This window comes from Vanellus vanellus (genome assembly GCF_965231255.1).
Source record: "Vanellus vanellus genome assembly, chromosome: 4".
NCBI classification, from domain to species: domain Eukaryota; kingdom Metazoa; phylum Chordata; class Aves; order Charadriiformes; family Charadriidae; genus Vanellus; species Vanellus vanellus.
This window is the reverse complement of record NC_138909.1, coordinates 69,343,640-69,415,728: the sequence shown is the minus strand read 5'-3', so window position 1 is coordinate 69,415,728 and position 72,089 is coordinate 69,343,640. Positions and strand designations below refer to the sequence as shown.

At 40.9% G+C, this 72,089-nt stretch overlaps 2 protein-coding genes across 2 annotated transcripts; both read right to left on the bottom strand.

The window, feature by feature from the left end:
• Positions 1–15,062: 15,062 nt before the first annotated feature.
• On the bottom strand, positions 15,063–15,638 carry RHOH (ras homolog family member H; the record flags this gene model as incomplete). The annotated part of the gene is made up of 1 exon (XM_082482622.1): positions 15,063–15,638. One exon carries the CDS (start codon positions 15,636–15,638, stop codon positions 15,063–15,065), a length of 576 nt encoding a protein of 191 aa, XP_082338748.1.
• Positions 15,639–44,092: 28,454 nt separating this feature from the next.
• On the bottom strand, positions 44,093–70,504 carry N4BP2 (NEDD4 binding protein 2). The gene is made up of 16 exons (XM_082482020.1): positions 70,172–70,504; positions 67,089–68,319; positions 66,159–66,283; positions 64,909–64,997; positions 63,054–63,130; positions 61,151–61,306; positions 57,664–59,987; positions 56,168–56,253; positions 55,412–55,454; positions 54,131–54,375; positions 52,592–52,710; positions 51,094–51,232; positions 50,808–50,993; positions 48,376–48,544; positions 46,433–46,556; positions 44,093–45,559 (listed from the first exon to the last, which is right to left on the bottom strand). The coding sequence occupies exons 1-16, from the start codon at positions 70,386–70,388 to the stop codon at positions 45,514–45,516; spliced, it is 5,376 nt and encodes a 1,791-aa protein (XP_082338146.1). The 5' UTR covers positions 70,389–70,504; the 3' UTR covers positions 44,093–45,513.
• Between the last annotated feature and the right edge of the window lie 1,585 nt (positions 70,505–72,089).

Genomic DNA, 72,089 nt, shown 5'->3' with positions numbered 1-72,089 from the left:
AACATTTTATATAGCAACCGTTGTCTGGCATGCAGACAGCAGAGGCCTCCTTATTTCACTGCCATCTCCTTGAACAGTTTCTCATGTGTGTGGACCTCAAAGGACAACACTTAGTCCTTTCTGCATGCACCTCCCTTTTCTCCTCCATAAAGGGGATAAAGAGAGTGGGTGGGAGAGCTCAGCTCCTGCCTGAAGGCACTAAGGGCTGAATTATTGCTTCAACTGTGGGTATGACGCCCACTGAAGCAACTTCAGCTCTCCTCCCCCAGAACCTCAAGCATTATCAAGTGCTTAGCCAGGTGGAAGGAATAGTATTTCATCGTGATAATTCAGCTGGCATACACTTCTGTAATGAGACCACATCAAAAAGTGAAACTGCAGTCTCATGCGGTTGTTTGCAGGGGAGATGAGTCAGAGCCTCTCTCTTTCCATGCTGCAGCTCACTAAACCTGCACCAAGTTTAATAATTTCCATTCCCTTCAGGAGAGAGGGCCACATTCATGCTGGGTGATCACCCAAACATTCTCCACCATGTAGGGAAAGATTTTAAGGTCTTAACCTTAATGTGTGATTGATGAAAAATACTTCATTTAAATTGTTAGATTTAACACACATCTGCTTTGGCAGAAAACCTCATGGCTAAAAATCCAAGAACAGACAAGCTTCACCATTAATCCAGTGTCAAAATGAATTCTGGATTCCCTTCTGGATTTAATTCCAGCTGCAAAGTTGACAGGGACCATTTTATGACTGAGGATGGCTAAAGAGGGGGGGCTCTACCCATTGCATAAGCATCAGATCCTGTATTCATGCTGCACATCCCTCACACCCCATCGGTGTCCATCCCTGTCTCAATAAATCCTACGTCTGACATGAACTTGTCACAGCTGACTTTATACCCTGTCCAATGGGAAGCCTCTGAAGCGGCTGTCACCAGATTAAATGCCTCAAATCTACAGCATAGAATAAGCCTGTCTTGATCTTGATGAAGAAGTTGAACTTCAAACATTCAGGCCTGCAAACTTACCTTTGTCTCTAATTCCTCTGAGTTTTATTTGATTCTACATCAAATATAGATGATCATAATTTTATGCCGCAATTTTATGCTGCTTTGTTGCACAAAGTCATTCCTGGCAGTTTCTAGTTCTGCCTCTGGTGTGACAGGTGGGGAAAAAAAAAAACCTTTAAAATGCAGTTAACTTCAGAAAGACAAACAATAGCTGTGACAAGTGCCACCATCCCTCTCATTGGTGTTGTAATATAAAATAAAGGTTTACATGTAAGTAGAAATCTGTTTTGTTTTATCTCTGCCCACAGTTTCAACAGCAGCATCTCGATCATGTGCATTATGTAGCTGAATATGCTGTTTGTTTGGAAACTTTTTTCCCTAGAGATCAGACTAGCCACAGAAATAAGGTCATCACTCTAGTTGCCTGAATTCCTAAGAAAACAAGGATTATGTGTTTACTGTCAGTTTGTCTCTCTCCTCTCCAACAACTTGTTAATACATTGGTAAATTTCAATGAAATACAATGGAGGAGCAAAAACCTGAGATACTTAGTTCTTAAAAGTGTCATGGAAATATGCAAACAACTTCAGTGAAAATGCTGTGATCTGAGCTCAACTCATCCACCTTTGAGAGACCCATCTCTGGGAAAGACAGATTTACTCGTTCTGCTGCGACGTACAGGCACTGCGGTGGTGATAGCTGTGGCAGGACTCACCAGACCAGTATCAGACAGGGTACAGAAAGGTCCCAGAAGCTGTGCAAACTGTGGTCTGTGCACAGTGTGTATAGACAAGGGTGGAATGAATTTCCACATCTTCAGATGCCATAGGATAGACACCTATGGCAGAGTGAGTTGCCTAGACTCCTTTTACAACAAAGAAACATGCTTTTCCGCGGCATGGTTCACCTTACCAATGTATGTATGAATTGTATGAATGAATTGTATGTCAGAAGTACCTATTTATCTCTGCTACACTTCTGGGCTTGTTTTTTGGGAAAGTGGGCGGGAGTCAGAAGCAGATCCCTGCCCACACCGTTGCACATCTGCAAATGGCCGCCACCGATAGAACCTGTGAGTGAGCTCTTGCAAGGCAATGAGAGAAGAATACAGCCCATGACCGCATTACCTACAGCTGCTGATTAGCAATCTTTCGTCTCTGTTCAATTCTGTGAATGCTTCTTTCCTGACAATTCTTCTGAAGTGCCGTGCAGATGGGCACGTGGATCTGAAACACTTTGATATACCAGCTGTTGGGCCAGCAGCTCTGCTCTAAGATACGCTCAGAGTAGTTTCGTTGTTCCAAAAGCAAACCCTGCCAAAACCCGCTGGTATGTAGAGCTCATATCCCAAGAGGACTATGCATCATCACAAGCCACCTGGTCTCTCAAGCATCTGCAGGACTTTGCAGCAGAGTGCCAGTCCCCCAGCACGTGCTCTGAAGGCTTTCTGTGTCGATTCATCTTAGGCACAAGGTGATTTTTTTACCCTGATCACTCAACTGACAAATGAGACTTGCTTGTGCAAACTGCTGGGTGCTTGGCAGGCTGCTCCTCGATGGTCTGCAGCAAACCTGGGCAGGATCGGTGCCACAGCTTGAGTCCCAGCAGAGTGAAAAGCATTGAAGTCAGATGCAAAACTTGTTTAAGGTAAGGCCATATCTTGGAAACCTTTCCTTTAGCAACCCAAGGTCACCAAGCCTTGGGTTTCCCTATCCAGTTTCATGACGTTTGTAGTAAGTATGCAGGCACTGAGGAAAATATCAGCCCTGGGTTTCATTGCCACAAACACTACTGCACCCTGGCTGCTACCACTTGGTGTCACTGGGTATCACAGACCCAGTGCCTCCCCTCACCCTGGGGCATTCACAGGTGCTCTGTTCTCTCTCCACAGCCCCCCTGGCCCCAGCATCCCTGAAATAGCCACCTTACTTGATTCTATTCTCAGACCAAGCTCCTGGTCCTGGGCAGGGCTATGCTGACCAAGGGGCAGCCTCCCCATCCCCTGTGCTGCAGCACCCTGAGCCGGGGATACGCACCCTTAGACCTGGGCAAGGTTTGGGAGAGGAGCAGGCAACCAGGGAGGCACGTGTAGGACCACACGCAGGTTTCACAGCCTGCTGCAGTGCAGGCACAAAGCGAATTTGCTTTTTATAAGGGAATGTATTAGGCTTTGCCTCTAACTCTGCCTGAGAGTGCTGGGTTTGGGGTGGTCTTAGCCCCCCCTTCCACGCTTTCCTGCAAGGCAGAGTCTGATCTCACAGGAGAGCCCTTCAATTTGACCAGCAAATGCAGATTGTTCCTCATGTTGCCTGTTGGTCAATAAATTCCTAGTTTGGGATGTCACCTTTGTTGCTCTTCTGTCAGCAGAAGAATCAGAGAAAATTGTCCAAATAATCCCTTGTGCTTCAAACCACCCCGAGTGAACAGCTTCTGAAAACAAGAGTGGGGAGCTGAGGAAAAGCTCCCTTCAGCCACATTGTCTCTTCTCTGATTTCTTCAGTTCTCAGTAACCTTTTTCACTTTTTACAGCCTCAGCTATTTCCTTTCACTACGTTCTAGCTCCTACCGTTCTGCTTACAGCAGCCCACCTCTCTATCCTCCTTCCCCCTCCTACCTTCTTTCAAGACCTTCTTGAGAGCAAACCACATCCTTATGTTCCTCTCATTGTTAGAGCCTCCACCACTGCTGCTTACAGCTCTACTTTTTGATCAAGTGGTCTGAAGCTCTGAATCTAAACTGCTTTTCAGATGTTCCCATCTGCAGGTGTGCAGACCATCCCAGTGAGCTATATTTTACACGTTTCAACTAAGTTCCCCTTAACTACACTGTATACATCTCAAAACTGTAAATTATTCCCTGCAATAAGTGCAAGCTTTCCGTGAATTTGAAAGTCAGGGCAGGTTTGTGGTCCTGTAAAAATAGTTTATTAAACAAACTGTTGGACATTGCAGAGAAAGAAAGAAAAAACATTATTCCTGTTTGTGCCATTTACCGTGGGCTTAATTTTGCAGCTGTTAACGCCAAAGTTGTGCATTGTTGGATCATTCAGTGATTGACTCAGACTTGAGCTAACTGAAGCACAGGTATGTGGCTGAATTCTCATTGCACTGCTGGCAGTGTTCGCACTTACCTGCAAAGGGCTTGGAGCAGTGATCACAAAATCAGGCTGGTGTCAGCTCTTGCAGACCGCATCATCTCCATCCCTCGGCTTGCCAGTATTTTTCATTCTGTGACCCCAACCCTCTTTGCAAATGTTTGGATTTATATTTGTCTTAGAGGAGTTACCTTGCCATGTCCAAGCAGTACCTCTGTTACATTCAAGTAGTTTTGCAGCTTGATGAACACTTGCTACATTGAGAGGGAGCTTTCTCATTTACCTAGGACCATGCTGGAGGAAGGCACAAGATGCCGACCTGCTTCTTAACGATCTGTTCCATGTATGTACTCAGTCTGTGAAAGGAAAATGACTTTACAAGGGTTATACTGCACATATGGGAGGAACAACAGTGGAGGCCTCTGGACTGAAAAAGATGGGAATCTGCTGTGCTAAACTGGCCAGATGGGGAGCAACATGAGAGACACATTGGTCTTTTGACAGCTGGCAGCTGGCAGCCCCTAATTCACTGTTTTGCCAATGGATTCAAACCTGAGAATGTGATCACCACATCAGGAGGTGACATTTCCATTCCTGCAGGTCTTGTCCCAAACAACCTTCATAAGATGGATGCAGAGGAATTCACAGGGGAGTTTTGCTTCCCAAGCATTTGGCATGGTCAACAGTAAGCATGGTCCTGCAGGCTGGTTCCCTTGGCCAAGCCCAGTTCCTCAAGGGGAAGCAGAAATATGACTGCACTGTCAAATATCATGGATGCTTTACACCTCCAGCTGGTCTGATGAGGCACATGACAACTGTACTTTCCACATCTCCTGCCTCTTTGTTGAGTTCAAATAGGTCTGGCCCCAGCCCTGACCCCTGATTCTCAGTCGACCGAGAAAAATGGAGTTCCTGCACCACCGTCTGTAAGTGGCAGTCCTACCTACCTAGCTGATGTTTTGATACCATTACCAAATCCCTTCAATTACTTCTATGTGACCAGTGAATGTCCATAAGAAGTACCAACAGAAAACCTATTTTCGCAGACTTGAGTCTGATCCTACTCGACTCTGATTCTGTCTCCTGTTTGCCCTCTGTGTCCTGCGCAATATTTGTGAGATCAAGGATGAGCAGACCTCAGTCCGTCACAGTCACTGCCTGATCCAGCTGTGGCTCCTTCACTCACATCCCACTGGGAGCTCCAAATCATGAGATGCTCGCAAGGATATGAAGTCCCTCACAGCCGCTTGCTGTCATGTAAAGCTGTGTACGTGCTGGAGGCACACAATGAACTTGTCATTTTTTTACTTTGATTTTTTTTGCACCTCTTGCTATGATTGCTGTATTATCCTGGCAAGCTGCTTTTGCAAATTCTAGTTCTCTAACCACTCTCAGTAGCTTGCAGCCCACCCAGTCCTGAAGCCCATTGCACCCTGTTAAACCCAGGTCAAAGTGGGACGTGATGTTACTGTGAAGCCGTCTCTCAGTGCCATATCAACACAGGCAGGCGCTTCCCACTTCAGGGACTAGTGGCTTAAGCTCAGGCACCTCTGCACGCTGCTACCCACGTGGGCTACAGATGTCCCTCAGAGGCCCATCTCCTATGTCTCTCATCCCTAGCCAAGCCAGAATATGGTAAGAGTTAGACCCAGCCTTGTCATCAGACATGGTCCTCTACAGCCCCCAGGATGTCCGTGTGGCCTTGTGGACCCATCGCTGCCACCCCAGATATCAACATGGCTCCTCTCTTTTGTTTCGGTTGTGGCTCAGCTTTCTCAGGCTGCCGCCTCTCACAGACCTTCTCAGCAAAATGACTGATTCATCTCCTCCTTCCCTCTGGGCTTCAGAGAAAGCGTGGCTCATTTCTCTGTAATATGTGCCTACCAGGGCAAAACCAGCATGGGGCCGTGCTTCAGAGTCCCCATTGTCCACGTTTCCCACCAGAAAAGCACAGCATCACCTTCACAAAGCAATAGCAGCTTTGGGAGCCCCAGGTCCAATCAAAGGCTTTTATGTCCCTATCTTTGCGTACACCTGCAAGTCCTCAGAGGCCCTGGCACAGCTTTTTTTTCCACAGCCCAGGGATTTTCTTGAGTGTTACATAATTATCTTTAGCACCGCAGTTGCTTATGTACCTCTGCCCTGTACAGAAATGAATGTAATTTCCATTCACGTTCGTGCTGACTCTGCCCATCTCTTGTTGCTACAGCTTCATCCACTTCTCTTGCGAAGAGCACCTCTGAGCTCCCAGGCTTTTGTCTTCTCACCCTGCCCCAGGTGCCTTCTCCCGGTGCTTGCAGGCTGCTGTGACATGATGCGATCTGCTGTTGCTTCTGCATCTCACACTCCTCATGCCTGGCACACTTGTAGCTTCTCTTGTTCGTCACAGCACGCGCAGCTTGGCAGACTGATTTTGTGGAGTTAAAGGGAGAGGTTTTTTCATGCCACCATGCCTCAGGTTTCAGTTTTCCCACTGCTTTGGTTCTTCTGTTGTATGCACAACATCAGAGCACTACCCTGCAGACATCTAAGCTCCTCTGCTCGACGAATGCCCTGTTAATTCTGGATATTTCAATAGCATCACTGAGCGATTTGTCCCAAATCCCAATTAGAACCTAGTCTTTTTTCAGGACCTCAGTTAACCCACCCCTTCTGCCTTATATCTTTCCAGAACCCATCTCTGTTTTCATATGTTATTTGTAGTCCCTGCTTAAAGCCATATCACTTATTTATTTAATACACAATGAAGTCAAATCCCTCCAGTCTCTGCTGTGCAGTTTCACAGAGAGTTAACTCCACCAGCGTTGGCTGACACCTATTGCAAAGATCGAGTCCATCAGAACCAGCTGTTCTCAGGGGGAAAAAAGCAACTTCCCAACTAATCTTCTTTCTGCTAGGCAAGGTTCATAGGATTTCTTTCATCTGTAAATTAAAAGTTAAATTGTGACATCTTTGTAGTGAGAGTCAAAAGTATGTGTCATCTATGAAAGCAGGAAGGGAATTTCTTGGGTAAAGGTGCCTCATTTTCTTTAAATTTTCTTTAAATGACACTCTGGAGAGTCAGGGAAAAATAGCAAAGCTATGGCCCTTGCACATTACAGAGCCAAAAACTCGAGGATGGTCCAGAGCAAGGGCACTGCATCTGTTTTCTTGGCAGCCAGGTGGAAAATTGTGGAAGACGTGGAGCAGAGTCAGAAGCTCGTCTCCTTGGGCAAATCTCCTTCAGTTATGCCTTGTACTGCATCAGGAGCCTGAGACTCCATATGGGCATGCCTGACTCCTGCAGGGGAAAAAAACTTTCCCATCACAAAGGAATTATTTGGGGAACGTTGGTAATTTTCCCCAGTATTTTATCATGGAAGCGTGAAATTCTAAGGGTACAAAGATCTTATTTGCTCACTTCGCAGCAAGAATTCTTGCTCGGGTTGTGTTCAGTCTTTTCTATTCACCCATAAGGGAAACGGGAATGTTTTCAAGGTAATGACATTTCAATGAGACCTGTTGATTGGGCACTAAATCCTTACCATAAGAATGTCCCTATTGCACACATCGAGATCAGTAGTGCCCCAGAGCCCAGTCACTACAGGGAATGCAAGAGCGTGCTCCAGAAAGAGCAGGGAGGGGTAAGGATGGAGGGACCTTCCCTCTGCTTTACCCTCTTGGCATTCAGCATAACTCCCTCAGGGAGAATTTGAATTCTAAATATGTCACTGATGAATCAGGTGTTAGCTCAGCACATACCCATGTTTTGTACAGTTAAAAAGGTTAATAGTCGTGATTACAACCTGCTAAAATAGTAATTAATGCATTGTTTTATATTGTCCCTTCTCTTTCTGTCCCTTTTTCTTAACTACTCCCTATCCCATCAGTGAATTGAAATGCTGGAAAGCCCTAATCCCATCAAGTTGTGTTACAAATCCCTTCAGAGCAAATTCTGCAGGTCAAACCTGTCAGCAGAAACATTTCTCAGAAGGGGAGGTAGGACCCAGCAAAGTCAGAAGTACCCACCAGCACCAGGATCTTTCATGACAGATCTGAAAGTACTTTAAAAAAAGGTCACTGCCATCTCCTCATTTCACATGTGGGGCAGGCGGAGCCATGGCTCGTCCGGTATCACCCAGCTGCAACAGCGGAGCCAGAGACAGCCGAGGTGTCTGTGCGGCAGCGTTTCACGTCTGGAGTTCATCCTCCTGCATTCACCAGCCAGCCACAGAGAGCCAGCTCTGGCCAGGTGAATCTGTTTGGATCAAGCTTATCCTGAACAGGTCGGTTGCACCAGCAGTCAGTTTGGAGTTGTGTATCCAAAAGTTACTTGTGCAGGCTTACACAGGCCTGGTCTGGAGCCTGGAGGTATTAAAAAGACGTGTAGATGTGGTGCTTATGGACATGGTTTAGTGGTGGTGTTGGCAGTGTTAGGTTAATGGTTGGACTCGATGATCTTAAAGGTCTCTTCAAACCAAAATGATTCTATGATTCTAAATTTGAAAGCTCCCCATTGACCTGACCTGGCTTTGGCCAAGCTCTGCATGATGGGAGAGGGATTAAACACCAATGTTCTTTGTCTAAGCCGATGCCCTAATGATGAGCCATGGCTGCAGCTCTGGTTTAGTTGGTCAATAATTCTATCACAGACCAGATACCAGCCCAAATTCCATGTCCTACATAATAATTTAAAAGATATGTATATATAATAATGCCCAAGATCCATGAGAAGTCCTAAAACAGTTTCTTATGAAATCCTGTGACCTTTAACCATTACTTGGGTGCATGCTGTGTTGAACGCTGCGTTGTGCACAGCAGGATGGCTGACACTGGCTTTTAAGCAGCAGATCTGGTGTCACAGTGGCAGATAAATGCAAGCGTTTAGTCAAGGTAATAGCCAGAAATCACTTAGAATTTTATGTATTAAAAAACCAAGAGTTTTCTGAGAAAGAGGAAATTCAGTGGTTGCTTATGTGTTACCAGAGATTTGGTACATAAGACACACAAGTCTCCCCCCAGTTGATTCTACATAATTAATTCATCTACCAAGTTGAGGAGCATCAGTCTTGGGTCTCTCCCCTTGTGCCCTGGGACTGGCTGTGCGCCTTTGGCCACCGTGGCCCTGCCTGTGGCTAGTGAACACACTCAACCACCTCTGTGGCAGTTGGCATTTGCAAGGTATCTTGATTTTCAAAGCAAATCCTGCTCTTTTGAAAATCTCACCTTTTTTGTGGTACCTGAACAGCGATGGAGCCTTTAGGGAAGGCAGCCCGAGGGGTGGGACACACACCTGGGTCTTGGCACAAGACAGCTTGGTCCTCCGAGGCATGGCCGGGAGCTGCTGGGGCGCCTGCGGGAGCCAGTGCTCACCGGAGGCTTCTTGGAAACGCTGCCGACGCGGGCGGGTGAGCACCTCACGCCGTGTGGAGGCATCGGTCGTCGTTTCCTTCCTCTTTTCCAGCGAGAGAAACAACCACCCGCCATAAGCAGGGCCTGTGCCCTTCTACTCCGCCCCTGCATGAATCATACCCGCAGCTGCCCAAGGTGAGAGGAGTCATGACAGAAATCCCCCCCGGCCAGCCCTGCGCAGGGTGGTTGTGAAAGACCTGAGACGGGCACGTCACTCCTTCATGTCTTCTTCATAACCAGAAGGGCAGCCATAGCTATTATTTTAGTTGCTAATGACTAATTTATGGCTGGTGCAAGGCCGGAGGCCGGCTCCCTGAGGGTCAGGAAGGGATGTGCCATGGGGTTTTGGCATGGTGTTTTGAGAGGAAAAGCTTCCCTCCCCCCCCAAATGCCAGCGCCCAGCAAAGCTCAGTTATGCCCTCCGGCCCATGCTGCCAGCACGGCAGCGCCTGCAGAAACCAGGCCTGGGTAATGACTGAGAGATGCTGATTTTAAAATAAATCAGTTACTGCAAGGGCACCGGCTAGTGACAGAAGTCTGACGGAGGCAGGGCCAGCCCTCTGTGCAGAGTAGGGCAGTTGGCTGTGATGTCTGGTGGGGGGAAGCCCTGAGGAGCATCTCTTCTCTCCTGCTAAAAACCCCTCTCCCCCAGGGCTTGAACGAGCCAGGCTGCCCGGTGGCCACGCTCTCCTCCTCCCTCCCCAGCAACACGGGCCATGCTGGCACACACAGCGGCTGCGTGGTCCCATCGCAATGGAGTGAGAGGTGCAGGGCTGGGGAAGGGTCACCATAGCTACAGTTAAGCAGTTGCACCAATATAAACATCTAGATATGTACAAAGTTTGTTTTCTCCCTGAATTTTGTTTTCAACAGCTGGTGGCTCAAAGCACGACGTAAAGAGCACACAGGTCAGCTAGGAGAGGTACCCGTTGATCAACGGTCAGGGTATTTTACACTTACAGCTGTGAAGGAAATCTCCGAGACATAAAATCTGCTTCCTCACATCCAGAGACAAAAGTTCATTACTGTTGTTTCAGAGCACTTTCTAACAAGGGAGTTTGGCTAACCCAATTGTGCTCACATCTGGCTTTTTTCAGAGGCTGAAGTAACTTTTAATTAAGTCAAGGTAGTTAACTTGCTCACAAAGGGAAGAGCAGACAAGCCGTTCTGATATTCTGAAATGAAGCTTTTTATTCTTTATATATTAACCTGAGCCCTGTGTAGCAGAGGCATTAGGAAAAAGTGCTACGAGACATGAATTGCCCCATTAATTTGAAATTATTGTAATGGCTGTATTCACTCGAATGCAATAGTAATACAGGAAAGGCTGAGATGTCAGAGTGCCAACATTTCTTTTTTCGTCATGTCTGATCCCTGTGGTGATTTATTTCATAGTGGTGCCATGTATAAAAAAGACTGCTTTAAATGCATTTTCTTTATCAACGCAAGCATCAGCTAGTGTGTGTTCACACGCCTTAGCAATCGCAGAGTACCCACAAAAATTGCACAAGTATTTGCAAACCGTTAATTGCAAATAACAGGCAGAACAGTATCAATTATATCTCACAAGCTTGAATATGAAAAATCGGGGGGTAGGAGGTAAGATCTGAAACATATTTTCATTACTTATTCTTAGAAAATGTTTATATTGTATGCTGCAGATAAAGTAAGTATAAAAAGGCCGGGAAATCTGTATTTAAAATAATGTAACATGTACTCATCACATTTTGCGAATTACTAAGGAAAACTTTTTTTTTCTGCTAGAAGAATAGTTTCCAATTTTAATCACAACTGCATATCTATTCAACTTTTTATCCAACCTGCAGAATTCAGTAAAAAAATTAGTGACCCAAAATGACATTTTCTGTGAAAATGAGAAGTCAGACGCTGACAAAAATAACAGTGCTATTGCTGTTCTCATTTTAAGTTCCAAGTATTTTCTCTCTTTTTTTAAAAAAAAACAAAAAAACAAAAAAAAAACACCACAAAACTTTTAATAGCAAGTGAAAGTAAAATTAGCAATGGAGTAACAAACTGAAAGGGATCAGTTTTAGAAGATAGAAAGGGAACATTTGGGCACGGTCTCTTCCCTTAGCTGAACAGCTCGACCTGACTGAGGCGAGGCAGCACATTGTTTCAGTCTCCCCCAACCTGATGTTTTTCAGAACAAAAGAAGTTGAAACTTAACGTGTGTGCCCAGCTGTCGTTTGAATATTAGAGCCTGATTTCTACCACTGACCTGTACCCAGCGACCCTGTTGCCCAAGTAACACTAGCAAGACCACCCTGGTAGGGCTTCACGGGAGAGCTCAGCAGTCCCTGGCCGTTCGTGCCATGGGCAGCACGGCTGCAGTTGTGCAAGCCCCACTGCGATAAGCTATTTGGCCAAATCTTCAGCTGAATTCTATTATGTCCAGGTTTCACTGCATTTGGGTGGCCACACTTTTCGAGCACATCAGTTTTATAACTCAGGGAAAGCTGCATAATTACAGACACTAAAATAATGCGCTTCACGGTTTGTTCCCAGTGAAAAGTGCCTTTTAGCTTTTAGAGTCTGAAAATAACCAGGCTGTGAAAATTGGAACTGTTTTTTTTTTCACATAGCACCAAAACAAAGTCCTTTATACTCTCTCCAATTTGATTTTAAAAATCAGCTGGCTTTCGGTGGCCTCACACCTTGCGCTGGTGCTAGGGTGTGCAATCAGGAGCATATCAAGCCACCCCTAAATTCCCTGTGCATCCCATATCATCAGCTCGGGAGTCTTCTCAGGGAAGTCTATCCACTTTGCTTCACCGAATTTCAAGCAAAACTTAAATTAATTTTGTAACACACTGTAACAAGCCTTATGAAGAAAATACAGATGAGACGGGATTTTCAATTATGGTGTGATTCTGGAGCTCATCTTCATCTGGCTTTGTCTGATACAACAACTCTCTGGAGCTTTCTGGTCCCGGAGTACCGGCATCCTGCGGCAGATACCACAACACAGCCTCCTGGCTTAGCAGTTACTGCTCTTCAACACATAAAAACAGCAGTATGAAATGTTGTAAACAAAGCTTAACCCACAGAGAAAAAAGGCCATTTAATAGAACATGCTGGCAAAAATATGGCTCCAAAAAATTGAAAGCAGGTATTAAATCCATTAGTGGAGTGGGCACCATAACAAAAATGTCCACGATTGTAACAGATTTGAAGATTCACAACACGACATTTTGCAGGTGATCTTTAATGTTCAAACAGTAACAATGGCTACTTTTAAATTAGGGTTACAAAACCCAAAACTTTCAGTGAAGAGGCATTGCAAGACTTGAGATGTAGAAACATATTTCTTCCAAAAGCCAAAAGGTTTTTAACTGAGGACTGCAAATACCTAGCCACTCGTGTAACTGCATAAGTATCATGCTGTTCAGGTTCTTTTACAAATATGTCAGTTTTAGTGTTTCAGGGGGCAAAGGATTTGCAATCAACACCTGGAGAGAAAGAGAAGTAGGAAAGAGAAGAGTACAGAACAGATGGGCGGTGATGGGAGCCCTCGTCTTGCGCGCTCGGGTGCAGAAGCTTGTAAATATTTAAAGCTGGTTGGAAAACCTCACATGAGACCAGTCTGTATGACCAGAAGCCTCTCTTACAGTCGGGTTGATGAGTGCTATGCACCAGCCTGGGAGCCGGTGGGACGATCGCAACATCAAGTGTCCCATGCACCACTGCTATTCAAGGTGCTCACAATGCAAATACTTGCTCACCTGCATCACAAGTGAGATCAGCTCTGTGATTCATAGGAGGGGAATGATTTAATTTGGAATACCTCTTTATAGAGATGCTCAGAGCGAGAACAAAGTATAGAGAAGAGCGCCCAAGCAGTTTTTCAGGGACAAAGATCTGAGCTATAGCTTGCTTGCTTAGTAGGGTAACTCTTGAAGTCCCACCTTGGATGTGAATCAGACAAGCGGCTGCATCCTGTTGAAACACGAGTCGGGACTCAGCCAAACAGACACAGGTCATTCTCTCAGGATCCATGCAGGAGAGAATCATCTTACTGTGCTACGTGCCATCTTTTATGGCACCATGCTACAAGCCCCTCAAAGGTCAGTTCTGAGCTAGCTGAAGGATAGGGAAAAGGAGAATAAAAATCTTGCTGCACTAAGAAATCCCCCAGGGGATTTCCTCTATGGGCAGCAGAAACCTTGGGATGAGACAGATCTGCAAGATGAGACATGGTGCGGGGCAGAGGGGACAGATAACCTGAACAGGAGGGGAACACCACAACCCAGGAGGAACGTACAGCAGTGCATGTTAACCCCACTACGTCTTCCAGCAGAGTTCTCTTACACACCTGGAGTTTCCACCTCCTTAGCCTGTCTTTCTGTGCAGGAGGGTAACTTGGCCCAAGTAGGTACGTCAGGATTTGACTCAGACATGTCAGGGTCCCCAAGATGCAAAGCCTGTTTCAGTCGTATTTTGATACAACCCAGGCAGTTATACTTAGTATGCAAACACACACAAAAAATGTTATTTAGCCATTCTAAATACACACATTCAACATTGCCATGTATTTAATTTTTTACTATAGTAGATGACTGGTTTCACTAGAACCACTGTTTCAAAAAGAAGTGTACTAAAAATATGTGAGAATTTTAGTGCTCATGAAAAAATACCTTTCATCCCTGGAGAGTAAAATCTTTTGTCTCCAGAATTACAGCAGGGACAACAGAGGTGATGATAGCACAGATTCATCTCTGCCACCCTAACCATATGTGTAAACCAACCCTGACTGCAAGGCAGCCCTCCTGGGGTTGTAACCAGGTGAGGTCTAGGAAGAATCAGGATAGTTTCCTCCTGGTTTGTCTCATATTTGACCACATTGCTGAGGAACAAGACTAAGATAATAAATCTCACAAAGCCATGTCACTAAGTTTTGATCACTCCTATGCTGGACATACTGGATTTGATTACTGTTACACAGTGACTCGGGCATGTCTAAGAAATGCTAGGCTTGCCTGCAGGCCATTTATTATATGGATAGGACAATTTGCTTCTGTGGTTAGCTAAAGGAAGAACCTCCAAAATATGAAAACAAACTGTCAGGATTTTACAAAAACGCATACAAGAGTCTTTTAAATAGAATATACAGTGGTCAGATTTTATACACTAAGTTCTTAGAGTAAAAAAAACTCCACATGGACAGACTTGCCAAGAGCCAAGATCCAGGCAGAAGTTTGTCATTAAATAAGTGCAGACAAACTGAAGAACATCATCATAAACAACAACAAAATCAGCATAGCTATTATCTGCAGATCTCCAGACTAGGTCTGCTCCAGTCCAGGCTAGCAAAGTCCAAACACAGGGCTGTGAATAAGGGTATGTACCCGCACCTTTTGTTTTTAAAGATAGTGCCCATGTGTGTTGAGGGGAGCAGATCAAATAGAGTGCTCATCTGTCTCTCTAGGGGCACCTGCACTGTGGTCCTGCCAGGAGTCCTCCTTTGATTCGCCTCCCATCCTCTCTGCCAAAGTATCTTTGTGTGAAGACAGAAAGAATGAACGCGGGCAAACCCACTGCTTATGGTCCTCAAAAGATGCTGCAGTCATTAATGGAGAAGAGCTTCCGCCTGTTCTGCTTTTTGGCTTGATTGACTGCTGTCCGCACGGCATTCTCAAACACCTGCTGCACCCCTCGGTTGCTGAGGGCAGAGCACTCCAAATAGCCTTTTGCTCGCACGTCCTGGGCAAGCCGCTTCCCATCTATTGGGCTGATGCAGGAGGAACGGTAGGGCCCCGTGTCGCGCTGGTCAGTCTGAGTAGCCACTACCAAAACAGGGATGCGGGGCAAATGGCTGCGGATCTCGCCGATCCATTTGTTCCTCAGGTTTAGAAAGGAATTGTGGTTTGCCACCGAGTAGCACATTAATACCACATCTGCCTGTTGGTATGAGAGGGGTCGAATACCTTTGAAGGCATCGCTGCCAGATGTGTCCCAAAGACCTAGGCTAATCTGTACACCATCCATGAAGACATCCACTCCAGTGTTTTCATATACGGTGGGCCTGTAGTCATCTGGAAAAGTCTCAGAGGTGAAACGCACCAAGAGGGATGTTTTCCCCACTGCAGAGTCTCCCACCAAGACACACTTGATTGAATCCAGCATTTTATTAACGTCCAGGGCCAAAAGCACTATCTCGGAGCAGCAGGAGTGGGACAGAGAGATGCAGTGGTCTCAGAGGCTTTCTAGATAATTTCCATTTGGCAAGAAACCGTCCAAATCTCTTTACTTCTCAAGACTTGATTGTGTCACTTGCGTCCAAAATCCCCTTTTCTCCCACACGGCTCTGTGGTGCTGTCGGTTTTAATTCTTCAGTGAGTCAAATGATGTTTCTGGAAGAGTAAAAATAAAATGTAACATTTATAACCCACAGAGAACAGAACATTATCGATAAAGATAAAGACACTTGGACATGTCTTTGGACAGCCATGGGGAGCACACCACATCAAGGATGCTGAACCTTGCCGTTCACTCCCAGCTGGCTGCATGTGCAAGAGCCATTCACCTAAATAACTTTCTTGCTGCTACATAGAGGTAACAGTCCTATCACCTCTGCCATTCTCCACTGACACCAACTATTTTTTCCCTCCAATTGTCTAAAAAACTAATAAAATCAATTTAGCTCTGGTGTAACTGCTACTAACCTGCTTTTAGTGAGACGTTTCCTGCCTCTGACTTTCATCAAGACTGACAGAATCCTGATCCCTCTTAACCGACCGGTTCAGATTCCCTTGAAAATGTACCCGTGCTCTCTAGAGGTGGTCAAGAGAAAAAAAGCCCTTCACTAACCAATTTGACTGTTAAAGCCATTCTATAATGAACAGTAACACAGAACCACTTGTGATAATGAGGAAGAAGAGTCTTCAGGTGTGAATTTCAAGCGATGTGAACCTTAACAGTTTTCAAAAGCAATGAAGGATTCACAGCAAAAATACAAAAAAGTTCAAAATTTTTCTTACAGATCACTTTCAACAAGCAAGAAGCACAAGCCAAAGAAAGCCACACCACCAGTGCTTGTCCCAGTCAAACAATTTCATTTGAAGGGGATATAGCTGCCCCGACTCTGTTGTAAAACTGTTACTCTGTTGTAAAACTGAACTGAGAGTACCTCTTCAGAGTATGTAATTGCTTTTGAGCTCCTGCCAGCATTCAGTCAAATTTTCCTATTTTGAAAGCGTTTGCCTCTTCCCCACTAGCTGTGCACAAGATTCACTGCTCTCACAGGGCAACACACAAGATGCTACAAAAATCACTAACTGCAAAACTGAAATCAAACTAGTTCTGCTCAACAGAAGTAATTAAAAAAAGTATCGCTGCATAATTTCAGAATGTCCTGTGTATGTTACAAAATAATATGTTCCTGCCTCCTTCATATATGAAGAGAGAAGTCACAGCTTAAGGTTATTTACACAGAAATGAATTATGGCCACAAAAAGCATATACTCTACGTTACTGTAACGCTACCCAGTTTCAGTACCCTAACCCATCCACACCTCTCTCACCCACGTTTCTCATTACACCCAAAGCTTTGGCTTACTCCACAACGGGGAAAAACAAAGGAAAAGAAGAGAAAAGCACTAGATGGACATAGAGAGAACATTTTACAGGCACTGACAAATGCTACTGGTTACTCCCCTGCTTTCATTTTGTATTGAGGCAGTGCCCTACCTCCTCTCGTGCTGCCGGCACACCTGCATCTCTCCCACCTGATGCAAACAGCTGAAAGAAGATGTGCCAGTGGCTTGGCCGGAGCACGTTGTTTTATAGAGGCGGCACCAAGCTTGCGGGGCAGTCCTTGTGCGTACTTGAGTTACTGGTATCTAGAGGAGTCATTGCAACAGACAGGGCTTCCTGGTCTGCTAGCGCGACTGTGCTCTCACCATCTCGGCTCACTTCTAGGAAGTGGGATGAAGGCCGAGGCCACTTCGCGGCATTCCTGGCTGCCGGGAAATGAGATGCTTTGTGAGTTTAAGTTTTGGTGGCAGCAGTTGGAAATTTGCTTTTAAAGAGTTAGTAGCACTAATTCCACTGTTTCACCTTCTCCGTTCCCCAAACAAGCTCTCAAGGGAATTAAACAAGACATTTACAAAATATATACATACAGTATATGCAGGCTACACAGTCCAATTACTTAAATGCATCATCATCTTTCCTTCAGGGTATTCTACTTCAAAATTGTGTCAGCAGTACAGTTTGAAAACACTGCAATTCACCACAAGCAGTAGCGTATGATTCAGACAGAGCTGCATGCTCCCAGGAGAAAGTTAGCATGTACCAAGTCTCCTTTTCAGAACAAACATTTCCCTGGTGCAAGTAGTCCTTAATGCCTTCAGGCTCATTATTTTGTGTATATTTGAATGTGGGGAAAATAAGGATGTCCAAAGCAAGAGTTTTGCTATTTCACAAATGTTTCATGGTTGTTCTGGTACTCAGCTTGTTGATTACCAGGTCTGATTGTGTTGGCTATTTTGAAAGAAAGTGTATAAATTATTAAAGACTGAAAAAGGTATCAAGGACTAGTGAATATGGCTAGTTGACACACAAAATAGGAAAAGCTGAAATATTCCATGACAACAGTGTGGAATTGTTTTCAAAGCAAATGATATTGTTCTACAGTCTGCTGATGAATAAAAATGAACAGTACGTAACAAGCTCCATATTCTGGTCCTGTGGACAGATTGCTGTCAGTGGTCCTCATATTGCTTTTGTTCACAGCCAGTTGAAGTTCATGTGCCTCCATATATAGTTGGGACTACATATAAGCATATTGAAACTATATTTTTAATTATGCACATAGCCTGTCCTTGACGCAGCTTCAGGGTAAGAGCAGTATTAGTGTATTAAAACAATTACACAAGTTCACCTCAATTAATGGAAAACTCTTTAGATTAAATATCAACAGAAAATAATGTCCTTTACATGACAGGCCAGTACTGGGCACTTCTACACCTCAGTATACAACCAGTTGTGTAAATATTTGCAAAAGCTTTGGTTCCTTTCTCTCATACTATATACTACGGTCTTGGTCCGATAGTACAGCATGCTACCCCGATTAAAAGACTACACAAAATCTTCTGACCACAGCTGGTTGAGTCTAAGCTGCTGATGGACTATTTTTTTTTCCCCCAACAATTTGGTTTTCCAGATTTTACTAACTTTATCAAGTCCATTTTGGATCTGGAATTCCACATATAAACCTCTGTCTTCTTTTACACTGGTTTATGCTTTCATCACTCCTAACAATAGATTTTATTTGAGTAATAAGGTGAGAGCTTTTATAATACTATTAAGTATAAGAATACATGTTTAATTCTGATGCAGTCATTCTGAATAGTGACTTTTAATAAACTTTGAGATTAACCTCAAAGAAAATTGGTGCACAGTTTTTGACAGAGCACTGTTTTTTTTGACTGTATCATATTGTCTGTGTAATTTTCTTTGCTTTCCTATTTTTGTTCCTTCTGCCTTTGGAATACAGAACCTTGGCGCTGGTGTGTGGCTATAGAGCCCTCAGCCTTCACTGACGATGTGAGCACAAGAAGCCGTACAACAGCTGCTCTCCAGGCACTGACTCAAGCAATCTCATGCACGTAAACGTCTCACACTTAATCACGGCTGAATATGATACAGACAAGGTGAGCACTGTTACCAACCTGTAATGTGAGGGGATGGGAAGAGGAGCACAGCAGCACCAAGGTCTTTGCAGGTGGAGGATTCACGTGAATATACATCGCATGAAAAACTAATCTAATATTTGTTGAAATAATTCTACCAACAAAGGAAAGCAGGACCACTTGTATCAGAAGGGGTAAGTTTATCAACTGAACCAAATGGGATTTTCATTTAAGCCAGGAATGCCTCTGGCATCTACTATAAGACTGTTGTGAGCATGGCTCACTATGGCTAAACACCTTCAGGGGATGGACAGTGTCTTATGATAGGGGAAAATAAAAAGAGTCAGGAACTCCTGATTTCAAAACCTATCTTGGATATTGATAGTGCACCCTCAGGTAGACTGGGATTTGGAAGAATTAGCTCATAAGTAAACAAACCACGCAGGCAAGACAACAGGCTTTTTAGATCAGGCAGTCACAAAACGCTTCAGAGAGTTAAAGCAATTAACACACTAACTATTATTGCCATTATCCGGTCCCTACCACAATTACATCTCAGTGCAGTTCCTGTTGATATCAGGATAAGAGCAGGCTAATTTTTCAGTTTGAGTACTGTGTACACTAGCTCTTGAAGAGACCTAACATTGCGAGGAAATAAAAATATTTATACTAATAAAAAAGGCTGAGAGCCACTGGAGAGACTTCCACTTGCTGTGCGACGTTTCAATGCACGTATTTTCTTTGCCTGCCCACATTACTCATGTAAGTCCCACCTCACGCAGATGTGGGGTCTGCAAAACAGTGTCTACAGTTCTTCTCTATCATGTTGATTGTAATCTCTGCTCCTTCTAACTGCACAGCAGATACATAAAAACTCTCCTTGCACCTTTTAGTTAGAGGCTCTCGAAGAAAGGAAGGAGACATGGCGACTACTCGCTGACCAGAACAGCACGCAGCTTTACACCTTCACCTCCCTGGGTGCAGTAGGCACTGCAGGGGACGGATGGGGCCTGAGAACAACTCCTGTGAGGAAGAGGAGGAGGAAGGCTGACAGGAAATCAAGACAGGGCAGAGACGCTGTTGCCTGGTTATGGGCAGCACCCAGAAGATGCAGCAGGGAGATGATTTGCCCCTGTGACAGAGACACCATGGCTGTTGTGGACCCAGTCTGGATGCTGAGCTAGATCACCAGGTTGCTAAGGTCACGCTAGCTTGTTTTCAACTCCATGGGTGAGTTGTTCCATTCGGATACAAACCTGCAGACTGCTGCATGGGCCTTTGCTGCCACAGCATGGGGCTGCTGAAAACAAACCAGCTATAGTCCGTCTGGAGGCTGCAGCTGGTCTGCAAGCAAATGGCACCTTGCTGCGAAGTTTCCTGTCATGCATTCATTACGCTGATGCTCTGACATTTGCGTTAGCTGCCTCCTGGTTTGTAAACTCATTTTAAGACAATTTTGATCTATAGCACTAAGTGGCCCTGGTCTCGCCAGCCTAGGAAACAGCTTCCCACTGCCTCAGACAGCGTCAGTGTTTCAGTCCATAGTGGCATTCAGTGGTGGTACCTCTGCCATGAAGGAGAACTGTCTCACAGCTCGTACCTTTGCAAGGCGCTGCATCTTTTCCCCAGACTACTCCACCAAAAAATCAGCATTCAACTCATTCACTTTCCAAGCAGGCTACAACAGGGGCCATCTTTATTCTCTGGCCCAAGAGCAAGATGGTAAGTTACTCCACTGGCAGAATGCTTCTGCTGTCGGGTATACTTATGATACTGATGGATTAATTGCCAGTCTATCTCTCAATGTGTTTTTATATTTTAAAGAACTGAGAGGATGTCTAGAAGCTTAGATGAGAGCTTTCACACAGATATTTTATCCTTATGTACAATCACACCTGCAATGGCTTCCTAAAGTTAGAAGAGCAAGCAACGTGCAGTGAACCCATATTTTCAAAGCCAGGATGTCTTGTCATCTCAAAAACAGTCTTCTTCCAGCATTAAAAAAAATCACAGACATAACAACTTAGAAATTTTTCTTTCACTCCCTTATTCACAAAACTGAAAACCTGTTCCTGTTTTCAAATTTCAGTGCTTTGTTTTGAAAAAATACATAACTTTTTTTTTTATTTCTAATTTATGAAATTTAAAGAAAATGGACAACCACTTTCTTAGGAGCCTTTGCAAAAAAATCACTTTTGGATCAAGACAACATCTGAAAACTTAATCCCCAGTTTCTTTCTCTGGCAGTTTTAGCAACTGAAACTGAAGAAAAGGATTTATGATCAAATATTCAGTCATCTTGCCAACTTTATTATTAGCAAGGGAACTCAAGGCATCAGATTTAAAGGAAATTGCCTCATATTGAGACTGGTGAATCTTGCTATAAAATAATGATGAATACAGACCAATGCTGTTTAGAAGATGAAATTAGACGTTAAGTCCTAATAAAGGGATGAAAGATTTCCATATAAGAAAATGTACATATTTACACATATGCTTACACACTGCACATACATATAAAACTGTATAATGAGACACCTTAAATTAAAAATTGCTAGTTCATTACTTTAGTAATAGTACCTATAATGAATATATATAAGCAATGGATAATGACATGTCTAAAGGTCTATTCAATTTAATACAGTCACTGAGAAAAACTATTTAACTCTCATTTTAATTACCCAATTAGACAAAAGAAATATTTATTTTATCTTCAAGAACCCTTTAGCTGTGACTAATCACACCTTGATTCAGCTACCTACAAATTAAACATGAAGCAAATGATTAGAACCACTCCAAAAATGAACAAAAAATCTGTAAGACTCTCATGTATTGATCCAAGATCCTAAATTCAATAGAAGTCAATGAGATCTGGCAGTGCTAAGTACCTACTTCAAAATTCAAGCTATGTGTCTGAAGTTATTTTTCTCCACATTTATGGCATGACATGGTAAATTATGGACTATGTGACTTTCATGGCACTATAGAGCATTTTCAGAAGTGACCCATTTTCAGTATAAATGTTGCATCCTCTCCAAATTAATATTTGAGTAAATTGAGTGTAGGGAAGTAATCCCTTCACAGACAACCAGCTCATGTGCCATTCTCAGTCTGATCCAATATCCTCCAAAGTCAGGAGAAATGGACTGGCATGTTGTGCCCAAAGTATGGCACATGCCCTTGCGCTTACTGTTTTCCTTCTGCATGATACTGGGTGTGTCACCTTCCTTTCCTACCCTTCCCTGTGACGACTTTTCTTCTCTGTTCTTAAACAGAGAAGAAATTCTTCTTGAGTCTCACCACAGATACAGCCGTACATGGAGCAGGTGGTATACAAATGTCACACGTGTGTATGTTCAAGCACAGAAGTTCGCCAACCATCTGTCCGTCTGCGTTCCCTCATAGTCTCTGTTTTTGTACACACACACACATACATATATATATATATATTCACCACTGACATAGAACTACTTTTGGGTCCAGATGGGGATACAGATACGCTTGCAGTTGAACATGGATAAAGCACTATGCACTGACTATAGCACTATCACACACGCCTATGAAAAGTCACTCTGTCTATCAGAGTGGACTCACAGTTAAAAAGCAAATTTCCACCCAAGTCTAACTGCATTGTAGCCAAACTGAAGGACTGATATTATAAAATGCATGATATTTAAGGAATTGACCTCAATGAGACTACCGTGTGTGTAGAATTATTCACATGTGGAAATGTTTGCAGCTTTGGGCCCCAAACCACTTCAAAATTTTCATGCCACATCCTCTTTTAACACAGTTCACCTTTCCTGAAGTTTGAGACAAATCAAAAAGGCACTTACAACATATTTTTTTAGACTTTTTTTTAAAGGTTTAACTCTTCAAAATCCCCTCAAATTTTCATCAAATATGAAGTCCTCTTTTATTTACAACCTCCAACAATGATTGTGTTCTCTTTCCAGAAAGTCTGTCTCTTTCCCTATTTCTGTTTGGGGATTTTTTGGGTATCTGCGGATACAGGCTTAATCATCATGAAGCATCCATTTCCCTCATACACAGCTAATATGCATTAGTTTTAAATAAGCATTTGTAAATTTTTGTAGAATTATGCATTATTTGCTAGACTGGATGCATTGAAGTGTATATGCATACCTATATGCAAAAATATTGAAAATAAATCAGTGTACATTTCAAAACATAACTATTACAATAATGAATCTATACATCCATGTACAAAAATATGACATCCATAAGTACATGCATGTTTGCATGTCTATATACATATATAGACATGTATATATACATACGCTGATACTCATTCATTTGCAGAAGATTTTGCTACAGATTCCTAACAAAACAGACGCATATTCAGTGTAAGATATCTTACCATCATTTGAAAACCTGCATACATATTTTGCATCGAATAATGGATGCATTATTGAAATGACCATGGTCTTTAAATTACTTTATTTCTACATATAGGTATATATGTGTATTTGCATACACATGAGCAGAAATGACCGTTGTGCTAAATCTGGATTTGCAATACCATAGGTATGTAACTGATAGATAATAGGCTTACATGTACACATAAATTACATAGTCACACATCGTAAACAATTACATTTCTACTGTGTACGCAGCGTTAAATTTTTTAGGCACATCTTTACGATATGTTACAACGATTTGTTTTTAAGGAGATGCATGGGTTTGTATTAAACCCCACAGACGTGTAACTTGTAAAATGTTAAAACTAACAACCTGGCAACTCCACATACACGCTCGCATTTATTGGCAAAAGGGCTCCCTCTCTTTCGGAGCCTGTGTCGAGCCTGCCGCAGTGGAGAAGGCTGACTGCAGGCTGTTTGGGCTCTAACCTGGGGTAGGACTGCGCTCCTCTCCCTTGTTCACACAGTACCTGATCTTCTTGACTTGGTCCCTTAAACACTAACAAGTAATCAATATAAACAGTATAGCTAATATATGAACAATGCAGGTGATGTAACATCCTCCCCAATGTTAAAAAGTCTTAAAAAAATTGTCCTACCATTCCTCCACTGCCCTCCACAGATCCCTTGCAAGATCTCCAAGGTTACTTTCAGAGGTCTGTTCAGGTTGAACTTTGCCCTGGTTTTATAAAATGCCTACCACAACATAAGGAGACTCTCAAGCCCAGATCTTCTCCCCCTTACCTCAGGGTGAGGGTTCATTAAGTTATGTATTTGCAGAGGTTTGATTTCAGTGGGAGGTAAAGGTGGAGGAGGAAAATATTAGTTAAAACAGAATTATCCAATGTTTGATGGAAGATTATTTTTGCATATTTTGTGATAAAAATAAAATATGTTGAATGTATAGATGTTTTGAGCAGCAAATAATGATGCTTCAGTTGATCAAACAATTCAGAATAATGACTTCTTGCTAAAATATATCGTGTTTTTTTTTCTTTGGGAAGAAAGCATATTTACTGCATGTCACCAGTTTTGCTGTGATGAATAGTTAAACTTCTCGAGTTAATGAGCAAAGCTAGTAAAGTAAGCAACAATAATTTGGTTGGTTATTTATTTTACTACATTGAGAAACTGGCTGACAATTTTAACTTTTCGCCTTAGAACTGCCAGCAACGAAAAGTTTTTTCTTGTCTCTGTATATATTAGACTGTTTAAAATCATAGTCTAGATTTCAGCCAGAGGGAAACTGCCATTTTTTAAGTTCATTCTTAAATTTTGTGTGTGTACTCATTTACATTAAAATGTTAAAAATTCAAAGGGCTTACTTGGAAATAATTCCAGTCACTTTGCAAATAGAAGGTGCAGTACAAAATATACAATTATCATAACTTTGCCTGCATTTGTTGATTTAAAGTCTTTATCTTTTAATTTGTTTTATAAACTAAAAAAGGAGTTGTCTAACGCACAGCTCAGTATTCATGCACTGCACAAGGATAAAATAAGAGTTAATATGTATTTGAAGCACAGGTAGGAAAATACTTTTACTCACATGTAGCCTCCCTAGAACTCCTTAGTTCTAGTAAATTAAATTAAACACAATAAATGGGCTTGCCTACTTGCCTACATCAAATTGCCTACGTCCTATGCATAGTTATGCTTAAAGTCCAATTTCAAATGAACATGCTGTCGAGATTTCTTTTTCTTTTTTTTTTTTTCTGAAATTAGCATAAATTATACCTGGTAGTTCAGATTTTACATGGATTTATATCTTACACCAACCATATGCCAGAGCAGAATGTATCTTTCAGGGATCATTTTCCTTTACTTTTCTCCGATTCTGGTATAACCTTAATCTCTTGTCACTTTTATACAAAACGTACAATACTGTAGACATCACTGGGTCATACAGAATAAGTTAAGAGGAGAAAAGCCTCTACTCTTTACCACCAAAAGTAATATATAAATCCTTCTGACTCATTCTTCAGTTCAGTATTTTGAGAAGCCATTTCAGATACTTAAAGCTGACATCTATTTGGCTTTCAGTTGGTTTAAAGATCATGCAAATCCCCATGCTACGGTAAATCTTAATGCAGAATTTCTGTTTTCTAGTGAAAAGCATAGAAAGTTTTCCATGATATTCTTGATTTTTACATATTTTGCATGAAAATGATCACACATATGAAAAGAGAGATATTTTAGGAGAGCTATGTTTGAACATTATGAGAACATTTCCCATGTTTTATTTTTGAATCCTGGTGGACTTGATTCAAACTCAGAGATATTTTACCCAATGGCTTTTCATCCAGAATTAAAACTCCACTGAAAGATACATGAATTTAAAAAGCTGCATTTACATTGATGGAAACAAAAGAAATTGTATGAGGTGTTTTTAAGACAGATGTTTCGTAATATTTTTGTAATGAGAAAAACACAAGCACGGGGATGATGAGAGGAAGTTAATAGATAGTTCAGTATGTCATTAATTCAATAACTTTGAACTCTAAAGACTTTACCAGTTTTTAACCACAGTCATTCAATGAAAAAAAAAGGCAAGCTGCAAACTCTGTGTCCACTTGCATGCCTACCAGCAAAAGCAAAGAACGGTTTTCTTGCGAGAGTGAGAGGTTTCATATTCTTTCGATGACTGTGTGCACAAGAGACGACCGAAACAGACCCCCTAACTACATAGGGGTCTTGGTCTCACACTTTTGTATTGGGAGAGAGCCAGTCTTACCTGTAGCTTGACATAAACCAGGATAACCTTCAAAAGCAACTCACTGTCACTCATGAGGAAAAGAGACATCACCAGATGGTACAACCTCAAACTGAGCAAGTGTCAGTTATTGAGCCTTGGTACTCCATGCTCACACTTGTGTGTGACAAGTGGCATTGTACACGGTATGTAACCACAGCCCTTCGTGCCGGCTTCTGCCAGGAGAGGTGTTCGTTCCCTTTCCGGCACATGCTGGGACTTTCCTATGCGATAGGTCACCACGTCCCCCCGTCGGGGAAGCCCCCAAACCATAGCAGAATCCACATGAGGTTTCCAGCGGGCTCGTACATTTCGACAGGTAAAGACAAGCATGCCAAGTTCAGTTCCACCCTCATCCCTTAGGAATTTACACTGCAACAAACGCAGGGCACAGCCACAAGTGGGGCTAAGCACAAGCAAATGCTCCTGTATCCGCCCTGTGAGGAACACACGCACACAGTAAGTGTTCAGACCATGTTCCCAGCTACCCCCCAGCTGCCGTGCCAGCAGTGACAGCAATTCCCCTGCACAGGCTCCAGCAGAATGTGGCCTACTGGGACTATTGCTCCCTGCTACTCTCTGGCAGATGCTCGTTTTAGACCCAGTACACCAAAGTTTTGTAGCTGTGACTTCCAGTGCCTATGCTCACTGCTGCATTACAGAGGTTTTGCTGACTCCAAATGTCTCCCCTTCCACTGTAGACTGACGCTTTTGGTGGATTAGGAAGGTTTTTCAGTTCTTCACTGACATAAGAATTGAAGCACAAATAAATTCTGTTCAGCGCATATGCAACTGCATTTGGTTTTGTAGAGAAGAGCTAATGGTAGGCTACAGCCCACAAATTTTGTTGTTACAACGTTTTGTTGTATTTGTGTGATCCTGTCCAGTATTTTAAAGCCGTAATGCTTTAATAGTGGGCTTTAGACAGCTGCAGCCGACTTCCTTTCTTAATCACCATGCTGGGGTTATCCCATTTTTCAGCTGTAAACTGTGCTCATAGCATGGAAAGGTTTGAAAACTGCTGATTTAATAAAACCACACACTGCTGGCCAAAAAGTGACAACCTAATTTGGAAACAATGTTAAGCTGTGGTAGCATGATGCCTGAAATGTCTCATTAAGACTCTGAAAAAGGCAAGTTACTTCTTTTATTTCTTTGCAAACCATAATCAAAAGCATTATAAAAAATTATGCAATTTTTCATTGTATGGTCAATGCCAAATCAAATTAATCACTTGAACAGTGAGTGCATTCAGTAATGTTCAGCTGTTTCTCCATGAAAACTATAGAATCACGGTACCAACATTTTACAAAGAAACTGGGGGTGGTGGTGTTTGCTTTAGAGAGAAGACGTATTTTTCATAGAAAGTCCTTTTCATTTAAAGCTCCTAACCCAGCTGCTGTTACGCGCACCTAGAGCTACACAGCAAAAGCACGAGTAGAAACAGCAGAATTTCATCTCCCTGCCTGGGTGTCCTCCTGGCTGGTTATCAGAAAGTATCACTGAGAAAAGCTCCTCAGGAGCTTCCGCTGGTGCAGCCCCACTGCTCTACAAGATGGGCCAGAGGTGCAGCCTGCAAGGCTGCCACCACAAGTTCTGCTCGTTTCCTGTGTGCTCTTGGTATATTACAAAGTGTCCACTTATATCTTTAAGGATATACATGGCTTGCCCCTCACTGTACAAGATTGCCTCCCTGATATCACGGGCACTGACAGCTGTTACCAGCTGATGTGTTTTGCATCAGTCTCTCAGTTGCTGGCTTTATGCAGCAGGGAGAGTGCTTTCATTTCGTCCCGAATTCACACTCCCAATGCAGCAGCTGAGCCAGAATCTGTTAAACTTCTACATATAAACATTTTCTTGAGAAAGCTGGTCACCAGGCTGGAAAAACGTTTTTGGTAACTTTCTGGAAGTATAGCTCCAACTTCATGGTTTTATTGTGCTGCATGGAGATATAGAGACTGTCTTCTGATATCAGCAATCATGTGAGGCCTGATGCTCTTCCGCCATGAGACCATCTCACTCTGCTTTGGCACGGTAAAATTCCCTTAAGATGGGACTAATTGACAGTAATTTACAGACACTTTGCCCTATCGATGGACTATGAATTTGTGCCTTGCTGTACATGAGAATCAAGTCAATTTTTTAAATTTTAATTCTTTGATCTGGAACTTAGCAAGTACAGATTACTTATAAAAACACAGATTCTCTACAAATACAAAACTACTATTTTTCCTGGTTTGTACCATCTAATCTAACAAATATAAAACTTGGTATTACGCCTCACCAAGGTCTAGTTCTCAATGTACCAGGAAGCAAGTGCACGTGGGGCTTTTCTACCTTGTGGTTACCCAAGTCTCAAACATGGTACTCACATCAAGTCTGTACACACTTTCTCTGGTAAATTGGACTTGTGCTATACATCTTCAGAGCTGTCTTTGAAAAATTATTAAAGCCCTTTCTAAATTCAAGTGAGTATACACGTATGTTCTTTTTTACTGGAACATTTGTAAACATCCAGTGATTCTAAATGGTGGGGTTTGGAAATGTGAAATACAAAGCAGCACAATGCAATTCACAATCCCACCTTGTTCTGACAGCAGCAGCAGACAGGCATGTACTGACACCAAAAAAATTCTGACAGATCTGCTTGCTAACAGCTATCTAATCTCATTCATCCTACCTTTTTCTTCTGCAAGTATTTTCTTCAGGATAAATCCCTTGTTAAAGCTGGTCTCCTCCAGATGCCACAGCCCCAATCCCGCTCCATCCACAGGTGGAAGCACAGCTGAAAGAAGAAGTTAGAAAATCTTAAAGCCACATTCAGGTTTTCTGTGGGGACTTGTGTTGGAGGGATGGTTCCGGCCTCTGTGTGCTTCCTTCTCATTCACCTTTTAGATTAACTGCCTCTCATTGGCAATGTGACAAGACCATCCTACCGCCACTAGAGCATCGTAAGATGCAGGGTTTGTAAGCAGAATCTGGAAATGGGTGTGCACAGATGTACACACACACACACACACATGCACACACATAGGGCTCTCTAAGGGAATTCCACACCATGAACATGCCACGGTTGGCTCAGAAAGCAGAGGAGAAGAAGCCGTGGGGGTGAGACGAAAGCAAAGAGTTACAGCTGCGGCCATTTAGACAGCAAATAAAGCCCTTACATCTCAGAAGGTGGCAGAGATGCTTGTTAGACCCAGCGGGGACAGGCAGCTGCTGGAACCAGAGCCAGTGACAGATATGTTGGCAAATTAAAAATACTTTGAATCTCAATTCCTAAGAACTTCACAGTCCTAAGAATGTAAATTTCACCTTTCTCAAATTCTCACAATAAAATCTTCACCTACATTTTCTTGGGAACATTTAAGATGAAGCAGAACAGTTTTCTCATAATGATGATGTACTTCACAAACAGGGAAGAAAGCCATCCTTTGAGGTGCTGCAGGTTTACACAAGCCTGTCTCTCCTGTGTTCGTAGTTCATACAATAGCAAAGAGGATCAGAATCAAGCCCACCATTTTTAGAGTAATTCCATTTTGTGTCTTTTTTCTTACGTCTGTTAACACGGAAAATACTGGTATGGCACAGCCCATCACTCGCTTCTTTCTACTTTTATACAAGACCTTTTTATGGTGAAGTGGAAACAAATTCTGGAACAAATGAAAATCCAGAAGAGACACAACCTGGGGCAGGATTAGACCACTTTTTAACAGGATATCACAATGTTAAAAGTAAAACCGATTATGCGAATCAATTTCACAAACTTATTAATAAAAGTAAAACTAAAGATACTGAATTTGATTCAGAATATCAATTCACATTAAGACATTTAAAAAAAAAAGAAAACACAAAGAACTCACCAGACGCAGGAAGCTGAAAGCGGCTGTTGGAAATAAACGTTACGGAAGTCAACTATTCTAGACGAGACAGGGGAAGAAAAATAGAAGAGTGGCGTGCTGTGCTCTTGGTGTTTTCAGATGGACTTCTATTTTAGCAGATCAGAACAATTATATTATTGAAAAAAAAAAATCAAACAAACCTCAAGAGATAACTGGAGACCACTGCACGTACAGGCCAAATTAGTCCTGGCAACTGGGTCTAGCTCATCCGGAGGCAGAGTGACAGCAGACCCAGATGTAGTGTGACGAGAAATTGCGGAGTGGTTTAGGGTAAGTCAGCTTCCTGGTGAGAGCTCCTCAGCTCTGCCTGTGTGGGTTTTGTTGTGGGTTGGTATATGAGTGTATATGTCTTTCTCTTTTTGGTGACTATGAGAGCAGATGTAAAAACCTTGAAGATGGGGGAGGGGGGGGCAAAACCTCCAGGCTGCAGAAAGTTTTCTCTGTGCACTCTGCTGCTCCTACAGCCGCCTCCTCACTGCTACAGCGGTGAATGGCATAGCCCAGCCCAGCAGCTCCTATACCTGCTAGGAGAAAAGGAGCAGATTGACAACTGCCGGCCAGTGCTACGTGCGATTCACACTCCAGTAGCACAAACGAGACTTGGAATATTTTTATGCAAGCTGGAATATAGCCCTGCCTTTAAAAAAAAGAGTATACACGATTAGTTGACCTTGTGCAAAACCCAAGGCAGGCAGTTTTGGGCTGATCCAACGTTGTTTTATAGGGATTTGTCATAATTCAGTGACGATTCCCCCATAGCACTGGTTAGGATTAACCAGAATCATATTGCTAGCATACATGTCCTCTTCTGCCAGCACAAGGAAGCTGAGCAGGAGGAGGCACCACAGGCGTGGAGACTCACACCTTTCTCAGCATAGACAACTTGAGCTGGCCAGGCTCTCATCACTTCCAGCTTTCCAACAACAGCGCTGAAAGCAAAGCCCTGATGACAGTTTCAGAATCTCAAGTGTGAGGTCCATGGTCAATACTTCAGGAGCTGTGAGCACGAGAGGTGGTCTACTTTGGCAATCAGACCGCAGGGAGGCCATTTCTGTCCCATAATCCTGAAGCAGCCCAAGAGCCCTGGCATGGCGGGGGAGCTGCCCCAGGGCCGAACATGTGGAGCCCCGATGACCAGCGCAGTGGACTGGCTGCTCCTCAGTCAGAGGTATGAGCAGTGGGTTTCCCAGCAGCCTTGAAACTGGCCCCAGAGACAGAGAAATGGAACCAAAGTCTTTTTGAGAAAATGTTTTGGGTTCAGTGAAGCCATTTCAGGCCATCTGTAGCCATGAAGCTGTAGGAACAGGCTGCCTAATCCAGATCTAAAGCCACGCGTTTTGTGTTCTTTGCAGGATGGTAACTCTCTGAAGGCAGCTAACGAATTTGTCCACGTTAACATTATGACAGTACCATGCATTCCAAGATAAAGTCATACCGCTTCCAAGAATGATTAAAAACCAACAGAATAAATTACAAGATAAAGCTAAAAGGAAACAAAAAGATAATTTGTGTAGATGAAAGGCAGCTAGTGCCAAAAATATAAATAACTGCAGAAAGAATATAACCTGTGTAAACATGCTGTAAACCTGCTGATACGAAGCTCGCAGAAAAGTGCTGTACAGTTAGGCTGGGGAATCAGTTTCTTTTCTGTATGAAATTAAATTAATTCCGTTAATTATCAACAGGGATGAAGGTAAGGAAGAGTAGCTCACAGAAAGCATTTTTGGAATACTATCTTCTTAAAAACTTCAATCTTCCTTTTAGTTTGAGACAAGATTTTGGATAAGGGGCTTCAGTGCATTATCAGTTTCTGTGGGAACTTGTGTTACTTACTTTTCACATTAAACACCTATTCTTCTGTTTTTAACCAGGTTTGGGTTTCCCAATACCGGTGCATGCAATCAGGCAATAAGTTTCCATTGCGATCATGATAAAGAAAATCAGACACCCAAACATTCTGAAATGTTTCCACCAGAAGGCTGCGGCTTGTCAGAAGTAGAGAAATAAACACCATTCACAAATTATATTGATATAAATGTCTTTGGTGATGACCACCCATTTTAGGTCTGCTACAGATAGCAGCTGCTTAAAAATGCAACTACTCTTTTCTGTTTTGCGCTGCAGAATAATCCAGATGTGAGGCCATCTGGCTAAGCAGTTTGCATTCTGGATAAAGAGCGCATCCATCTGTAAAATACTTCATAAACAACTTTTGAATCAAGTAAGCTCAGCGAAAAACCAAGACTGTAGAATTAGAAACGTGTTCTAATGTGCATCGATTTCCACCCATTTCTCTCCACTGTGCTTCCTGGAGCATCTTGACCCAGTAACTTGCTAAAAATAGTTAAATGTCAGATTTATTTTTGTTTCTTCCATTCTTTTGGGGTTTTGTGAATAAAAATTTGAGACCTTTCTTAGGGATGCACAGGCTTCATGCACTTGCTCCATGACTTCACTTCCTAGTGACCTGGAACTCCACAAAGAGACCCTCAGCTCCATGCTCTCTGCGCAACACACAGGCAATTCCAAAGTTAGGTGTAATATTGCAGCCTGACATGTTTCTCTTGATCCTTGCTTTTTTTTTTTCTTGTCTTTCTTACTGCAGTTTTTCTGCTCCTTTTCACCCCTTCATGCTGTGCAACGAAGGGGAACATCTGGCTGTGAGAGGATATTGTTAATACATTCAAAAATACGTTGCTTCTCCTTTTTTTTAAACTCAGTATGAGTCATTATCTGGGACTTTCAGAAACAAACACTTTGTTGTGGAAAATGTTTATGGGGGTGCAGTGGAGGGTTGTAAATTATTTTTTGCATTGAAAAGTAAGTTGACAGCAAAAAATTAAAGTGTTAAATCTCAAGTAACTGAGGGTTTATGACCAATTATGTAAACTAACACTATCCAGGGGTTTGTCATGTAAAGACATGAGCCAGTTTACAATAAAAGGACACATTTGTCTCTTAATCCACCGATTTCTGTCTCAATTGGAGAAACCAGCAGGCTGCTGATGTTAGGAAGCGGTTTGAGATCAAGGTAGGAAGCTATTCCTGTCCTTCCCCGCCTGATTTCCTTTTTGTTCTCAGATTCGCTCAGCCCTGATTTTGGTCTGCCTCCAATAATATGGTATGTGCAATGCTCAGGAAGCAAACCATGACACTCTTGATGTCCATTGTATTTAGCCCTTCAAGCTTTTCTTCTGTCCTAGATGATCATTATATTATCAAAATAAAGCTAATTGTTGCTTATGTCTAGGCACTGCACCAGAGATATAAACAACACACAAGAAATGTGCCTATTTGGTTAAAAAACAGCCTAAATTTTTTTTGTTAACATTTTCAGAGGGAGGGAGGAAAAATGTATGTGGTCAAGATGCCAGCTGTGTGTTAGGAAAACTGGAATGTGTCTATTTGCTTTCTGTCGGGTTCCTGGGCAGTACAAGGGAAATCGGGTAGGTTGCCCAGACCCATCTCAACCTTGGGGTGAAAGCACTCCCTTCCCATTAATAGATCCCTCAGAGAAAGAAAGGGTTCCTCGCAGCATGGCCAAGAGCATTGCCAAAGTCTCTAAAGCAGACCAGGCACAGCTTCTTCTGAAGCTCATTGTCAGAGAAATAAATCTGAAAGGGGAAATGAAAATGCAGTTTCACAAGCAGTTCCTACATGAATTTTGGTAAAACTCTCACACTTAATTACTTTGCCTTGATGAATTTAGGCTCTGGTTCCTCAGCAAACTAACACAGTGGTTAGACACCCCTTGGCTTTGGTATTGCAGTGCCACCAACTGAAGCACGTGGTGATAAAACAGAATCCAAAACCTAGCATGAGGCAGGTTCCTGATGCATCATGTGGGGAGGACTAGAGGTCTTCAGAGGGTGAGTCAAAGCCCTCCAGCATACTGAGGCTGCAGTGTGTCTGACAGAGAAGCCTACCGGAGCATGCCTGAAATGCCACCCCCTCCCTGTGGACCTTCCTGCCTCCCTCCTGATTTACAGAGCAAGTCACAAAATTCAACTCTCAACTCAGCTCAGCTCTTGAGCCCCTTCCCAAAGCATTGCCTCTTCCCTGAGACATGCCAAAGGAATCGACACAGCTCTGGCACAGAGGGAGAGGTAGCATGCTGCTAGCGGGGAGCCAGGGCCACAGCTGCAGGTCACCGCTGTTGCGGGCATGGGGTCCATGCCAGCTAGGTACTACCTCCAACCACCTTTCCCGCTGGTTGCCATTCCGCACCTGGCAGGGCCATGCAAGGGCCACCAGGAGGCAGAGGGGCAGCACAGGGCAGCCTCAGCCTGGGCACCGCTGGCATACCTAGCAGGTAGAGTTGGCCAAGGAGCACCTCCATCTGCTCTGCAAAAGCAGATCTGTCCCCCTTGTAGCGTGGAAATGGAACTGCCTTCAGTGACCGGCTTGCCCTATGCTTCAGGTGGCCACAGAGGAGCCCTCGAGCTACCCCTGGTCAGGGAGTTTGGCCCCAGGCCACCCAGTTTCTGGGTGCAAACGGTGCTGAGATGGGCGCAAGGCACTGAGTGACTCAGACCTGGGCACACCTGAGCAGCACAGATGTCTCAGGCCCAAAACAGAGAACCCCGAGTTGTGCAGATGATGATAAAACTTGGGTTTGGTGCTAACATTTGGGTGTAGGCATCTACATTTATCCAGCCTCTTTTCAAGACTGATATAGCTCTGTTCCATACATTAAATGCATACACTTATGCAGACAAGGCAGGCAGACATTTCCCCACGTTCTGAGACCACAGCCTTCTGCAGTCTTAACTACAGAACTACTCTTTACTACTTGTATGTGTTTTCCTGCTGTGTACAGGTTACTGATTAGCTGTTTCTCTGGCATATTCCTCTTGAGATAGGGTTGTGTGACAAAACTAACATTTACACACTTCTTTTTTCTTGGTATCTGATGAGCAGAAACCGGTGTGCTGACTTCCTAGCACAATTCCTCCCATGACGCCAGTGCAGAGCCGGCAGTCAGGACAACGTGTGGGGAGTGTTTTCCTCCAGGGCAATATGAAAACCTACTTCCCCTTTCTTGAAAGCAAAACGTGCTTAGGAACTGCTCTGAGGGTTACCTAATTCCCCCATCTGTCATTCTTAGACAGGCTAGCGTAAAAGCAGTCACGCCACTGAGAAGAAATTCAATCTTCTTCCCCCAAATCAGGCTACTAATTCGCAAAATACCCATCCGCCCTATTGAGGGAACAAGATTTCTTCTGCTTTTGCCCACTGTTGTTTTTCTGTTGGAGCTCTTAGGAGGTATTTGCAGCCCGGAGGGGCACAGGATGGCCGCACAGCCCCGGAGCTGGCAGGGAGAGGGCAGGAGTGGCTGGGCAGGCAGGTGGCCTGTGGCAGGGGGACAGATGGTGGCCAGGGCCACAGGGCAGGCAAAGGACGAGCCCTGGTGGGGCAGGCCCCACTCGGCACCCCCAGGGATCTGAGGGGCAGCCCTCTCCTGCCAGCAGACACTTCCACACACGTAGCATGCAAGCCCACATCTGTTTCTGGAAATTGTCCAACTTTGGCAATTTTCTCTCTCCCCGGGGACATCCACGCTTCCTTCACCCATCTGGATTTAATGCAAAAATGAATCCCAGTGGGTTTGCAGTGGGTTTTTTCTTCTGTGAAATCGCACCCAACCTGAGGCTAGGCCATGGCTGCGGGGCTGGATCAGCTTCCCGCACTCAGGCCCTGGCCTTGCCCAAGGCTCAGAGCAGCTGAGGTGCTCCCCAGTGCTGCTGCCCCGGGCGAGAAAACGCTGACGGAGGCCAGAAGCACTGAGGAAATGCTGGTTCCTCCTTTCACCCCGCCGAGGAGGGCGAAGAGCTGAGCTCTCTCACGGCAGGGAAGTGCCGGGGGGAAGTAGCTCTTCTCACCAGCCCTGCTGCAAGGTGGCCCCAAGCCAGGCCCCGGTGGCTGGCCAGCCCCGGGGGCTCCCCCTTCCCTGCCTCCCCAGCAGCCCAGGAAACCGCAGCTGAGGGCAGCTTGGCTCCCAGGCCTGGAGGAAACCGATCAGCAGCGTGGACACCGAGCACCCGCACCGAACGGGTGCTCCTCTACCGCTTTGCCCCAGGGGCTGCTCCTGCCCTGGCCTCCACTCCACTTGCACATCCCAGCGCTGCCCTGTCACCTTATTTTGGCAGTCTGTTTGTGAGCCTCGTCAGGAAAAGAAATGCCAGCACAAACTAGGCCTCCTGCCCCAGCAAACTCAGAAGCCATTGGAGTTCCTCTTGGGAAAACCAGTAAAGATGAAGGTGGCAGCTGTTTTCATTTTGAATGTGCTTTTCCCACTTCCTCCTGTTTTGAAGATGGGGACAGCCGTACCGTGCAGTCTCAGGCTCCCTTGTTCAGCAGCCAGTTTCTTGTCTGTGAACATGGAGATGTCTCTCCAGAGGAAGGCTCAGACCAGGACCCTGATGGAGGTGCCCTGAATTGCTCCCAAAGTGCTCTCTAGGGGAAGCCCCCCTGCCAGCCAGGTTGCACCATCCCTTTTTACTATTATTTTAGCGCTCTCTTAAGACATGTAAGATGTCTCCTGAGCCATATGAAAAAACATTCCCTACTCACAAGGAGTACACAAATCTAGTTTTAGACACAACACCATGACAGAGGACACAAAACAGCTTAGGACAGTAAGGAGGAAAGCAAGACGGTGGCTTTTACCCTGTGGTCCCCCTCAGTCCTTTCTGTTTCCACAGCTTGAGTTAAAGATCATACAGCTCGACAGCACAAGGGTCTCCGGCCATGGGGACCTCTGGTGGCACTGGGGATAGATACATGGCTGCCTTTTTCAAACCCTGAAGGAGCAGGGATTGCCCAAATGTCCATTGTGGAATGGATGCCAAAAGCCCCATTTGTTCCCCAAAATGCTACCAAAACTGCAAGCCCTCCCCATCCCCAAAGTCTGCAACACAGTTTTTTTCTCAGTCAACAAAGTTCTGTAGCATTCTTAAAATATGAAAGCTACATAAATAAAGCTAAAAGAAAACCCAAAACCTGAACATGGCACAAAACAAGTCACTCACAGGATGTTGAGCCCTATCTACTACATTTAATTCAGCAAGACCTCTGAATGGTACATCCCAGCGACGGTCTTTGAGATGCTCTTTTGGATGCATCAGCACTGCTCTGCCAGATTTGGAGGAAATGAGCTGCCCCATCCATATATGGTACCTGTTATAGTTTGAAGAACCCACAACAATTTATTGTTGCTTAGACAATTATTCTATCACCTGATGACCCCTCCCCACCCAGGAAGGGGAATTGGAAAAAACAAGGAAAGCCAAGGGTTTAAATGTAAACAGATTTAATAGAGTAAGACCAGATAATTAACATTAATAATACTAAAGAAGCAATATTGATCCTGACACCAATATAAAATATACAAGGATTATACTCAGCCAATTCTCTCAGTAGGAAGCTGTGCACTCCCAGCAGTGGACAGCAAATGCCGGACACTGCAAGCACTACAGCTTCAGGAAGAAGGGAAGGCCTCAGGGGTCTGGCACTGGGGCAAGAAGTTGTCAGGATGGCAGCCACCAAGGGAGAGAGAGAACTTCACAGCAAACTTTCTAATTTATATTGAATGTGATGTTCATGGTATGAAATAATCCTGTTGGCCAGCTTGGGTCAAGATATGAGTCTCACTCTTTCTCATCCCTGCACCTGACTAGCGCAAAACACAGTCCTTGAAACCCACAAACCATAGCTGGCTGTAAAGTAAATATTTTCACAAATTCAGATACTAGAGTCTTCTAAAAATGCAATTTTCCCTAGCATTAGAAGAGACCTTACAAAAAATTACTGAAAGAGAAATTAATCCTAAGTTGCTCAAACCAGGACATTACCTTACTGCATGGTCCTGCAGTGCCCCAGTGTCTCCCGGACACCTCTGCGCTGCCCACCCACCTTGGTGGCACAACACCTTGCCCTATCAGCTTTTGCAAGATCCTTTCTTGTGTTTGCCATACTCTTAATTCACCGGCAAGCCCCTACTCCATGCCACCACCCACCCTCCAACATAAAGCCCCTCATGCTACAATAGGCCTTTCTTCTTCATCACAGCAGCCTCTTGGTACTGGTCTGGATCCAGTAGCCAGCCTTCCCCACTGCTCTTTCAGGGCCTGTGCCTGCACCCCCTCAGATGTGGCCCATCCGCGTGCCTTCACAGATCTTCCTTCCCCACAAGGTTCTTAGAGCTTACAGGGTATCTCAATTCCCCATAGGTTCCCTCACCATCTGCCTGATGTATTTTCCATTGAGGTGTGGGAGAGAAAGGCTGCAGACCTAATTCAGTGTCCCAAGGGCTCTCCAGCACTCAGGGACACAGGGCAGACTGGCCCAGGGGGTGGTAAATATTCCTGGATCCTCCAAAGTTCCTAACTGTCATTTGGGACAAACACAGAGCCTGTTTATGGGAAAGGTCCTCTGAGCTAATCCTCAAAAGACAGCACGTCCCAGCTGCATGCCATGTAGAAGCCACTCAAGCTCTAGGAAAAAGGGAACTTTCTCTCCTGACCTATCCCGCAGAGTTAATGATAGCAACTAATGAGAAGCCATTGGTAGCCCAGCCAGGCCCTCTGATGCAGAAAGTCAAGCAACATCAAGAGTGTCCTTCCCCGTGGGGGTTTTTAAGAAGACTCAAGAAGACCACCAGCAACACCCACTGTGGCATAGGACTTCACCAAATAGCACAATGTCTTTGTGTCAGTCTCTGTTCAGAGACTGACGCAAAGACATTGTCCGCGCATCCAGGCAAGTAACCTACAAAAAACAACACAGAACAGCTAAAGGAGAAACCCCAACGTTATCATCTTCAAATCTGAGTGCAAAAATGAACTTGTCTTGCCCATCTTCAGCACAGAGCAGCAAGTATATTTTGAAAACAAACTCTACCCCACCCATCTGTAAAGAAGAAAAAAAACCTCACCAAAACAATACTCCAAATACAGTATTCTCCCTCTGAGGAAAGAACGAACAGCACGTGATGTGTGATAACATCCTTTAGTGCACATCATACAGAGAAACAACAGCTCTGGTAAGGGCACAGTAAAAGCTGCTGCCACCGTCACTCTATGCCATTAGCAAGGGCACCACCTATTGTCGATCTACCTGATGCATTCCACCAGCGGACACAACATTTAATTATACTTCAATGATTTGGGCTGAAAACTTCTGTTTGCCTCAAGCAATATTTTTGTTTTACCACACTTCAAATTTCAGCCTTAAAGTTCAAGTTATTTCCGTAAGCAAGGACAGACTGAAATATTCCACTTCTCACATTTAAATAGGGAGAAGGACTCAGAAATCCCCAGAGTGCCATCAAGGAGCAAACTCCCAGCTGCAATCAGAGAGGAGCTCAGAGCTGGCCCAGCACACAAAGAAGGAAACTGAAACAGAAGCTGGTGAATCAGGATGGACTGGTTAACGAAGCATAGAAGTCAAACTGCTGTTCTGCCTCCAGAGAGGAGTCAAGTCCAGTAGCAGTACCTCCACTTTAAAACATAACCACTTAAGAGACTAATCCCCAAGCCGGACCTTGAGCCACGCTGCCAGCGCAGGGAGTCCTTCAAGCAAGGAGCACACAACCAACCAGACATTCACCGGTTCTGTGGTCTTGTAGCTGTAGCTCAGATTCAGCCCTATCGGATCTCATCTGCCAAGCTTTCATGTATTCCCAAAACCTTATTAGCTAGGGCTTTGCTGTGCAAATGCACAAACCTCGCTTGTTTCGGCAGCCTATCCAAGCTACAAGGCATTGAAGTCATAGGAATGACTCTGCAGGAGTTAACTGGGGTCAAGTCCAGTTGTCCTCAACCTGAACTAATAAAATAGGCTGGACTCCAGCCAGCACTTTGCTCTTACATGTCTTTCCACACTTCCAGGAACACGGAATACCCACAACTGACCTGCACAGAGCAGGCTTGGGAAAAGCCAGGCTTACTAGCTCTGAATCCACAACAACGCAGCAATTGTGCTTCTTCAGGCTCCGACCCCTCTCCACCCCTGACCTAAGGCGTCTTGCTAAATGAGGTCTATCCAGAAGACCTCCCTACCCCAACCTCTCCTCTTTACAGTGGTCATACCTGCCCCTCCTTTCGACATACACCACCGCCCTCACTCTCCCACAAAACAAGCTGGGCCTGAACAGCAGCTCTTCAGGCCAAAAAAATATCTGAAACCATGACCCTCATTTTCAGTAATGTGAGCATTCAGCTCCCACTCACAACGCTTAAAATCAGGCCCCAAATCTGTTCCTTTTTACGCCTGCAGATGGTTGCTTCATCTCCCTACAGATGGCATCCTGAAGTCAAGGCAAGTGGCTTTCATACAGAACTCCAAGACTACTATTTGACAAAAGCTGATACAAGCTGAAATGTAGTCTTCCAAGGAAAGACAGAAGGCTAGACTTGTGGCAAAAATCCTTTATTAAACTAGATTTTGTATATTCCTTTTCACATTAGAAATTCTAAATGCAAATTACAAAACTGTATTTCAGTAAAAAATGAAAGTTATAGTTAACAGCAAAATTACAACTTTATACAAATAAAAAAATCATTTTTTATTTTAATTTAAAAATAGACATCGATATCTTCCAATGTACTGGTCCTAACAGCTTTTACAACTGGTAGCTGCAATACTAGGTCTTTTCACATGCATATTCACATACAGTCATTTAATCCTCTGTGCAATTTGTTTAGCTGAAATAGCATGTACAGTTGGGCTTTGGTTGGGTTTTGTGTGTTTGGTTGTTTTTTTTTTTTTTTAAAGAGAACATGATACTTGGGAATTGTGGTAAGTCAATGAACTCTTCTCTGTTACAGTGTTCATACTCTATTCTATCCTCAGCTCTGCAAAGAGGGCAGTACTATTCTGAAAATGTGAATTGCATTTGAAGACATCAGCATCAGTAACAAAGTCTGTGTATAATTTCTCATATTACATTTATGACAATCCTTCTTTGCCATTGTCAACAATGAAATTACGCTCTTGTCTACCCACCATATGCTGTGACAAGATTAAATAACAATTTGGTTACATTTCACCTTCTCAAGTAAAACCTTCTAGAATACATGTTCGTATTCTAGAAGCATGTAAAGATCTTCCTTGACATTGTACATATTCACAACAGTCATGTTCCAGATGTTCTAGGTTATGACTAGAGCATCTAGACATTGTTTAAATGGTGATTCCCCAGTCACTATGTGTTTCCAACAGCCACAAAGAAATGCCAGTTAAACTTTGCCTGAGGTGTCCTTCAACAGGCCTATAAAAACATTAAGTTTAAATAAAATTGTACCACATACTATTAAAAGAAAAAGCCAGTCATTAAAATATTATCAAGGTATCTTGAAACATTTTTTTTAAATCACTTTTGCCCTACTACTTTCACAATCAACTGAAATATATTTTTAAACACATTACTTAAGTGAACAACTTTCTTCTTTGCACCTCTGGGCCTTTTTTAATGTCTTTACTGTAAGATTACTCATTAGTGCTAGCACAAGCATTAAATTTTGTATTAAAAAAAAGATAATTTTCCTAAATTAAAAACTGGGATAAATGTTAAAATGTTTTGTTAAAAAGAAAGCAAAAGTCACATATTAAAGGCTACTAGTCACCACAACTGCATGCTGTTGAAGAAGAGAATAAAAAGTGGTACACAAAATAGGTATTTTAACAGTTGCACATTATTTCAGAGTGCTGGTGGCAATACTGCTTAAGTGCTACTTTAATCAAAAGTATACGATGATGCAGAATTTACAAGATACCTCAGGATTCTCACTGATGTAACTGCAAAAGACATCAGAAAAGATGGAAGTTCTAAAGAGTAACCTACTTTGAAATACCATTTTGAAACAATTATATTTGATATAATTCATCCCACTATACACTATAAAAACAATCAAAGAAATACAAGAAGTCCAGTGGTTTGTTTTTTTTCCTGGATAGTTTGGCAGGTAGCTGAAGGCATGGAAAACGTTACTAATAAAAGTCTACTTTCTTCCTCTCTGCGTGCTGATCTTCTGCTCCATTCTGTACCCAGTTCAGCACAGCTTTTAAGCACGTGCTTAAGCTCCTACAGAAGAAAAAGGCTGAGCTCATCATATTTGCTCTGAGTTGCAACTGCAATGCCTCACCCCAAGCTGCTGAAGCTGATGGAGGCTCTATCACTAACTTCAATAAAGGCAAGACCGATTCTGCCCATGTCACGATTTTAAGTCATCATCTTCCATCAAAGTTCAGCCTGTAATCAAACTACAGCTACTTGGCAGATGATCAACCTTTAACCAGGATAGGGTATTCAGAGCACCTTAGCGAACCTCAACCTGTACCTCAAGGGACCGTGGAGAGAGGGAGACAGAAATAGTCCAAATTGCTCTTCAGCTATGTACTCCTCTGCTGACTTTGACAGACTAGAGAAAAACTCTCCTAGAGTTTTGCCCTGAACAATTTTTTATGCATTTATCCAAACAGGACTAAGAGATGAAAAAATAATATGGAGGGACATCGAAGTTCAGTGGGGACAGCTTCCTTTCTGAAGAGTCCGAGTCCTCTTCCAGAGACTGTTTATGCACTTTCTAATCTCTTTTGTCCCCTTGATCTTGCATCTTTAGCTTGCAGTGGTGATTTTGAAAGAGACTTGGGATGTGGTGAATTCAAGAACACCCCTGAGCACACTGGTCAGAGCATTTTCTGGGGAAGTGAGAGTCAAGCACAAATCATCATCCCCTTGCTAAGCCAGAAGAAGGTAAAAAGCTGTTTCTCATCTCCGGGGTAAACTTCTCAACACCTAGATTACGATGAACAGACGGGCAAGACAATGACTCTTTCTGCTTGTCTTTTGAACTGAAATCTAAGCTGTCTTTGTCCATGTCAGGAATGGTGCGAACACGCTGAGTGGATCAGGCCACCTCCCAGAACAACCACAAGTGCTGGCACTTCCCTGTTTACAAGCACATCACTGTAGGGCTTGGGCACCCAGCAGCTCAACACACAACGCTTCTGAGCAAACACTGGGACCTTTGCTGGGCCAGCCAGGGATCACACGTTAAAGAGCCGCCCCTCCATTTGTTATAAACAGTAGCACTAAGGAAAATCTGTTCAGGAGCAGAAGGAAATTCCTTGGTCCAAAAGAAAGATCCTAGCTCCGCCAAGGCAATTCTAGCATCTGCAACCCCTGACAGCTGATAGTCTCAATGGCTGTCTCGAGTCCAAGTGCTTAAATAACATCTCAGTGCATTTTAGGCACTGTCACAGAGGATGGAGCATGGGCTTCACCACGCAGGACAATGTGTGGTGGCAGAAACAGCTCTGCTAGTGCTGTTTGGGGAGCACAGATCTTTTGTATTTCACCCACTGGTTACCAGAACAGCCCAGAGAGAAAGAAAGAGAGAAAGGACACAATTCAGATGAACTAAATACCCCCAAAAATATAAAACTTCTTATGACAGTCTATTATTCCAGTAAGTCCCTTTGATTAAACATTATTCAAGCTATTCTTCCACTTGAAGTCACCAGGAAAAGATTGTTGTATCTGTTGAAGCGTGACAAACTCATTTTTAAGTCTACTGCACATTGCATTAACTGTGTATATATTACAGTAAATATGGATATTCAGGAAACATCATGTCTTTCAGTTTGCCAGCAATTTATACAGACACCTTTTCAAGTGAAACCTATTTTTGTGCACAGCTTTTCTCACAGAAGTTCCCTGCTTATTACTACCCATGCACACAAACGGCAGAACTCGCACACAAACGGCAGAACTCGCACACAAACGGCAGAACTCGCACACAAACGGCAGAACTCGCACACAAACGGCAGAACTCGCACACAAACGGCAGAACTTGCACACACACATGGATTCACACAAATTCTATGTGCATGTATTTCTTGGGTAAAATTTCCTGCAAAATGAAAGAAAAAATCTCTCCCATTAATCCTTAACCTATTAATATTATCCCAAATACAGAACTCATACCTGTTCTGAAAAAGCCTTACAACAAAAATTTGTATGCCTTTCAAGAGGCAAAGATGTAAATAAAAGTAGCAAAGCATTCTAGAAGATATTTCTATTAAAAAAATGTTCTGATTGCTTACTGGAAACACTTGCCAAAGTACAGATGTTTATATTTAATTGGGGGGGGACAAGGGGGTGTTTGGGGTTTTTTGTTGTTGTTTTGGCTTTCTTTACACAGGTATTTCTAGATGCTGATGCAACACCACCAACAACAGAGTAACTTTCGCACTCTCAGACTTTCCAGTTAGGCAATTACTGCTGTAGTATAAGCATTCACTTTGATGTTAAAAATACATTTAAAATGTCTCACAGAGAATCATATTTTCTACAAGGACATCACCAAATTTAATACAGACAGAATGAAGACACATCACTATTAGACACCTGTAAAGTGAAACGGTACTCACTTTGCTCCATTTAAACAGCAAGAAATACTATTAATCCAGTAGATGTTGAAAAAAGTATGGGCATTTCCTGCAGAATTACAGTATTAGCTATGTATAAGTAGAGATTGAACTACAGCGTTGTATTTTTCAGTTTAATAGATCACAGTAAGTCTGCAAAATTACCAAGCACACCTCTGGTCTTAACGCACAGTCCTTTATATACAACTTCCATCAATATCATGAGAAGTTTAGAATGCAATAAGGACAATAGAACTGGTCAACCCATCACAAAACAACCACTAAAAAAGACTACTCAGACTTTTGAAGAAACTTGGAGATATTTAGCACTCAGCTGTAACTGGATTTGGAATATCAATAGTTGCTGTGTTCCCACCTCCACTGTGCTCTTCTGAAGGGTTGAGCGCAAAGTTCTGAATCACAAAATAACTTCGTACAAAGTATTACATTTTAAAAGCACAGAATCCACAGCAATTAAAATGTGTGAGGGTCAAAAGACATAGACTGGGTATACTGAGAAGACAGTTATATTTAAAAATTGTACCTTAATTTCCCTTTAAAACATCATATAGTGCTCAGCAAAATTCTTAATATACAATTCTGAGACTTCAGATCCCATATCTTCTTTTTGCAGGTTCAAAAAAGGATCCATTCCACACAAAAAATTTTCTTGGAAACATACTGACAAAACCACGTGCTGTAAATTGAGACCATTTCTAATAAAATATCGTCCTTTAAAACAGATTACAAAATACTATTGCAGATGTTCAAAAAGTTTTTAGCTGTAATCCAACACCTCAGTTTCTATATTCTTCTTCTCTTCTTGACAACCCTTCAATTCAGCATGACTTTCAGGCAGCCTGGTTTTATTTCTGTGAACCTGTGAAACAAGGAAAGAGGAAGCTTCAACATGAAAGCTATGTGCAATGCCATCTCTTTCAACCCTCATCAAACATATGGAAAGTGATAAGGCTCTCAGTTGAGTATGTGTGCTTGTGAGAGTCAGAAAATCAGCATCATGTCCTCTGGATGTGACAGTGAAGGAGGATTTTACAGGGTCTGGAGAAGTGAAGAGCTGGAAACAGCAAGAAATAAGAGGAAGACTTAAAAAAAAAAAAAAAAAACAAAAAAAAAAAAACACAAAACTGCCCAATATTCTTGGTTATGTTCGTTCTGCCCCTCTTTTCCTGCTCCCTTTTCATTCCCTCTTCTTTCAAAACAGATTTTCTCCCTTGCCTTCTGTAGAAAGTAAGAAGGAAATGGGAAGGGAAGCCTTTGCTATTTCTGAGTCCCATGTTCACAGTCACCTTCATACAGTGCTGTAAAGAAAAAGCAGCAAACACTGATGCCAGCCCAGACCTGCTAAATTTCTGTCCCACATAAGAAGCTGAGCACTAAAGCAGGTATTGGAGACCTATAAAAAGCAGGATTAAAAAAACTTTTTTGCAGTAAACCTAGCAACCTTGAATGGAAATACGCAATTAGACTATGTTAGATAAGTTTAATTCATAGTGTTTTCATTTACCGCAGAGGAAAGGATCTAACATGTAATAGGTGCCCTCTATAACATGGTTTTGTGTCACACCATTGCACTGGATTTATGAAGCAGCAGATCTACTTTAATCTGAAACAGGAGACCTGCCTTAATCTGTTTAGTAGTTTAACAGTAGTCTAAAACTAACTTCAACTTTCAGTTAGTTAAATGTGGGTTAAGAAAAAAAAAAATGTATCAGTAACAAAAATCTAAACTCACCTGAAGTTGTGGCTTGTGAGGTATCTGATAGCTGCTGGTCTGATGCGAGCAACTCCTCCCTGACTATGGCTTCCTCTTCCCGTGATAACACAGAGATATGGTTTACCACCAGTCTGCTGGTACTCTGTAACAGCAGGGATTGTAACGGTTAATTTCCCTCAACAGAGACTTGGCACTCAGTATAACTTTTCCATCCATTCCTCTGAAAATGCTCACTAGCGATTTAGAACTTTGCTTTCCCATGCTAACTATGTATCTTTCACATAAACGTAGCCATTTTTCCCCTTGTACGAGAGAGGTATTCTGAAAAAATATAGGCGAGCTTTTAAAATCTGGATTGCTTGCAGTATGCATGTTGCGATCATCAAAAATTGTTCTAGTTTCATAGCACCAGTACTGTTTCTATCATTTAATCTTCAATTGGAATTTACATCCTTTTATGTAAATTAAAATCGCAAAATTAAAAGAAGTGGGTGTGATTTAGATAATTTTGAAGTGACACCTATCTATTGTTTCACATTTTATCTTAAATTCACGTGAATAAAAGAAAGGAAGAAGGAGGAAAATATAAATCCACACAGTTTTTGACATTTAAGTCACACTTATTTGGACTAACTTCTATGTTGGAGCCTGTGAATCAACAGATCAACACATCACATGAGCTTTATTAGGGCATCTAGCCCTGATGACAAAAAAAATTGCTCTTCTAGCAGAGATCACAGCAACCTAAATTGATGAAGAGCTTGAAAAAGAAGAAAAATATGAATTGCAGTAGATTGTCACAACAAGCCAAGTTTTGCCAATTCAGGATTATCAGTTCACACAACATCTTTCCTCAACTACCCTCTCTCTCTCTCACTTAACTTTATTTGAGGTTCATATTAGTTTACTGATAATTCTGCCAGCACTTCGTGCCTGGTATTGATCCCTTCCCATGTGTGCATACTGAGATGAACATTTTTAGATTTAGGTGAATGGGCTGAACAGATAGCCACTACCATCATTCCTGTGCAGCTCAGGAAATTTAGATCTAAAAAGCATTAGGTTACAGCTTAAAGTATACAAACGTCATTTTAGGAATAGCACAAGACAATGCAATTAAGTTATCTCTGATGTATATTGAAAGAAAAGGATTACCTAAGGCCCCACTGAACACTTGTTTCTACTGTGTGGACTAGCTGTTTCAAAAAATTAGGTTTGTGCAGTAGTACCTTGCATAAGAAATATTTCTTATAAAAGCATTCCCAGTGTGCTTAATTTTATAGGGTAAACTAATAATGCAGAAAATGTATCTTTTTACAGCAAGAACATTCATAAAGTACTCCAACACTCCACTGGGAGAAAAAACAAGCCCTCAAGCAAAACTGCACAAAACGACATTTATGGAAGCAGCAATATTCTGATCTCAAGAGGTCCTGCTGACAAATCGATATGGAAGTTACTGAAAGATAGCTCAAATCACACACTTTCATGTAAAAGTTGAAGAAAATATAATCATTGTGGTTAGAATTCCAACGTAACGATTTTTCTTTAAAGATTAAAAAAGTAACATAGTTCTGACAAAGCAATACAAACATGACCACAAATGTCTGTGTTACCACCTCTGTTAAAAATGCCAGGAAGGATAGATCAAATCTTCAATAAAAAAATAAAAGTAAAGGATAAAATAGAAGGAAAATTAAGATGTACAAAGAAGCATGGGGTATGGGGGAGCACGGACGAGACAGGACAGGACAAAACAGAGAGCAAAAAGAATCATCGCCATGTCAAAGAAAAACAACTCCATGGGGGAACTCTGAAAATAAAAGAACACAAAAGCTGATTGGTTTTACATGTTATTACATTACATTCATTCCCTCTGATATTGCCATATATCATGATTTATTAGTAGAAAATGAGGAGAATAACTTTTAGGTGGCAGGAACCGTTAAGCTTATTCCTACCTTCACTTTTTTCCTGCAGCACTCTGGACAAATGATTCACAGCTTCATCCACGTGGAGACCATGCAGATCCAACACATTCATAGGCAGCAAGGAAGTATTTACTTTCTCAAAAATTTGCACAGCAGCAGCATGGTTGGCTTCTTTCATCTTCTGGTCATGAAGACGACCCTTTATTCATAAGCACAGCAACTATTACACACTGAGACATAATTTAAGCTCCACACTGGTCGCTGGGTACAAAATGACAGTACTGGCAGGGTGCTTTTAGCTCACAGTTTGAAGCAGTAAAATTTATAATCACAACAGAACTTCTGGAAGAGGCTCAGTGAGACCTACTCACGAGGAGGTTTCATGAAATCTGTTCTTAAGAAACTACTCAAAGCAGGCACAAAGAAAAAATTACAACAAAAGCCTTACAAGAAAGAAAAAAAGCCAGAAAAGGCACAACACCATAAGGTCTTTACATGAGCAAAAAAGTTACACTCCGTGCTGATTTTCAGATTTGTTATCCTAACAATAGATTATTACTTTCTCAAAGTATTTTATGAAAAAATTAATGAAACAATGTCAGAGAAACTGCCCAACAGCCCAGGAAAAACATACTGAGTGTTGTAGCTGAGGTTAATTCTTCTGAACACTTTCCCTAAAAAAATCGGGCAATCCAAGAGCAAATACTTTTTTCTCCCCCCCCCCCCCCCCCCTTTTTTTTTTTTTTCAAATAGTTGCTTATTATCTCTCCTAATATTTTTGACAGATCTTTTATGACTGACAAGCTCAATACAGTCTCTATTGGAATTAGGGTTATTCACATTACACAGTGAACAACTACCAACTATTTCCCTGTGAACCTTGCAGTGTTAATATCTGAGAGGCTGAAGCAACAAATTACATCTGTGAAGGTCTGTAGGCACTGTCTGAAAAGGAATGGAAAACTTAACTCCAGGTATTGGACTGACAAGGGCTCAAGAGAACAGAAGTGACAGACTGTCTTATCCTTTCTTAAAATGGATCATCTGAAGTGCATTAGTGTCAAACCAGAGACACCAGCCCAGTAACTCTCACTTGCAGAGGATTCCCAAGATAGGCTAAGGCCACCAAGCATAAAGTATTTTTCATTAATAAAGGCAGCTTATTTTTGCCTTTTTATTATCTAAAAGAAAGTATGTAATAAATTTCCAGATTGTACTTGTCATTACAGCTAAGAACAAAAGTAAGATAGGACTTGAAATTACATTTCTATTTAAAATGATGCAAACCTTTGTTCAGAATCTCTCCAAACTTCAAGAATGTATAAACTAAGAACATAGAGAGTTCATTATAAAGGCTAATAATCAGTATTTCCTACACGCACAGTAACAATCTAAACATTTAGAGTAATACAATATACCAATTGCATGAAAGCTTTAAGATAATAAGCAAATTCAAGTGATTCATTATTACATTTTTGTTCTGTCATAATGCAATTCATAGTTTAGAATTAAATGCTTCTATAATGTGAATTCTTACTGAATTTTTTATATGCTATTAGATCAGGGAAAAGCTACAGCCTTTGAAGATATTTGTAACAGAACTTTTAAGATGGTCTGAATTAAGTGTGAATGGAAACGTCTCATGAAGGCACCAAGAAACCAACATACAGGAACAGTTACAAGAACAACTGAACTTATAATCAGGAACATGATCAACAACAATGATCAACAGTAACCAACTAGTACCTACCCAGAAGTGTGCTTGAATCAAGACTGTGCTCCAAGGCCATAGCACACAAGACTGATCAGCAACAGATCTACACTCCAAAACCAGACGGATGGCAAAAAGCATGACATACCACACCATGTTTATCCCAACCCAAGACAGACTGTAGCCATAGTCAGAATAAGGAAGCAAAGACAGCAGGCAGAAATCTTGCCCAAGATTTATGGAGGATGAAGCAAACAAGATTATGAGGCAAAAGATCACATCTTAATACATATCTGACTCATCAAAAGTAGAAAAGATATGTCTAAAACCAGTTCATCATCAGTTAAGAGGAACCCAAGGGACGTACGGAGGATTCCAAAATTGATGTTTGCTGTAGTCCACGTCACATGAGTGAACCTGGCCAGACCACACGGACACTAATCTTGGTGCTTACAAGTATGTGGATGTGAGAGTGGAATCTATGAGAAAATGAGCATGTGTGACTAAGCACTAAACGTCATCTTTCATGATGTCTCACACTGAATCTGGTTACATTAGTTTCCTATAGCAGTGTCATTACTAGTGAAAGAGAGTTTACTTGTAAGGTGATTCTCAATATAACACCTACACAGGGAACAGTAATTGAGCAAATTTATCAACTCTAGTAGGCACAGTGTTTTTCTTATCACTTCCAATTCAGTATTTAAGCACCTCTCTAAATTCCAGCAAAACCCACAATATTTACATTTACCTGATGTGCATAAAATGCTGCCACAGGCTTCATACCCATGCGATAGGCCTCCCCAGCCTTTTTCAAACATTCCTGTCTCTTTTGCTGGTGACAAAAAGCTTCTGCTCTTAAATCATCGTATTGTGGATACTCAAATTCTTGAAATATTTCATTCAAAGGATCATCCTCTTCCTTACTTTTTTTTGCCTGTAGGAATTTGCAGTGTTGAAGTATACATTGTAGAGTGTTTTCATTAACATAGCTTTGGATGTTTGTAACTACTGTTTAAAAAAAAAAAAAAAAATACCTTCTTCTCCCGGTTCTTTGCAGCACTGTAGGAAGAAACAATTTCATTTTGCTGAACACCTTCTTGAGCTATAACTGTTTTTACAGGATCTGCCTCCAGAACACAGTTCAGAAACTGTTCAGTTTGTTCTAAAGAGTAGCTGTAAAGGATAAGTAAAATCTGTGACTTTACAAATATGTTAATAACTGCTACATTTATTAAAATGCGTATTACAAATCTTGATATTGTTACAAAAGTAAATGACAGTGGAAATAAAGCATTGAATGTAATTTTCTACCTTATTACAGAAAAGTTTGCAGACTCACTGTACTGCATTACTGGCATCAACACACATGCAGTCTTGGTTGACTGAAACATAATTGAGGGGCACTTGAATACTAAAAGGACAATGAAATACTAAAGTAAATTGCATCCTACCTTAATCAAACAGACATTAGGTTTAGAAGTACACACTGCTTTTTGGGCTGGATAAGTTACTTCATCTTAAATCTTCTCTGGTCAGGGTTAGACAGTATAAACTAGTTTAAAACTAGCTCAGTTTTCTGAAACCATTATGCAGGAAAATCCTTGTATTTCCAGTCAAGCTTTGTTATTAAATTTAATGAAATAGGAATAGGACCATCAGTTGCCATCAGATTTCTAATAAGCCCTCTTTCTTCTTTAGTCTTCTTGCTGTTCAGTAAGCAGACAAGAGGAAGACTGATCAAAAGTAAAGATAGATTTTGGGAAAGGCAACACTATGAAGAGAATTTAGAATGCAAAAACCAAGGGATGGTGAAATGTTTGAGCTATAGAGACAGATGAAGAATTTAAATATCCCACAAGGAAAGGTTTTGATAACAACCTAGACAAGCAGAAAGGCCGACAAGTAGGCATGCAAACTCATATGTAGAGACAGACGTTCAATGGGCCAAGGATGAAAAAAGAAGTTTCTCTTGAAAAAAAGTTCAGTTCTCAGGAACTCGGATTAAAGAAGGTAGCCACATACTCCATAAATATAACGCAGAAAAGAGAAAGAGAATGTCAGCAGGAAGAGATGGAGAGATGGCTCATTCCTTCTGAGCTGCTGTAGTAACCAGGAAAGTACTCACAGCTAACAGCAGGTGATGGTAGTTTTCCTCTTGGGTGGATGCTATTTTATGTGAACCCACTATTACCACCCCCACTAATTTCTCCCACTTGATTTAAGCCTCAGCTCTAGAGCAAATACTCAGGTCCAATGACAGTCAGAGGTCAGTAGCCAGAGACATTCTTCTCCCAATGAGCAAAACTGTCTACTCCCAAAAAAAAAAAGAAACAAGTCTACACACAGACTTTTTCTGCCCTTCTTGCTTGTCAGACAAGGTTGTTTTGCCTCTATTTAGATCTACAAAAAGTGTGCTGGTTTGGAAAAAGCCATTCTTTAGCAGTATCTTAACTCTTAAATATTTAAGACAGTAACTGTGCACTAGAGTGTAACCGAGTACCATTTTTACAAAGAACTTTAAAGATTTCTTACTTGTTGTCCCTGAAGACATCCATTAAGAAATTCTGATTAATAGTTGGAAACATCTCAAAAAGTTGCTTCTCCTTTAGTTTAGCAGCACAGTCTTTTCTAGCCATAGAAGGAACACGATTCTACCCAGAAGACAAAGGAAAAATATTACAAGTTCTTGATTAGAATAAAATAAAAGCCAATCCAACTTTACTGTTATTTGTTAAGATTTAAAAAAATATCTACTCAGTAGGTATGCACTCACAGCAATGACAACATGCCAATATCAGCCTGCCACACTGATTTGATGAGACTAAAGCAGGGACAGGTGAGTTGTGTTATACACCACTGCAGTACTCTGCAGCCTTTTGAAGTGACTCAGCTAGAGCTCCCTTGTAACTTGGACAAAGCAAAATGAGGATTTTTTAGAAGGAACTTAAGTTTGGGAATGCATTCCCTGCTAGTCTATCTAGTCCAATGCTAAGCTTGTGCAAAGTCCACCTCTCTACTTTATATTGAGGGCCTAGGGTTGAAACAACATTTTATTATTAAACAGCATAAACAATTTTGTTTTGTTGTATGTAAAGCTGTACTGTAACAAATATTCATATTTGTGAAGTCATGCTGAGACCAAAACATAATTACAGCCCAGAATAAATCAGACCGATCATTCCAGGACTCAATTTAAAAAAAAAAAAAAAAAAAATGGTCAAAACAAAGTCAAGCTCTATGACACAAACTGAAAATAAAGCTGTGGACATCACAGTCATTATCAGTAAGCCACATGCATGCAGTTCAAAGAAAGCATCCACGAGCCATTCTTTCAAAGTACAGGCTAATCCATCCAACTTTCTATACCAACAGAAACAAAGTTCCTCTTTTTTAAGACAGCTACTTATGAATGACAATTACAAATAAAAATGCCTGTTCAAAGCAACTGCCGGGCAGTAGAGGGCAGCATTATGCACACGCCAACCAGAGGGTATGCTAACTGTGTGGAAGGTACAGAATTGATAAAAAAAAATTTTTTTGGATTACTGTTTTCTGACGAGAAGGTACAGAAACCTGTTTGAGATTAACCTCACATACTTCTTTTAATGTCTCATCTGTTAGGAATGTTGTGGGTTCTCCTTACAAAAAAAAAAAATTAAAATCAATTCAATCCATTTCTAAACAAACAAGGCATAGAGCGAATTAAAAACTTTTTTGATATCACTTTCCCAATAAAAAAGTGTGTGAAATCAGACTGATCTTCAGTTTTAGGTGAGCAATCAAAAAAAATTCAACCAAACAGAAACACTAACCTGTATAGTGAAAGGCACCATGATCTGTTTGTGAAACAATCGAAATATTTTCTTTTAAATGAGATTTATATTTTTCAAATAAACATCTACCACAAGCAAACTCCTGTATCACAATAATCAACAATACTAACTGGCAGACATTTGTCTCAAGAATGCAGGCTGTAATCAGCACCACAAAGATGAGTCACCAGATAAGACACGTTCTGCTTCATTAATAGCAACAAATTTAAACTGCATAAAAAGCTGGTGCTATCCATACCAGGTCTTGTTTCTGCTGCATAGCTATTTCTTCGGAAATTATTTGTCGGAGAGAAACTTTCTGAATCTGAGCGTTCCAGTGATCCATAAAAGGAAAAACATCTGATGTTGCTGGTTTTTTAGTCTGTATGTCATTAGATGAGCCTGAAACCCAGCCCATTTTTTTCTTCTCTATTTTACCATCTGCATTCTCAGATAACAGCATTTCTGAGTCATCTGTATCTATTTGTTGAATCACAGTAGAACCTTCAAAAGCAATAAAAATGAGGTGACAAAACAATTATTAGCTCAATTATTTTGGCTTTGCTTGTATAAATAAGTTTTTCAACCTAGATAGTTTGTGGTTTGTTAAAACAGTATTATTCATGCTAAAACAGAAAACAACACATTGTCTTCACTTTTCTCACTTCTATTTTCCAAAGACGGTCAGATCATCTTTATCTATTTTGTAAAACAAAAGCAAAACCATCAGATTCTCTCACCAAATTTTCAATTGCCAAGACATACCTCAGAGCTGTAAACTACCTTGCATGTAAGTTAATTGGGGAGGTTTGTTCGCTTTCATAGAAGAATTATCGACTCATTTTTACATGTATACCTGCCTTTCCTCTACAACTTAAGGACAGATGCTTAAGAATCTGGTTTTACACTTCCACGAGTTAACGCTAACAGCACTGTTTGGTAATTCGAGAGAAGAGCTTGCACCCACAGTGCACCCCAAGTCTTCATCCAGGTCCCATGCAAGAGTAGTGGGGTTCTGCTGTAGAGGGACGTTTCTTCTGGGAGGTGAATGAAAACTAGATTGCCAGAAATTTTAACACTTTTTGAACAAGGACATATATCCTCCTGCTACAATCACTTCCTCTGACAACAACGCATTAAGTTGTATTCCTGACCTCCTTCCCTCACCAGCAGAAATTTTATTCTGCCAGTAATTCTCTAGCCGCACCTTTTCTTACCACAGAGATTACAGAAGTCCTACCAAACAGCTGCCTGATCCAGCCAGAGCTTCTCTTTAAGATCTATGAAGTACACAAAATTATAAGCTTTTTGCCTGCACCTACCTGGGACTAGTGATCCTGCTTATAATTAACTTATTCTTATTTTTCCTCCACACCTCCATAAGAAAATGGTAAATAGAACAAAGGCAAATAAATAAAAGCTTAGCTTAATAAATGAATACATCATTTTTCAACAGACAGAATATTTGCAACCTTACTGAAGTTTCAAATAATTAAAGAGAATTAAGTATTTTTACAATTAAAAGGAATATAGAACATACCTTCTGCAGACAACTTACATGATTCATCTCTCCTCTGACGCTCCTAAATAAAAATAGTAAAACCATGAATGTAACCTATAAATTTTGCAGTGAAACTTCGCAAGTGTTAGCTTCTAAGTAAACTAGCTTCAAAAATAATGTCTCACATATTTATCAAAGATCGGATATTTTAAAAGAAATATATTTAAGAATAATAATTACAATGTGAAGTTTAAAAGCTAGAACTATCTTTCTGAAAACACATCAAACCAGAGGAACATGCCTCACTGCTAAGACTTTATAACCTCAATTAAATAAACCAAACAAAAATTTTCCCAAAAGGTGTTCTGAGTTTCATTAGGCTATGAACAGAGGTTAGAGGACTCTTCTGAACTAATGTACATAGAGATATTTTGTATACATAATTATTCATAAAAGAAGTCTTACACATCAAAAAGACAGCAATGACTTTTGGCCAGTGGAATTTTTGATCAATCTTGTAGTAAAATTGTGCATTATGATCCTTCTTTTTTTAAGAATCTTGGTTTAATGATGAGGCACTCATGACATGCAGTTTCTTCATCTCTTGAATTGTCTTTCAACAGCTCTGATGATTATGACATGCTGATACACGGCACATATTTTACAAACTACTATTGCATTTTATCATTGTTCTCGCAAAGATACTTCTATTTTACACATTTCGACCAACACATAAGGAGACAAATGGTCTGACAAAGCACAAGTATGCATATCACAAGCAAGAAATCTACTAACCAGAATAGATTCTTTCCATTTTTCATGAATCACTCTTGCCAAATTCAGATCAATGTGAACCACACAATCCTCAACAGTTAGTGATCCTTATGGAAGGAAGAAAATATATTCATTAAAGCATTCTATAAGAACTTGTCTAAGCAATTAAAGTACAGTAGCCCAGACTTATTAATTTGAATTCTGGAGATTCTGCACAAACTGTTACGCCTGAAAAAAACTTCAGCAACTGCCAAGTGGGGAAAAAAAAAAAAAGAAAAAAGCATTCCACACAGAATTCATTATCTTATATTCAAAAACTCAGAAAGGGTAGGAAAAAACAAGTTAACATTAATTGTATCTTGTTGAAATATGACTACCCAAACAACTACATTTTTCTCCTTTTTTCCAGAACCTTCTAGAACTAGCAGAACAAAGCCACCGTTAATTTACAAGCAGAGTTTCATTCTTGAAACTGTGATTCCCCCTATTCCACAGGCAAATGCTTTTATGTGACAACATACTCGCCACTGCCCAAAAGCAGTCACATCTCTCCTTTCCACCACACAAGCTCAGAGAAGCAAATTCCAAGTATCCCCTCTAACTCTAAAAGAAACAGCAGGAACTATCATGGTATCATCATGATACATCTTTTCCCTAAAAGATCTTTCTGATATTATTTCTCACCCTTTCAAAAATAAAAGGGCAAGAAGCACACATGTATCAAATAAAAAGGCAGTATTGTGTGTGTATTCCACACACAATAAAACACCTTTCTGCTATCAAAACCAAACTTTTTTTTTTTGAGGAGGAGGAAGACATGGAAAGCGAAGAGGCCAGCAGTCAAACCCACCAATAAATCAGGTATCCAGATTTTCACATCAAGTAATCTTCAGCAGAAAAGAGAACAAAGGGGAAAAAAAAGAAAAAAGAAAACAAACAAGCTATATATTCATTGTGTTTTCTTTTCTTCCTTTTTCTATCAGTCTTTAACTTTCGTGATGCATGTTCAGCTGCTTACAGCTTCCTTCATCATAATGTCTCAGCAAACTGGTCTGTTTTCATCTTTGAAGTATAGCCACACTTTATCTTCTCGCTAAACCATTCATCTTCTCCTTCCCCAATTTTACTGGTGCCTAAAGCTTTTTTTCTTTCTTTTTTCCTAACCAGCCATAATTTACATCATCATCATCATCTTAATATTCCTTCAGAGTCTGAATGTAGGCTCAAAGGCCTGTTGCTCAAAATGCAAATAAGCCAATATATTGTCTTACGCTTTTAAAGTACGCACATATACAAAAAGACAAAGGCAGAAGGTAGCACTACTGCATTTGTATTTTTTTGCCACACTTAGTTCAGTTCCATTTTTAGATTAACAACAACAACCAACAGTATCACAAAGAATTGTGCAAATCCGTTCCCTAAAAATCAAGTACGAAGCAAAAAAGCACAAAGAAAGAAAGGTTTTCTTACCCAAACTGAATTTTTTCATAAAAGTATGGATATAATTATTTTCATACCTGCCTCAATGCCAACAGGCCCAAATATTTCTTTCAATTGGAGTGCCAGTTCAGGAGGTAATGTTAGTTCTAGGCAATCTATATTGAAGGCTGCGCGTGATACTGGTATAGGGTTTTGTATCTTGGCTTTAGTTTCATCCTCGCTTGGAGTCGAAATTTCTTCTTTACCACATTTCTCCCTGGAACTCCCCTGGGTTTCTTTATCTGTCTCCAGTTCTTTATCACTCCTAGAACCCATCAGAGGTGCATGATCCATTTCCAGTAACGAAGCAGTCACTTTGGAATTCTCTGCATTGCTTTCTGAAGGGTTACTGTCACTTTTGTTATTGAGTTCAAATTTCAAATTGGTGGAAGTTGTGTTAGGACCACGAGGCAAAGCCATGGGCACACATAAACCTGCATCAAGTTGTGAAACTGATGGCTTATTTATAGTTTCTTCAACAGGACTCTCAGACTCTACCTCCTGCTTTCCTGAATCGGATTGCTCAACGATACCTGCTGCTGAGCTGCCTGCATCAATTCTAGGGGCTGCATCTCCAGAATTTTTCAGTTGCACCAAATCGTTCAATGAGGTAACAGTCAACAAGTCAGACACAGCAGCATCTGTCCCAGTTGCCTTGGTAGCCCTACTTTCTGCAATGCTGAGTGGTGAGTTCTTGTCCCCTGAAGGCTCAGAGATATCACTAGCCCCAATTATTTGCAGTGTTTGTTCGCAGTCTTTGAGATTCTCACTATAGTTTGTACTTGCCTTGAAATCAAGGTCTGCAACAACTGGCTCAGCTTCTCTTACTTGAAAGCATTCAGTATCGACATCTTTGCATAACTTTTCATCAGAGTCTAACAGCAGACCTGTGGCCCAGTCTATGTCTTTGTTACATCTTTCATACAGATCTTTCAGCGCTTCATATGAAACAGACTCAAAGAGCTTACACAGCATATTTAGCTTCTCAGACTCATCAATATTGATAAGTTCACTTTCTTCCACAAATGTACTTTTATCATACATAACTCGATAGGGTATTTTTTCCTGAGAATCTGAGGCATTATCTACATCTTTGGGTTTGAAGCCGTCTAGTCTGCCATGCAATACTTTGGTAGTCTCAGGAAAAAGCATGTTCTTTTCTAATCTCCACAGGAGAGCAAAATCCTGTGATTCAGTCTGTGAATGGCTACTTTTTTGTCTACATGAGCATGTGTCATATTTCTCTTCTGCTGTGTTAAGCATAGACAGGTGTTCCTCTTCTTTGGGATGGGGCAAATTATTGTTTGTAAAAGTGAGGGCTAATTTGTGATGTTTCCTCATTCTCTTATTTTGCTGGGGTTTTTTCTCACCTACCGTTTCACTAGCCACTGTTTCAGGTTGGTGCACATGCAAACTCTTTGTATCCGGTTGCTCTGCATTGTTTACAGGTGTCCCACGAAGCACATCTACAGTCTCAAGAGCATTTCTATTAACTTCCTGTTCAGTATTTCTACCTTCATCGGACTGATTTAGACTTGTCTTTCTCATTCTCCTTGACCTTTGTTGTCTCTGTTCTAATGAGCCTGAGACAGGCCAATGTCCTATTATTTGTAATTCTGGTGTAACTTTATCTGAACTAACAGAGGAACAGCTAGAGGCTAGATTTTCTTCCTTGTGTCCTTTTTCAACAGTACAGGTCCCACACAGTCCTGCTTGCTCTTCACCTAACCCAGGATGCTGCTGACTGGGAGTTTTACCTTCCCTATCGCTCTTCAAAGAAGATTTTTCTAGTCTTCTGGCTCTTTTGACTCTTTGTCCCATTGTTTGTTCTACAGGCCAGTCACCTACAAAGTTTAGTAGTTCTGGTTTTCCTGACATGTCAAAAGCTGAACTGCTTGGTTCTACTGTGTTACTACTTTGTGTTGATTTTGGTTCGGTACATATTTCACCAGATTGCTCAACTTCAGTTTGAACTTTACAAATGTCGTTATCACGGTGTTCCTCAACCTCCCCTGTATGCAAGCACACAGTCTCTTCAGTTGTGGTCACATCAAGTTCATCCATTTCTGTTTCAGTATTTTTTTCACCCTTTTCTTCTTTTTTCTCCAAGGGCACTTCTTTTTCTACACAATCTGATAAATAAACATCCAAGTTATCTTGAACAGTGCTGTTCTCAGAATCATGTTCCACTGAGTTATTTTTCATTTCTTTTTCCTCTGTCTGAAAATGTTCAGGATCATGGTTACTTTCTAATGTTAGAGAAGTACTGGGAAAAGTTTTATCATCTTCAGCTAATTCAAGAGGTTCCACATCAGAAGCAAAAGATTTTTCTTCCTTTACATCAGCATGTGCCTCTCTCTTTCTGGAAGACAAATTGGAATGAAAGGTAAACCCATTTCAAACCTTTTTTAAGCACTTGTCCATGTTTTAAATTTTGGCTTGGCTACTTAATATTTTCAAATCACAGACCAGAAACCACCTTTTAGGACACTAATCATCCAGCTGGAGAACTCCAGTGAGAGGAAAACAAATTTATGACAACTTAGCCCTAATCTCAACACTGCTTTATAAAAAAGAAGGAGCTAAGAATAGCAGAACTTTCCTTGGTAAGTATCCCTTTTTTACTTCAGCATGGGGCTAAGAATACTTTCTCTGAACTCTATCTTCCCTCATTCCCAGCACTCAGTTATGTACTGAAAGCACTCTGCTGCCAGACATTTCCTCCTTCAGATCAGCAAACCTGGTAAACATGCTTTTATTTAATGACTGTTGGTCTCTCCTGATAGCTCAATGCTAAAATAAGTCTAAAAGTTAACTAGGAGAGGTTATGCCGTTTCTTGTCACACCATTTTTCACAGTCAACTACATTCCATTAATTAGCAGTGCCCCTTCATTTCAAATACATTAAGCATGCAAAATCCAAATGAAATAATAACTACAATAAAATCTGATTTCCTCTGCATTATTATAATGCATATACAGCATTATTCAGATTAATCACTACAAAATAGTCATGTATACAACCAACATAAATCTAGACAAGTCTAGATTAAATACACTCAAGAGTACTTGTTACTACTGCACAAAGGATCCACCTACTACCACAAAGACATCATCCAATACCAACATACAGACACAGAAATAGTAGTTTGCTCATATCTGGTACTACATTCTTCTGAAAAACATTTTATAGATTTCAAGTGTTTTGTATCTACAACATACATCCAACAACACATTTCTAAGATAAGAGAAAGTCAATCAAGATTGGCTTATTGAAAAGTAACACACAGCCATACTGGGAGGTTTTCCAAAAGCACCGGAAAGTTGACCAGATCCCTTGACTATTCATTTCTAGGAATCCTGAAATTCTTAAAAACTAAGAAAACTATGTAGTGTATTACCTTTTATTATTTAACCATTTTTTAATGCATTCAATGTTCAACAGCATTATCCATGTTCCATTGCTATGAAGTTTAAATTTTTAGCCTTTTATTTGAGACTACAAAGCTAGTAAAACAATCTAACCCATGGCTTTCCTCCTGCCAAGGATCTTCACTCCAGCCAGCAGCTTCCGATTTGTCTGGGACTGAAGAATCCAGTACTGAACTAACAGTAAGGCAGCGTTCATACCGTTCCAACATTCTTTTGATCTTTTCTTTAGATACACCATGAATGTTTCGCCTACAAATAAAAAAAAAATTGAAAAAGAAACATTTCAGATTTGTACACTACAATGAGAGAAAAGAATAATTTAATTTAATGATAATAAGTTTACAGCAAGACTAACCAGAGAATTCAGGGGGCCAGGGCAAAAGCTGTGAAAAAGCAATTCTTTCTCTATCAGTGCACTAAGGCATTCCAAACAGGGTATCTCAGAAAAATCGCTGCTCCATTTGAGTTCTCCACCCCACCTGGTGGCCCTGTTCTGCAATAAGATGTTTTGCTTAATACTAAAAATCTAAAACTGTACCAATAATGCATCTTCTTCAAATAAGTATCAGAAACACACCATATCAAATCCTAACAGTGATGTAGGATATTAAACTGGGTATGGAAGATTTCTGAATTCAGTCTTCCTTCTCTGGTTTTGCTAAACTAAGAACTCCTTGAGCCTTGAGGAAAACCTATTCACTTATTATTTTGGACACCCTTTGGTTAGAAATTGTCACTGACTCTGTTAAACACCAACTAGCAATATGCTCTGCAGCAGTTCCACCTAGAACAAGTGAATCCTGCCAAGGACGGCAAAACAGAAACTGAAGGTACAGAAGAAGCATGCAAATCCAGATGACAACAGATATTATTAAATCATAAAATAACTTACATCGAAAGGGACCTCTGGAGGTCAGACAGTCCAACCTCCTACTCAGAGGAGGTACAGCTAGATCAGGTTGCCCAGAGCTTTGTCTTGTCAAATTTTGAATATCCCCAATGACTGAAAGTCTACAAGCTCGCTGGGCAAACCCTTTCAGGGCCTGACCACCCCTAAAGTAAGTTTTGGGGTTTTTTCCTTTATGTAATCAAAATTTCCAAAGTTCCAACTTGCTTATGTTTGTTTCGTCCTATCCCTGCACCATTCTCAGAAGTCTTCTCTATAACCTCCCAAAAGGTAGCTGAAGATAACAATAGTATCCTTCCTTAACGTTCTCTTCTAAAGGCTGAACAAACTACTCTTGCTCAATTCGGTATCATCTGCAAATCTGCAGAGAGCTCACTCTGTCCCAACATCCAAGTCATAAAAAGGTCATTAAATAGTAGTGGCCCTAGTATTCAACCTAGAGGCACATCAGCCTCTTCTTGGACTTTGCACCACTGATCATACCCTTTGAACCTGTCACCCAGCCAATTTTTTGGCTACCTTATTATTCACTGACATAGGGTTTACATAGGCCTTGCCTATTTTGGCTCTGAGTAATGGCTCTATGACTGTGCAGAAGGTCCTGCTAAAGAAGAGGTAAACAACAATGGTGATGCACAGGGGTTTGTCCCTCTCAGGCCACGAGGTGCTGATTGCCTTAAACCCAGAGACATCAGAAACATTTGAAGTAAGGCAACAGACCAGCTGGATGCAAAACCAGCCCCAACCTGACATAATTTTTGCAACTTCAGGAACAGAAAGGAGCAGTCACTGTACCTTAAACACCAAAGAACTGCAATCGTAAAAACATTACGTAATATCTACTGCTAATAGTATCTTTTGTATGTAATTAGAATAAAGTGACAGGAAAAGAATCTTAATACATATAAAATCTCACAAATGTAAACATTGTAAGAAAAAATATTAAAAAGCTACTTATTACTCAAAAACCTTGACTAACATCTTGCTACTTCACCAGCCACTGTACTAAGCGATACCTTTTTAAAAATCATAGTTCATAGACTATGAAAGATATACAATCTAATATGAAGTTTTCCTTTACATTCTTACCTTTCAAGTTCTTTTGGTTTAAACTTCCACCAAGTGTCTGGTTCTCGGAACACGACTTTGTATTTGAACTGCTGAGCCTGAATAAAACAGGTATAAAACATAACAAGCCACGTTACCCATTTCTTATTTCTATGAAAAAGCACACATATAGCCTGCTTCTTTAAAGATATTTTTTTGTATTTTTTTAAAACAGTTAAACATTTGGAATAACATACTTTTGTTCAGTGTTTCACTTCTGATTATATAAATGGAGATTTTTAAAAACATGTATATGCATCTCTTACTGCAAAATTAAATGTGTGCCATGATCACAGAAAAAAAAAAAATCACTATTTTACATCACCCCTTTAAATGTTTGGCTTCTAAGCCAAGATTGCAGAACAACTCCGCTTTCCAGGTATAATATGCTTACGTCTACACAGCCTCTCCAAGACAGAGAAAAGCTCACTGCTTACATTCAGAGCTGACCAGATGCAAGTCAGTTCCAAAACAAGCAATTCAGTTACATTAGCACAGCTATTCTGGGCAGCCTTCCTGCTATATGAGAAACTTGAGCATGCTGCAAGTAAATGGTCCTTATACGGTCTAGTCTCATCATGACAGAAAAGAAGCCCAAATTCTGATCAGAGGAAACACTGTGAGCAACTGTGACGTTTCTCCTCATTCCTGTTTTCAAAAAAAATTCTTACCATCTTACTAAACCCTGCACTTCCTGGAAGAACTTTTTTTGTATCTTTATTTCGATATACAGCAAAATCAAGACATTTTTTTTTAAATGAAAGAACTGTTAATCTGACAATTGTTAATAAATTCAAGGATAATAAAATAAAACTTTTATGAATAAAAATTATCTGCATTAAGTCCCACCATTCACTAATCTATTACCACATGCAGCATATGTAGAGTATCTGCCCAAAAGCAGTCAGTTCTACGTACTACACTCTGATGTGCTTCTATACCATGGTACGAGATATCCCAGATCTACTTTACAATATTTCTTCCAATATATTATTTGTTAATCAGAACCAATTTTATTAAATAATGCAGGTCCATAAGAATAATAAAAAAAAACATTAAAACTACCAACCAAAATGACAAATGATCAACAGCAAAATAAGAGCTAGAGTCTAAAAGTGCTGATGCCCATTTAGAATCGATTAAGCAAAAAGGTAAGAAGCTCCAGAAAACTGGAGTATGAGAAATCTATAAGAGTTCTCAGAGTTATTTAAAGCATTAAAGATAACTTTTGAAGTTAAACGTAGTACTAAAAAAAGCTGATCCTTTTAGTCACTAAATAAAAGCACTGCACTACTAACATAAAATAGTGCAGGTGCATTATTTTTATTACATCACTTTAATAAAAATTATTGCATAACTGCAAACTAAATCTGCATAACTTCAAGCAAGCTAGCAACATTTGATAACTCTAGCCCTCCAACTTGTCAGCTGGTATCTGCCTCTAGGTCATATTTAGGATGAAACTGAGACTGAGTTTTCAAGTTTCATCGAGCATCAAGCATCACTCATTAGTTAGTGCTGATTGTATTTTAGAAGTAGCTTAGAATTTTACTGATCATATAAAAGTGGAACGAAATTCAGTTTCCTCAACAATATTTATTTTTGCTCCCAAGTGCAAAGCACTTGGCTTAGTCACTTGGAAACTAGGCCAGGTCAATACTCAGATGTGCACAGAATATGACACTGAGTAATACGATTCCGTGTAACACTTTTCTTTGACTCCAGACATCTTGTGGAATAACAGCTAGGCTGAGAAAGACAATTTTATTTTAAAACATATGTTGTTGCCATACTGGTCAATAATCCCTTTTCCCATCAATCAAATTGCAATACTAACCAAAGTAACATAAGGCTTCATCTCCCATGCTTGTATGTTTGTGTTGTCTATTATTATAGGAGAGATTCTCATTTCAAACGCTTCTTTGGCTGAAAGACACATGTGTACAAGGGAATGTGATTAGTTAATTTTGTTATAATAGGGTGGACATGTAACATTTATACTAATTCCCTATATTTGTAATATTTTTTTCAGTTGATAATCCATAATGATTAACCACTGTGTAAAGAACTCTTGCCACAGCTTGATCTGTTTCAGGGCCCTCTTTTATTTTAGAAATCCCCCCCTCACATGTCAAGCTACTGAGATATGGCATTATTCTTTTGAATTAACATATGTATGATGATCAAGGAATGAAAATGTAGATGTAAAACACACCAAGATGACTAATCAAACTACAGAAATCTACATGATCACCTTAAAGTGGACTTCTTTGTTGCATACAAAATTCTTGGCTTTATAACAGTCTTAAGATTAGTCCACTCTGTAAACTGTATAAAATATGAAAGATCAAAAGAATTATTGTAATTCAATACCCAGTAATTAAATGTTTAGAATCACTAGCTTTGAGATACAGCACCATGTTTTGTAGTGTCTGAACAATAAAAGTTATTGTTGAATCACACATTTCTTATTAACCCATTTCTCCACTGATTAGAAATTTGATAGTAGAAAAGTGATCATGGATCAAATTTAGCAAATAAAAGTTTAAAGAGTTGTTCTATGGCGAGCTAAGCGAGAGCCACTATCAAAAAATACACCAATTATGGAGAAAAATAATTCATTCTGTCATGCTCTTATAATTTTGTTTTAAGTTTGCCAAGAATTTAGTGCTCAAGAGAAAAAATAATAAGAGCAGAAAAATATCTGTGTAAGCGTTATTTGTATCATCATCCTCATTACTTATTGCATATGTATATATAATGGCTTATCTCAGAAGAAATATTTCAGGGAGATGGTACCGATTACCACTCCAGAAACGGAACACAACCCAAAATACATACCATGGTGAAATCTGAGGACAAAACAATCTTTTGACAAAGACACTGGCATTTTTAATTGCAAAACACACAATGGACAGATGACTTCTGAGTTTGTGCTCATATTCTTTTTCCTCACACATATTAAAAAAGACTTCTGTGATGGGATAAATGCTTGTCCTGTGACACAGGCATTACAAGACAGGCAGCTTTTTAAACGGCACACAAGTATTGAACTGTAAACAAGCAAGCTAATCCCTTATTTCTCACCTCGTTTCCTGTTCCAGTCATGTGCTTCCCCTAAGCAATCAGGATCATAATGGTATTGTCCATGTTTATGAAAGTAATCATCAGTACTAAGAATGATTCCGCCTGGGTTATCCTCAAGCAAAGTCCTGTGAAAGATCAAGAAGTCAATAGCTTTTTCTCCTTCTCCTCCCTAGCCCCGATACCTGCTGCCATACACATAGGTATTTAGTCTCTTGCACAAAACCAAGATTATTTGGAATGGAAGCAGCAAATTTAGGTAAGGGAAAGATGATCTATAATAATTTCCCTCTATTTCCAAAGGCTGAGGATATCTAGGGGAAAGAGCTGACAGAAGTTCCCTACAAGTCTCATTTCAAAACAACAAGGGAGGTATTTTTCCATCTGCATCTAGTGACGTACTTCACGCTGACAAATACATATACAGTCTTAATTGCACCAAGCATTTCAAGTGCCAGCCAAAGGAGTCTAAGCTTAATCTAGGCATTTGGAGAGTCAGAAGAGAAATCAAGAATGCAACCCAAGAAGTTCCACATGTACAACTCACACAAAAGAATTCCAACAGGGGAATTTCTGCCTATAAAGAGCTGGCATACTTCCATCCACATTATTGGAAGGAAACACACAAAACGAACAGGAACTGGAAGAACACAGCAAACCTAATACTACTGCAATGACCCACTGTTGACATAAGCTCCTTAGGCCAGTGACAGAAGTTAAAACTAACCCCTCCTATTTCAATTTCCACTACAGGTCAAGGAGCTGCAAGCAACTCGGCTCTCTGCAATTAGCGTTACTCATCTTGCTGCATGTACCATGTAGCTGGTAATTAGCATACCTATTTAAAAATGTCAGAAAATTATCTCTGCCTGCACTAAATCCTAGACACAATTAAGCAAGTTCTTTTAGAAGCTCACAATATAGATGTTCTACCTTGCCAAATATGATTTTCCTGATCCTGGAACACCTCTGAGAAGAACAAGTACTTGACCTATAAGGTGCATCTTTTTTTTCATCATGTGACAAACAGGTGGCTGTTGTGCTTGCGAGAGGTTCAATTTTGAGTTTCTATCTTGATTTCCCCATACCTTCAGAGAAGGGTTGCTATCCCAGGCATTTGAAACCACTGGAGAGGGAAAAAAAAGTCCTTTTTCCGAAGTCCTATAGTCTGAAACAGGTCTCCACTGCCCTGGACTGACAGCCACAGGAGTTACAAAGCTGTGACTTCCACTGGATGGATAAAACACAGGAGCCATGAGATTCCAGTGTTGTTGAGGTTGACAGGATGGTGTAGAACAACTTAAGTTATAACCCTGCTGAGTTTGCTGAAAATCTGTAGGTTTTGGTGTTTTGAAACTGGATGTTTCAAGAGAGATGTAGGCCTCTGGAAGACGAGTGCTCTGGGGGCTGTTAAACACAGTCACTACCTCTTCATGCTGTTCCAGGCACCCTGAATTAGGATTTCCAGTAACAGCTACTCCAAGTTCCAGAGGTCTTTGGGAGGACTCACCAGAAGGAGCAGTCACACTCTTTTGACACAAAACAGTATCTTGTGTCTGTTCAGAATTTCCACATGATATTTCTCCGTTAGATTGTTTACAGACTTCTGCAGCTACATCATGTTGAACGTGTATTTCTGAGAAATCAGAATCTTCCAAGATTTCTGCAAAAGTGTCTGATGCAGCTGGTGAGCTTGTCTGGATGCTCAGCTGACTCACTGGTGGCTGAGAACAGCAGAAATTTTCTAAAACCTTATTATTCGTCCCTGTTTGCTGTGGAAAAAGTAGGACATCGCAAGCTGAATCAGATTTTTCCCACTCAGGAAATTCATTAAAGCCATCGTGTCCCACAGAGTGCTTATGTAGTATTTGGTCATTTGCAGAATTAGGCAATTCATCACTTGAGCTGTATCTCTGAAAGGCATTTTCTATCAAGGAATCCAGTTCTTCAGTCAGCTGCACATCAGGTGATAGCACCTTTTCTTTTTTTTCTTCAGAATTACTTTGTTCTGCAGTACTTTCCCCCATTCTTTCATCTGCAATAGATCTTTGCTGATTAACAAGAGCTACTGATGATGCTACTGAATCAAAACCCAAGGTTTTTGAAGATGCTACTCCTTTGGCGTGGGTGGACAGCTCTAGCAGATAATCCATAGCATTTTCTACTGTTGAATAAAAGTAAAGAGAATAAAGCATGGTCAGCTGAACAAACACAAGCTGATGTGAATGCAATTTTTTTACTTGAAGGAGTATTTATCACAACCAAAGAGACAACCGAAAGACAGTTCACCAATTCATCTTTTAAACACACCCTCTGCAACTCCCTTGATCTGTTTCTCATTAAAGGTAAAGGCAGAACTCAATACAGACATATTGCAAAATAACAACTGAATTAGCACAAAAATTACTAAGGAAATAGTGTCTAAAAATTATTCATTTTCACTGGAAAAAATCAGAACTGGGTATTTAAGTGGATACTTACTTCTAACCTATCTCATTTAGTCAAAACAGTGTAAAACGAACTGAAAGACGCTACTGAGGACTGAAGACAAAAGCACACAAAATATGTTCATTATGGCTAGGCTCAGTTGAAAATGTCATACCTAATATAGTCTGAAAAATCCAGTATCTGCATTAATTCTTTGTAAAGCCACTAAATGGAGTATAAGTTGCCTGTGATCAACATGAATAAAATGAAAACCTAGCACAAGTATCATCTGAGCTCTAAAGCTAAGCTTGTTTTCCTGAAAGACAGTGTAGCAAAAAGTCCAAGTCCATTGAAGTGTAACTCTTTCTGCAAACATGTTAAATAAAATCTTCTCTACTATATGAGAGCAACTCATTACTCACATGAAAAGATGCTAATCTTTCAATTTTTAAACTATTGTTAATAGTACATCACAATAATGAACTTAGCATTTTTACTGAATTCTCCAATAAGCTTCTAGACAAATCTGCTATTTTGATAAAGGTAAATCTTATTAAGAGTTCAAAGCATGAATCAGTAACTCCATCAATTTCAATTTTAAAAGGAATAACAATCATAGCAACAAACACACAAGTTACAAACTCCACACAATTTAAGTAAGGTAAAACCAGCAATAAAAGCAGTTCTTTCAATGGCTACCCAGCTTTCATACATATCAAAAAATGCCAAACTCTTGCCTTCTTTGCGAATAGGGTTAGAAAAATCTCAGCTAATCATACCTGATCCTACAAATACAGATTGATTAAAATGCTCCATATATGACTTTTATTCTCCTGCTAAATAACCCCTCAGATGTTGCTATCCAGCATCTCATCCATTATTTTTATTATTAGTGAATGAACCTGTATATAGAAGAATTTCAAAACCACAAAACCATGGGAATGACTGGGCACAGACATGAAAACAGTCTGCCAGGAGATGTGGGTATGTAGCTTGGCAGAACACAGGGAAAGAAACACAGTCCAAGCAAGGCTACAGGGAATTCAACATGACAAACAGAATTTATCCAGCAAAAGATAATCCTCAGTGGAGATGACGAGATGACAGTGCAAAATAGAAAGTAAAGCAAAATCTCAATTCAAGTATTTAAGAAAAAGCAAACACTGCCAGAACCACATACTGTGTACCATTGTCTTAAAAAATTGTGATCTACAACATAAAATACCCTTCCTGCAGAAACAGTTCATGCATCTAGCAGATATGGCACAGAAACTAATTGGAAAAAACAGATTCTCCTCACAACTCTACCACCGCCTGCTCTGTGTCACAGAACAAGCCACTTAAACTGTTCCTCCATTTATGGAGAACACTGCTACTGCAAATTACCAGCCTCACAGAAACGTTGTCAAACTTGGAGAATCTTGCATGGAAAGAGCTATAAAATTTCAAAATATTATGACTCACCTACTCATTAAAAACTAAACTCACAAATACACTTGCAACACCCACACCGACTTTTCTGGAGTCGCCCTAGTTAAGAGCTGTCTGCATATGGAACAAAACTGTAATGCCAACTGTAAATTATTTACCTTTAAAATCACATTCAGACAGAACCATATAAACCACACTAGGATCTAGGTCAGAAAACATCTCTGACATGCAGTTGAAGAGCTCTTCCTTATTGACACTATGCAATGTTTGTGACACTGAGTGTCCTGGGTTCCCTTGGGATACACCAATAGCAGTTCTGTCAGAATTGCCATTCTTCCGAGAAGGACTCCCACCAGTTTTCCTTCTCCGTGGCATTTTATTTTCTAAAAATCAGCTTGGTTTTTGGTTTAGTTTCTTCACATGAGGCTGACAGCACCAAGTTCAGAAATCACAAAAAACCTCTCGTAACTGGGATACACGTAACAGAAATAGCAGACCTGGGAAAAAGAGAACAGAGAAATGTTAATAAAATACACAGTCACATTTCCATGTCTCCTATTTAGATAGCTAAAAGATCAAAGAAAATACATAAGCATCCAGGAAAGCATTTTCTAGAAGGCTGCCTTTCTTCTTTTCAAATAGCTGACAACTAAATAGCAGCCTTATTTTCCAACTAACTAGTTATTGAATCTGCGTCTGGGAGAGAGAACAAACGAAATGGAGTTTAAAAGAAAAATCCAGAAGAGTAAAGGAAGCAATGCAAGGCAGCCAGTTCACAAGTATTCCTCTGCTAACACCTACAGTTAACCAGTTAACATAATGGAATGCTTATATACTGTTAGAACTCACAAATTTTGCTCTTGTTGCAAAAGTACTGGAAAACACAACAGACCTCTCCAAATCTTCCAGAAGTCCTTTCATAACTTTTCCCCCCAGCCTTGACTTTTTACAAGTAAACAGTTGGGGTTCTTCAATGTTCAAAAAGTGGCATAGGTTGCCCAGACAGGCTGTGGATTCTCCACCCATACAAACTCTCAAAACCTGACCAAACATGGCCCTGAGCAGCCTGCTTCAGGTGACCCTGCTTGAGCAGTTGTGTCAAAACCAAATGACATACAGAAATGCCTTCCAACCTCAGCCTGTGTGGATTTTTTTTAAATTGTTAAAAACATTTTACAGCTCTATAAGCCATAAAGCAAGAAGAGGCTTCTGTCCACCCCCCACAATTCTGCCATAAAGCCTTTATGTTAAAATGTTATGGCATCTATAATAACTGCAATTACTGCATTAATCTTGCACAGAAAAGGAAAGAATATGGCATGAACTCACTTTTTTCTTTATATCAAATAACATCAAAGCTCTGTTGTGTTCTAGTGATGCTCATAATAAACTAATACATGATTTTTACAAATTATTATTCAGAAAACTAGCAAATCTTGGTAATGCTGAAAATCTTAATTTAATCACAACAAAGAGTCACTATTTAGTGATAACAGTTACCGATTAGGCCATAAAATACTTGTTTCTATACAAAGATTGTTTTGCCAGTGATGACCAATTCAACATGTGCAGATAAATCAATGGCAGCACTTCCAAGTTCATTTAGTCCTTTCCTCCCTAGATCACTGGCACACAAATGATGATGTCAGATTAGTGCCAGATTTGGACAGCACTTCCCCATTATTCTTTAGCAATCTCTTCCAGCAACCAAGAGAAGAAGGTGGACTGTTACATAAATGTCTGTGACTTGGGAATGTAAGAAAAACAGACAACTCCAGGATCCCAGGAGTTTCTACCACATGTATATGGACATTAGGTAGACAAATGAGACGGATATCTGAAACAATGAAGAGGTCAAGGAAGTCTGAGATGCATGACAAGGAAAACAATACACAGGAAAAGGAAGAGCCAGACTTCCAAAAATAAAGGAGAAACGACAGTAGAACATGCTAGTTACTCAGACTGAGTGGGGACAATTGCAACTGGTTTTTTCACTACACTTTTTTTGGTTCACCTCTCTGATTAGCCATCTTTACACCATTCTTTACTGTCAAGAAAACATATTCAAGCAAAACA

What these genes read in the sequence shown, in the direction of transcription:
- N4BP2 (XM_082482020.1), bottom strand. Translation starts at nt 70,388, where the DNA reads ATGCCACGGAGAAGGAAAACTGGTGGGAGTCCTTCTCGGAAGAATGGC. An exon ending in TGACTGGAACAGGAAACGAG is followed by an intron (nt 64,998 to 66,158) that starts GTGAGAAATAAG and finishes TGTGTCTTTCAG; the next exon opens with CCAAAGAAGCGTTTGAAATG. An exon ending in AAACCAAAAGAACTTGAAAG is followed by an intron (nt 61,307 to 63,053) that starts GTAAGAATGTAA and finishes TTTTATTTGTAG; the next exon opens with GCGAAACATTCATGGTGTAT.